Source organism: Sarcophilus harrisii, chromosome 4 (assembly GCF_902635505.1).
Source record: "Sarcophilus harrisii chromosome 4, mSarHar1.11, whole genome shotgun sequence".
NCBI classification, from domain to species: domain Eukaryota; kingdom Metazoa; phylum Chordata; class Mammalia; order Dasyuromorphia; family Dasyuridae; genus Sarcophilus; species Sarcophilus harrisii.
Genome location: NC_045429.1, coordinates 315,521,760 through 315,593,848, shown reverse-complemented (window position 1 = coordinate 315,593,848; position 72,089 = coordinate 315,521,760). Strand labels below are relative to the sequence as shown.

General features: G+C 34.3%; 1 long non-coding RNA gene across 1 annotated transcript; it reads right to left on the bottom strand.

Annotated features, from left to right (window-relative positions):
• Positions 1-28,999: 28,999 nt before the first annotated feature.
• Positions 29,000-71,704, bottom strand: LOC116423702. Its single transcript, XR_004234208.1, has 3 exons — positions 71,520-71,704; positions 60,420-60,482; positions 29,000-29,383 (listed from the first exon to the last, which is right to left on the bottom strand). It is a non-coding gene; the product is annotated as an uncharacterized LOC116423702 (long non-coding RNA).
• Positions 71,705-72,089: the final 385 nt, after the last annotated feature.

The window sequence follows — 72,089 nt, the reverse complement described above, 5'->3', positions numbered from 1 at the left end:
GGAGAGAGTTGGAAAAGTTGTGTTTAAATCCTACCTCTGACACCAACTAAATAGCCTTACTCAAGTCTTCCAACCTCCATTTACCTCTAGCAACATCAAAGGACATATCTAATCATAAATGGAATTTACATTTTTTTTAAAAAAATGTTTTATTGATTTAATTTTTCTTTCCTTTCCTAGCAAACCATTATGTATACTATTAATAAAATCAAGACAGATCAACAGACACACACACACACACACACACACACACACACAGAGTGAAAGTAAAAGCAAGAACCAGAATAAGTGAGAGAAGGAGAGCAACAGAGACAGAGAAAGAGATAGAGACAGACACAGAGACAAAGAAAAAGGAGGGAAGGAGGAGAGAGAGAAGAAGAAGGAGAATAAATCAAGTGGTAGCAAAAAAAAGTCTGAAAATATAATATAGTATACCTTTGGAACTTCTATCTCTACAAAGGGATGGATTGACAATGCGTTCTCCCATCTTCTCTTTTAAGTCATGCCTGTTCTTTGTAATCTTTCAACATTCATTTTCAATTCTTTTCTGCTTGTTATTTCCATTTATATTATTGTAATCATCATATTATTTTCATGTCTCTACTTACTTTACTTTGCATTAGTCCATGCAACTCTTTTCATGTTTCTCTCTATTTAATCACATTGAGTATTCTTACAGCATAGTAATATTTCATTATAATCACATGCCACAATTTGCTGTTTCTCAAATAAAGACTATCCACTATGTTTCCAAGTCTTTGTTACTCACAAAAAATATACTACTATAAATATTTTGATGCTTTAAGATTTTCTTCTTATCAATGACATTCTTTGAGAATAAGCCTGATAATGTGAATTTGGGATCAAAATATATTGTCATTTCAATTGTACTATTTGAAAAATTCCAAATTGATTTCCAAAATGATTATAAAGTTTACCAATAATACTCCAGTGTTCTTATCTTCCAACAATCCTTTCAAGATTGACTATTATCATTTTCCATTTTTTATCAACTCACAATTTTTAATAGTATTTTATTTTTCCCCAGTTACATGTCAAGAAAAATTTTAGCATTCCTTTTTATGACTCCAAAATTTTCCAAAATTTTTCCTATTCCTTCCCTCTCTCTTCTTCTGAGATGATACACAGTTTAATATAGTTAATACATATGGTGTCACATAAAACACATTTCCATATTAGTCATAATTTTGAAAGAAAAACCAGAACAAAAAGAAAAAAAAAACACAAGAATAAAGTAAATGAAAAAAAAATATGCTTCACTCTGCATTCAGAGTCTATCAGTTATTTATCTAGATGTAAATAGCATTGTGTGTGTGTGTGTGTGTGTGTGTGTGTGTGTGTGAGTTCTTTATACTTATCTTTGGTCATGTATTGCTGAAAACAGCTGAATCATTAATAGTTGATCATTACACAATGTTGCTGATATTACGTAAAATATTTTCTTGATTTTTCATATTTTACTTTGCTTCAGTTCATCCAAGCTTTTCTAGTCTCCCCCCCCATAATCTGCCTGTTCATGATTTCTTATTGCACAATAGTATTCCATTATATTTATATATCATAACTTGTTTCCACCTTTTTATCATCTTTCTGAAAAATCTATTACTGTGTATTGTTGGGTCTAAGAGTATGGACAGTTTAGTTGCTATATAGCAGAGTTCCAAGCTGCTCTCTAGGATGGTTGGATTAGTTCCAAAGTCCATTAACAATGCATTAGTGTCCCAGTTTCTCCATATCCTTTTTGACATTTATTACTTTCCTGTTTTGTCATTTTAGCTAATCTGACAGGTGTGAGATTATATCTCATTGTTAACTTAATTTTCATTTCCACAATCAAAACTGATTTAGAGCACTTCTTTATATGTCTGTAGAGAGCTTTGATTTTTTTTCATCTGAAAACTCTTCATATCCTTTGGTCATTTATCGATATAGGAATGGCTTGCATTTTTATAAATTTAACTCAGTTTTCTATTTATTTGAGAAATGAGACCTTTATCTGAGGCACGTGCTGTAAAGATTATTTCCCACCTTTCTGCTTTCCCTCTAATCTTGGTTGCATTTGTTTTGTTTGTACAACTTTTTTTAAAATTCAATAAATAAAAATTATCTGTCTTGAATTTTGTAGTGTTCTGTATCTCTTGTTTGGTCATGAATTCTTTCCCTTCCCATAGATCTGGCAGGTAGACTATTCCTTGCTCTTCTAATTTGACTATGATGACACCATTCATATCTAAATCATAGACCCATTTTGAATTTATCTTAATATATAATGCGAGAAATATTAGTCTATACTTAACTGTGTCATTGTTTTCCAGTTTTACTAGCAATTTTTGTTAAATAGCTAGTTCTTATCCCCAAAGTAGGGGTCTTTCAATTTATCAAAACTGTGGTCATTGACTACTGTGTCTTATGTACTAAATCTATTCTACTAACCTACCATTCTATTTGTTAGCCAATCACAAATAATTTCAATTATTATTGCTTTACAATATAGTTTGAAATTGTGAATTGCTATGCCACCTTGTGTTATATATTTTTCCATTAATTCCCTTGATATTCTTGACTTTTTGTTCTTCTACATGAATATTACTGTTTTTTTTTCCCCTAGTTCTATCAGATATTTTTCAATAGTTTTATTGGTATGACTAAATAAATCAAATAGTTTAGGCAGAATTGTAAATTTGACTATATTGACTTGGCCTAATAAAAATTGATATTTTCCAATTGTTTAGATCTGACTTAATTTGTGTTCATATAGTTTTTGGGTTTGATTTGGCAGGTGACTTCTTAATTTTTTTTAATTTTTTATAGATATTTCAAATGAAATTTCTCTATCTCTTGCTACTAGGATTCATTAGTAATATATAGAAATGCTGATGATTTATGTGAATTTGTCTTTTATTCTACTACTTTTCTAAAACTGTTAATTATTTCATTGAATGTTTTACTTGATAGTTTAGGGCTCTCTAAGTATATTGTCATATCTGAAAGAGTGATAGTTTTGTTCCCTCATTGACCATTGTAATTTTTTTTTTCCCCTTCTCATTCCTACAGCAAACATTTCTAGTACAATATTGAATAATGATAATAATGGTATAGGTATAGAAAGACAAAAGAACACTTTTTTTTTTCACTGCTGCCATTATTAGGAAGGCTTCCAACTTACCCATCACAGACAATGCTTAGTGATAGTTTTAGATAGGTACTGCTTGTCAATTTAGAGAAATTTTCTTCATTCCTAGAAGACTCTTTACTGTTTATAATATGACATGTGCTGTATTTTTTTAAACCTATTTTGTGATAATCATATGCTTTCTGCTGGTTTTGTTATCAATTGACAGTTTTCAATATGTGAAATGAAATATCAGAGTTGTTTTGGTGTGTATTTTCATTATTATCAAAAATTTGGAACATTCTTCCATACAATTATTAATAATTTAGCATTGTTCTTTTGAGAAACATGTTTTAAACTTTTGAACACAACTATTAGGGATGAATAGTCTGTATCTCATCATCTTCTGTGATCATGGTTTTAACTAACCAATTTGTTAAGATTATCCCTATGAATATATGTTTGCTCTGAGTTCAAAGTACTTTCCAGACTTTCAAATTCTAGTCTTTATGATTTAAACATGAGCATCTATAATGCTAAGTTTTCTAGATTAATTGTAGAGTTGATTTTCATAGGGAACCATGTCAAATATCATATCCCCATATGTAACCCTTCTTATAAGCAACAATTAATCTCTTTGGACTGATTCTCAGTACCTCTTTTCCTTTATTCTTCCAAGAACTACACTTATTTCCTGAATTTCTATGGAGAAGGAGGAGTACATCATGTTAGCTATCTTCTTACTGGTTTGAGAAGTTTAGAATTCTAATTCATTCAGGGTAAAAGCTGTGAAACAGTCAATGAGAAAAACTTTTGCCAAGTATCTACTATGTACCAGACACTAAAACTAGATTCTAGGTATAGAAAGACAAAAATATAAGAATATTCCTTTTCTCAATGAAATTATATTCTATAGAGGAGACAATATGTACTTCTTTCTATAGGTATAACCTGGTATTCATCTATGGAAATCTCAACTCCTACTCTTTTAAGGATCCATTTTTCATCTGACAAATTCACTTTTGGACTTCTCTAATTTTTATATCATGACTCAGGAAACTCATTATTGAGATAACCTTATCCTTCTTCAAGATTTTAGCATTCCGTTTCATCTCTACTTCATCTCTAAACCTCCATTTAAGGAGAGAGCCCAACTCAGAAATCTCCTCATTTCTCATTTAGTTTCACTATTTAGGGATTTCTCTGGCTGATCTTTTTGTCATGTTGATGTGGTTATGGAACCAAATGATGAAGTCATTCCCAGTCAGGTAACCAAATGATGACATTAGTGGCAGTGCAGAGATTTGTGGGAGCCCCTCTTTGGTTGGTGCAGGTCTAATGTGAAAGAATTCATGAACCCAAAATAGTAGACTGACAAAAGGAAATTTAATAGAACTGAGAAGTCAGCTTTTGCTAGGAGACTGACTTCTTCAGTGGCAAGGTCCTGACAGAGAGATAAAGATCCTAGCAGAGAAATCCTGGCTGAGAGATAAAGGGGTTAACGCCAAGAAGAGAATGTGGGCAGCTGTGCCAAAGGGAAACTCTGGTCCCTTGGCATGACATGATTCCTACTTTAGGCCTCTGCAAAGAAATGAGCCCCTTACTTACATCCTAAAGAGATCTTAAAGAAGGGAAAGAGGGACCCACATGTGCAAAAATGTTTGTGGCAGCCCTTTTTGTAGTGGCAAGAAACTGGAAATTGAATGGATGTCCATGAATTGGAGAATGGCTGAGTAAAGTGTGTTATATGAATGTTATGGAATATTATTGTTCTGTAAGAAATGACCAATGAGATGGTTTCAGAGAGGCCTGGAGAGACTTACATGAATTGATGCTGAGTGAAATGAACAGAACCAGGAGATTATTATACATGGCAAGAAGTATTATTACTTCTTATTTTATTATTATTATTGTTATAAATTATTATTTATTATGTTATATATTAGATATAATATAATATAATAAATAATATATTATTGTATTATTTATTATATAATATATTATTATATAATTATAAATTAATTCAACAATGAAATGATTCAAACCAGTTCCAATTGTTCAATAAGGAAGAGAACCAGCTACACCCAAAGAGAGAACTATAGGAAATGAGTGTGAACCATAATATAGCATTTCCACTCTTTCTGTTATTGTTTGCTTACATTCCTGTTTTCCTTCTCCAATTTTTTTTCTTTCTTTCTAGATCTGATTTTTCTTATATAGCAATATAACTGTAAAAATATGTATACATATATTGGATTTAATATATACTTTAACATATTTAACATGTATTGGACTACCTGCCATCTAGAGGAGGAGATGAGAAGAAGGAGGGGAAAAGTTGTAACAGAATGTTTTGTAAGGGTCAATGCTGAAAAATTACCCAACAATATGTTTTGTAAATAAAAAGCTATTAAAAAAAAAAAAAGAAATGAGCCCCCAAATTTCCCTTTACATAGGAAATCTGAGACTGAAGTTACAGTTGAATGCAATGTTGTCACTGCCCCTAGACCTAGATTTCCAATTGAATAAGACTACTTAAGTTCAAGCTAAATAGGAGTGGTCCTGGACTAATCTTCAACTCAATAGAGATATCAGGTCCAGATCTCCAGCTGAATGAGATAAGTTTGAGCAAAGTAGGGAGTGGTTGTGGACTAATCTTAATGAAACCACTTAACTGCCTGGAAGGGTGATCTCTGTCAGTTGAAAGCTTCTCAAGAGTTCAAGGAGAGTTTCTCTCCCTCCAAAATCAGAACACTTTCAGGGTTCCCTCCATCATTTTCCCTTTTTCAAGCAGTCACCCCTCAATTCATTTGGGGTAAAGAGGCAAAGGTCTCTTCTGTAACTGTTTCAAACTGGCAAGAGTCATAGAAATGTCCCTAAGTTCCCTTGGGGCTTCATGCTAGGAGGGGAGGACAGTAGCAGGGTATCTAAGGAGTGCTGTGTGTCCCAGTCAGTCATCCCATGATCTCAATGCTGGAGGAATGATTGAAAATTCACAGCTTGAGGCCTAGAGGAAACAAATCTCAGGAGCAGATTAAAAGTGGGGTGTCATCCTGGGTTGAGATGGTAAAGTTTGGAAATGGGGCTTTTTGCAAAAAATGCATTAGGTTCCATCTGTGGACTGCTTTAAGAATGCTGATAACAAAACCAAAAGCAGTTTGGAACCCCCTATAATGGGGCATAAAGAATATCTGCCAATCAAGAAAAGTAGGAGAGAAAATGCTAGGAGCAAAAGAGTTCTCATCCTTAATAAAAGTGTTAAGTAGCCTAGAGTCTAGGGTGACATTAAGAATAACCCAACTTTTTTTTTTCCATTTTCAGTAAAGCTAATTTCTCCTGGTTGGTTAGAGTCACAGAACAGGGTGGCAGTATTAAGGGTGTGATGCACCCAGAGAGTCAGGTCAGGTAGGAAACCCTGATAACTAAACCTTAGTTTCCCTGATTCTATAGTGCCTCATCCTTCTCTAGACTTCTCTGGAGATGAAGAGATGACAAAAGTGCTTCCTGATTAAGGAGGCCTTTTGTCAGAGAATACAGGTATTCTCATACCAGGCATCTCTGAGAGAATACTACTGGAGCCTGGAACTCCGAGGACTAAAATCTTCCCAGGTATTTGAGTGTCCAGCTATAGAATGAAACAAGAAAAGGCTTCTCCCAGTTGAGTCATATTGGTAGGATTAAAGTGTGACACATCCAGACAGTCAGGTCAGGTAGAGACCCTGATATCTATTAAGCCTCCCAACAAACCACTGCTGTCCTTTGGTTTTTAAATGTTCTGAACCCAGGGGGTTAATGGCTAAACTAAAGTTTGAGACTTCTTCAATTAAAAGGGCTGTGGCAGCCACTGCATTAAGGTAGGACGGTCAATTTAGGGAAGTACACAGCTGCTCTTGTGAGGCAAGGTCTGGAGGATGGGCATGGCCCAGGGCTTCAGATTAAGATAAGAATGCACCCCAATCTCTTAATTGACTAACTAAAAGTTCATTCTTAAAAAAAAAATTTCTCTGGAGGTCTGAGAAGAGAGATTGGGTCCTCAATCTCACCATTAAATCAAGCTGGTGAGGCAGACTGGGGGCTCTTGAGACAGCTCTTAGGTTCCCATACTGTGGGGAGAGGGGTAAGAGTGATCAGTTTCAGAAACAGAGTGAAGGAGAAGTCCCCTCCCTCTTACCAGCCACAGGTATTGGGCTGACAGGTATTGGGCAATCAGTGGAGAGGCAATCCCTCCAGTGCTTTTCCTGCTTGCATTTAGGACAAGGAATGGGGAGTCTCCTCTGATAGTTTCCATGACACCTAGAGCACGAATCTCTGGGATTCCTAGCCTCAGTCTGGGAGGGATTTGACATTGAAAGAGGCACCTCTACTCTGAGCGTTTTTCCCTGGAGGCCGAAATTGCCCAGAGGAGAAGGAAATAGAGCTAGTCCCAGGATTTAGTTCAGGTGAGAGAGATAGAGTTAAAGAGATAAAGTCCTGTTCTGAAAGGGATTTAGGAGCCTTCTGATAGGGAGGCTTGCTTGTTCCTATGGGGCTGGAAGGAGGGCATTTGATTTCCTTCCAGTAAATTTTAAGCAGCATCCTATAATGCTATTTTAATTTAAGCTTTTTAGGTTTGAGATTGTTCAAGCCAAATTTGTTTTTACCTAAAGAAAGATTTTTAGAAACAGAGGTGTTTTGTCCCATTTTTGCCAAAAAGCCTTAGTTTCCCTGATTCTATAGCTCCTTATCCATCTCTAGACACCTCTAGAGATGGAGAGATGACAAAATGCTCCTTGAGTAAAGGGGCCTTTTGTCAGAGAATTCAGGTATTCTTATATCAGGTATCCTTGAGAGGATACTGCTCAGAGGACTCAAATCTTCCCGGATATTTGGGTGTCCAGCTATAGAATAAAACAACAAGAAGAGACTTTACCTTGTCCAGATTTTCGGGGATCCCAGTCATCAGGGAACCAAATGATGGGGTTCGTCTTGGGGAAGAGAGTTGTGGGAATCCTTTCTGGTCAGTGCAGAGATTTAACATGAAAGAATTCACGAAACCAAATAATTTAAGTGGCAAAAAAAAGGAGTTTATTGTTGGCATTGCAGGGGTCAGCTTTTCCTAAGGAAGACTGACTCCCTAGTGACAAAGTCCTGGCAGAGAGATAAATAAGGGGTATAGAGAAATCCTGTCACTGCATCCTTCTTTCACCTCAGTTTCCTTTTTTCTATGTTAACTTCACCTCCTGAATTTGTTTGTTGTCTTCCTCCAACTCCTCAAGAACAAGGATCATCTTTCTTTTTGTGTATTTATAATCTTAGTACTTTGCATGTGGCTTGGTGCATAGGGTAAGCATAACAAATGATTACTGGCTGTTAATTAAATCAGAAAGTATTACAAACCCAAAATTCAAGAGAGAAATTGAATGGCCCCTAACCTTATCCCCTTTATCATTGACACAACATCCTTGTGTTGCATGGATGCTAGAGCCTCATACTTAAATTTGTCAGTAGCATCTTCAGAAACAAATAGGAAGCATTTATTTGGTCCTTGCAAGGAGAGGTTTAAACACACAGCTGAGCAGTCACAGAGCCTTTCAGCTCCCATCACTCAGCAATGTGTCTGATCTGGAGCTGGAAACAGTGAATTGGTTAAATAGCAAAAGATTGAATTTGTTGGATAGACTGAAAAAGAAGTAGCCATCTACCAATAGTTAACAATGCTATTTATTTCCTGTGGGACATGTAACTTCCTAAAATTTAGACCTAGGGTCTGACCTATTCTGCCTTATGGCCCTCTAAGAATAGGCATCAGCCAACTTCCTGAAGCTTAGGCCTACGATGTGACCCACACTCCATCTCAGATTTTTTGAGAAATCTTAACCTGATTCCATTCATCCTAGACTTTTGCTACCACCGATAAAACAAAGGAAGATAATAAATGGATTGTAAGAGACAGAAACCAGCCCAAATCAAGAAGAGCAGATTATGTGAAATAAAAGACAAAACTACCAGAATGAGTTCATCATCAGACTTCAGATCTATGAAGAATATCTGGGCAGATAGATACTGAATGTTGAACTTGCCAAAGAAGTCAGTGTATTAGAATGATTCCATTCTGTCCCCAACCCTACACCCATTTTCCTTTAAGATTTCTCTTCCCTAGAGGAAAATGAATTCATTTCCATATTCATATTTTTTATTTAAAATCTATTTTATATTTTTACCTAATAATCTCTAAAAACTAGTATTAAAATAAAAGTTAAGTTTGACATTTCATTTCATTTGCACAAAGAAAAGAGAGGGACAGAGACAGAGATTGCTGGAAATTTACAACAAACAAAAAAGTAATCTATTGTATATTCTATACTGTTAAAAGAAGAAAAGGTTTGAATGAATCTATAGAGTCCAGGGTTCATTTAGACACAAATAAGTAGGCAATGATTTAGTGACAGAGTTATCTTATCAGTAAGTTAAAACTGAACACTTTTTAAAGTTCTTGATCTAGGGAAATTTGCCTCTTGATTGACTTTTCCTCCTGATTTAAATAATCCTATACTTCCCTAGGTGGGGCTGGAGAAGAAAGAAAAGTTCCAGATCGATTCTTTTGTGAAGGCAACCTAGGCCAAATTTAACCTCAATCCAAACAAGCCTTTAATTACTAAATCTATCTTGCCTCAGACAAATTGAGACCTGAGGAAAAACCTTAGCTTAAAAAGACCAAGGTCTCCATTGCATCTCCACTGCCATCCCAGTTGCCTTGACCTGTTTTGCTCCTGGACTCCTCCAGGGAATCATTGGACTCTGAAGGAAAGAGTGAGACTGAAGTCTTTGCACAGGTCTGTTTCATTAAAATACAATAACTTGCAAATACATGCAGCACCCTCTTTATGTCATCGGTCTTCTGAGAATGGAGGATGAATCAAAGGTTTTAAACAAGCAGATCTGGGGGAAAAAATGGCTTTGTCTTCTTCTGCAGGGGAGGGGAGTGCCTTAAAAAAGGATTAATTAGGGCTCCTTTTCAGCTAAATGACTTTTAACCAAAATTTGCCAAATAGATGCAAGATTAATGTAAGATGATTGTGGCAGAGAGAACACAAGGTAATTTAGTGATCAGATACTATTCTTGTAGAAGACTGCATTTGAGCAGTGTTTTGGAGGAAATAAGCAAAGCTAAGAGGGAGAAGTGACAAGCTAATAAAATTTCAGAATATATATTTTGTTGATGGAAAATGGATGGCAGTAGTAATGAGTTGCAATAGATATGCTTGTCTAGGCAATTGAGCAGAACAATGATAGGTCGGGGTCAAATTGCCAAAAAACTTTAAAAACAGAAGAGTTTGTATTTGGTTCTAGCATCAATAAGGGGTCATTGAAATTTACTGATCAGGACAAGGATATTACCACATGTCTTCTATAGTAAAAAATGTATTTGAACCAGAGTTGTGTTGTTTGCCTTTCATTCATGAAGAGTACCACAGCATCAAGAAGATGATGCCATGACTTGCAAGTGAACTGAATTTAAGTGTAGTAGGACTGTGCAAAGTGATCAATCTCATTCTCTCCTCTGGAGCCATTTGGGTCCATTGGCAAGATATCAGGACTATTAGAGATGATTCCAGATGCAATATTAATCCAGAAAAGAGATGATGAAAGATTGATCTAAGGTTGTGAATATAGATGAAAAAGAAAGGATACAGATGAGAGATATTATGGAGGGAGTCTATAACACTATCTCTAAGAATTATGGTTTCCTTGAGAGAAGCTGTTGCTTCTAGAAAGGAAGTGTTAAAGAGATAAATTTCTGCTAACTTAACCAGGCATCCTCTAGTGAAGAATGCATTGATATCATGACAACTTGTCCCACATATCTCAGGTTCAACTACGAAATGAATAAATTGAACTTGGAAGATTCAGACACAGTTGTTTGGGATTTCTCTTTAAACTTTTAGTTATTCCATTTGATATTGAAAAAATATTGCAATTCATTCAAGGTATAGTTTACTTATGCAAGAAAGGAAATGACACTATTTGATGAAAATATTCCAGATAAGGTCTTCTGAGTCACATAAAGTCATAATGATTGGTGTCACCAATGAGTTCTGAATACATAAAGATTTATCCATTAAAAAGGATCAATTGGAAGTTTATCATGGAGATGAATGCACGTTGAAATATCAGTCAGACAACACTTCCGAGGAATAGTACTTAAGACTCCTGACAGCATAGTGATCTGAGGGCCAAGGTTACTCTGCCTTTGACATTGTCTCCAATTTTCTTACTACTTGGGATGCTAAGTCACCTTTTTATATATGGATAACTGATTCATAAGGGAGAGAAGTATCTTTCATTTTAAAATAAAGATATATCAATCTCCTAAATCTTTCTTTATTTTTATGTAAATTCATAAGATTTCAAGGTGGTGATCTTCTAAATCAAGTCTGTTTCACTGTCACCCAGAGACTCCTGGAACAGCTAAAAATAAGATTGTGTCCAAAAGCACATGCCTATTATCTATTATCTATATATCTCTAACTACATAAATACAGGTAGATATATGTACACATACATATACATACATACATATATATGCATGCACAGAGATATATGCTTATGTATATATAAGCCTACATGTGTTTATGCATATATATATATATATATATTAGTATGTATCATTAGTATGCATTTTTCCATTTTCTTCTCTTTGCTATATTCCATTCTTATATTTCTATAAATTTGAACCATAAGCCAAATGTCTAAACACCATAAGAGGCCCAAGGAAGTATCAACATTCTAAAACAGTATTTCTCATTGCCAAAAATTCTGTATCACAGCCAGAGGGGGTGGGGAATGATGGTGGGGAAGGCTGGAAAAAATGAAGGATTGTGTATTTGTTGCAGGGGGGTAGGGTGGTCATGGGAGAGTCAGTCTGGCACCAAAAATATAATTTACTGTGCAGGTAATTGATTTTATATATATATAACATCATATATAGATATATAAATACAAATATAAATATAAATACAAATATATATATATATATATATATATATATATATATACGCTCTTGACAAGATCATAATTCATTGAGAGAGGCCAAGTCCACAGCTTAAGTTTGACATTACCTTCCAACTCAAAGCATAACTGGTTTAAGGTGATTCCCTATGAGGGTAGTATATTGCAGCTGGCCAAAAAATAGACACACTACAGCCCTGTGCTAACAGATTTTTTTTTTTCTTTAATTCCATGAGGGAAGAAAAACAGTTACATATCTGTGAATCCGAGTTTTGTTTGGCCTCTGAGTGCTCACAGAATTGGTGTCCTACTGGGAGAGACAGACAGTGCAAAATCTATAGCAGACAGGAATGGAGCTAGCAGGATGAGAGAGCCAAGAGGCTGCGTAACAGTAGCTGAAAGTTTCCTTTTGCTTGGGCAGCAGCCCTACATGCTTTACCCTTCCTTTTCTCTTCTACTTCTTGTATTAAGTCTTGATTAAGGTTCCTAAGGCATAACTTCCAATTGGCCCCTGGCAGATTTCTGGAACAAGTCAGATTGGGCTCTCTGTTTAGTTTGAGTGTAACAGGATCCATATTTTCTTTTTCTGATTGAGAACAAGAGGCTTGGGTATAAAGGTTGGGGAATGTATTGTTACTCAAAAGGTGATATAAAAGGAACCAAATGAACTATGCTCAAGAAAGACAATTTTATATTTACACAATAGAGTAAGGTAATGAGATGCAGATGATTATGAAATTATATGAGAAACCAGAACATGAACAAAGTTAGAGATAAAAATGTATCTAAGGGGTGCTCTAGTTCAACTTTTCATTCATCAGTTCTGTAAATTGAAGCTCAGATATACTAAATGACTCATACCGAAGACTCATACAGATAGTATGGTACAGTCATGATCTGAACATTGATTTTCTAATAATACTTCCTTTCCCCATATAAGATATGGAGAGGAGTTACTAGATGGCAAAAAGAGAACACAGGACCTATGTTCAGGAAATCCTGTTGTACCAATTGAACTAGATTAGATAATCCATTTACCCATTCTTTTTTTTTTTTTTTTGTCAGTTTCTTCTCTGTAAAATGGGGGTAATAATATCATTTACTTGTCAAAGTTGTTGTGAGGACCAAATGAGATAATATTTATAAAAGCAATAATGCTTATGCTTTCTTTACTTAGAGTTTTTTTTTTTCTTTTGTTCTCTGCTGTGCACTTTTTATTTTATTTTTTGCTTTCCTCTTCTTTCTTGCCCCACCCTATAAAAAGGTTACAATTAAGCATGGGGATGCACACACACCCATATGCATACACATATATACATACACATAAATATTTATAATCATAAGCATATATATAATATACATTCATAAGCATTTATGTAAGAGAATAATATGCTTATTTCTATTTGCCCTATTTTTCTCTGAAGATGAATGACATCCTTCTTTATAAGTCCAAGGTTTTCCATATTTTTCTCATTTTACCAGCACATCATTTCCTACATCACAGCAGTATTTCAACCTTATATTGCCTAATTATTTTAAATAGTCTAAAATAATATTGCTTAATTGTAACCTTGTTGTTTATAAGCTATTTTTATAATATTTCCCAAAGGCAACATATTTTGTGTTCAAATTTTTAATATACTGTTTTCATTTTTTGGATAAATTCATTCAATTCACATTCTAAACTAGAATTACTTGTATTTTTTCCTCCTTCCTATTTTTTCCTCACTATCCCTCTATCCTATTCTTTTCCTTTCTCACTCTTCTACTTATTCTATCTTGTCTTCCTATTACTTAAGCCACCCCCCTCCAAGAATCTTTTCTTATTCTCTCCTCTCATTTGATTCCAATTATTAATGACAATCATACTCATATGGTTTACATTTAGACAGATAAAAAGGAAACAATTTATCTTTATTGCATTTCTTGTGATTAGTCTTTGATATTTATTTATATTTTCCTTACATCTTGTATGTTAAATTTTCTATTGGGTTCAAGTGTTTTTGTAAGAAAATTCTGAAAATCTGGAAATTCATTGAATGTCCTTCTTCTTTTTGGTTTAGGATTATGTTTGATTTTGGTTGGCATAATATTTTTTTGGCTGCAATCCCATTCTTTTGATCTCCCAAGACCAAGGATCTTTTAATATAGCTGCTATTGCATCTTGTGTAATTCTAATTGTAGCTCCACCATATTTGAATTGCGTTTTTCTTATTGCTTGCAATATTTTCTCCTTAACCTGGGTCTTTTTTTTTCTTTCTTTTCTCTCTCTCTCTCTCTCTCTCTCTCTCTCTCTCTCTCTCTCTCTCTTTTTAATTTAATAGCCTTTTATTTACAGGTTATACGTATGGGTAACTTTACAGCTGTGAAGACCATGTATTTTTAAATCAGCAGGAGTCAGGAATTCAGGTTAGGGGAAAATCGTCAGTCTTTATTCTCAGTGAAGAAGGATCGCCAAGAGAATTGGCGATAGCAATGTGTGCAGCTGAGTCAAGAAGCTAACTAGACCAGCAGCCACATGACCAGCAGCTAGGAGAATCCAACCCAGGCACAATCTTCCCCAGCTTCTCTTCCTGTCTCTCCCTGCCTCCACCCACCCAAATCGTCATTTCCTATAGAACACATCAGGACTTGCATGTGGGCAGGGACCATTCTTTATCCAATCATGTATATTAATAGAGTATTAGCTCAATTACTATTTAGCCTCAAGTACTTGGGACCTCAGTGCATCAATTCAAACCTCAGCCCATTTCTTACAGCGTTGACAATTGTCAAACCTCTTGTTCCAATTTCTCCCCTCCTTCCACCCTCCTCCCCCAGATGGCAGGATGACCAGTAGATGTTAAATATATTAAAATATAAATTAGATAACCAATAAGTATACATGACCAAACCGTTATTTTGCTGTACAAAAAGAATCGGACTCTGAAATATTGTACAATTAGCCTGTGAAGGAAATCAAAAATGCAGGTGGGCAAACATATAGGGATTGGGAATTCAATGTAATGGTTTTTAGTCATCTCCCAGAGTTCTTTCACTGGGCGTAGCTGATTCAGTTCATTACTGCTCCATTGGAAATGATTTGGTTGATCTCATTGCTGAGGATGGCCAAGTCCATCAGAACTGGTCATCATATAGTATTGTTGTTGAAGTATATAATGATCTCTTGGCCCTGCTTGTTTCACTCAGCATCAGTTCGTGTAAGTCTCTCCAGGCCTTTCTGAAATCATTCTGTTGGTCATTTCTTACAGAACAATAATATTCCATAATATTCATATGCAATTTATTCAGCCATTCTGCAATTGATGGGCATCCACTCAGTTTCCAGTTTCTGGCCACTACAAAGAGGGCTGCCGCAAACATTCGTGCACATACATAGCCTGGGTTATTTTAGAATTTGTTCTGTAGGTTTTCTTCTTAGTATCTCTTTCAGTGGAATTTCCCCTCCCATTTCTACTTTCCCCTCTTGTTCTAATACTTCAGGACAGGTTAAAAAAATCATTTCTGCTATTATTGTATCACAAATATTTTTATTATGGCTTTCAGGTAGTTCAATTAGTCATGTATTTTCTCTTCTTGATCTGTTCTCCAGATCAATTGTTTTCTTATGAGATGTTTTATATTCGCTTCTGTTTTTCTTTTCATTCTTTACATTTTGTTTTATTATTTCACAGTTTCATGAGTTTGCTGACTCCCCCTTACCCAATTCTAACTTTTTTTTTTTTTTTTTTCTGAGGCAATTGGGGTTAAGTTGAGCAGGGTCACAGAGCTAAGAAGAATTAAGTATCTGAGGTCAGATTTGAACTCAGGTACTCCTGACTTCAGGGCTGGCCCTCCAATTCTAATTTTTAAGTTGTCATTTTCTTCCTTAAGATTTTGGATTGCATTTTCTAATTGGTTGACTTTCTTTTCATAATCTTCTTCTTCTTTTTTTTTTTTATTGTTCTCTTTTAATCCCCCTTTCCTCTCCCCCTCCCTCCAACATCTCTTATTTCATCTTGTGGTTGTTGTTAGATGAATTCTTTTTGGACAGGAGACCATTTGACTTACTCTTTGGGATAGGATATAGGATAGACTTTTTTTGTTTTAATATTTTTCTCTGGATAAATGTCTATGGTTAGGTCTTTTCTTCTCTACTCATTTTTTTTTTTTTTTAATATAGCAGCTTGTTATTTTAATCAGTTTTAATTCTGGGGTATGGGTATTATAATCATCTCTAGTCCTTCTTACCGCATTTTTTTTTTGGACATGCTTCACTGTTTCTTTACTCAACAGGTGTTTACTGGTTCTGTTTCACCCAGGGTTACGTCTCAGCAGCAAAGTTGTGTCTGCTGTATCTTGTGGGCAGAGATCCCTTCAGTCTCCTTGCTCAGAAGTCCAATGCTCCACATTGTCCTGGAATGAAAATTCCTGTGGCAAAGGCTGAGGCTACCTCCCAACCTACCTACCCTAAGGATATTTTGCCTTCTGTTTCAGCAAAACCATCCTGCAGGTGTTCATATCATTGGGGATGAATCTTCTGCCTCTGGACCTTTATTTCAATCTTCTCCAATTGTTCCAGGAGGACCACTATTCTACCCCAGCTCTTAATTTTTCCACCCTACATTCATCCTTGCTATATAGTCTAGTTTCTAGTGGAAATTTAGAAAGCTTGGAATTTTCTGACCTACTTGACCATCTTCCCAGAATTTTCTAAGAAAGAATTTAATGGAACTTCTGGGGGTGGAGCCAAGATGGAAGAGACCACACACATTTCTCCTTGACCTTCTCTACAACCCTCACAAGAATTACAAAATCCAGTCTCTGAATTAGCTTTGGACCAACAGAATCACAAGTATTGGGAGTGCAACAAATTATCAGTAGAAGATAATTTTGAAGATCACCAGTGTAATGGGCTGAAGTTTGAGTTGATGCACTTAGGTCCCAAGTACATGAGGCTAAATAGTAACTGGACTATACTCTATTAATATACATGATTGGATAAAGAATGGTCCCTGCCCACTCTCTGTGCAAGTCCTGATGTCTTGTACAGGAAATGACGATTTTGGTGGGTGGAGGCAGAGAGAGGAACAGGAAGAGAAGCTGGGAGAGATTGGGCCTGGGTCCATTCTCCTGGCTGCTGGTCGTGTGGCTTCAGATCTAGCTAGCTTCTTGACTCAGCTGCACACATTGCTATCGCCGATTCTCTTCCACCTCCGATCCTTCTTCACTGAGAATAAAGACTGACGATTTTCCCCTAACCTGAACTCCGGACTCCTGCTGATTTAAAAATACACGGTCTTCACATTTGGCGCCCAACGGTGGGAACCAAGGACTGAAGAAGTCTCCGGTGACCAGGAACTTGAGTGAGTATTGTTCTTAAAAACTAAACCAGTAATCTTTTTTTGGCTAAAATGGGACAAATGCTAGCTAAAAACTCTCCATCCCCGCCCCCAACCCCTTCAACCCCTTCAACTCCTTCAACCCCTTCAACCCCACCCACTAGTGGTGCTATAGAAAGCATGCTGAAGCTGATAGAAGGACAAGGGCTACTTATAACTTGGGAACAGGTAGCTAGACTTGTGGGTACATTAAGCCACATCTCCCCTTGGTTCGTAGAGCAGGAGCAGATCTCTCGAGATAACTGGTCCCTGGTTGGACAAGAGATGTCCACGTATTACAGTGAAAACGGTCCTCATCCAATTTCCATCGAGGCATTTTATTTATACAGTATAATTCAGTTAGCACTAAGAAACCCTATCCCTAGAAGAAAGAAAAACCCCGTTGCTCCTGCTCCTTCTCAGAGTAGCCATGATATGAAGGAGGAAGACAATGAAGAAATTAATGACCATATCCCCACAGGGCATGGAGACTTAAGTGAGCAAGGATATGGTGACTTTCCACCTCAGGAGGCAGCTTCAGCCCCACCTCAGGAGCAAGGATTGAACTCCTCCATCAACTCCCCCGGAGGAAAATGGGGGGGGCAGGACCCCACACCTCCCCCAGCATCCCAGTTCCAATTAGGTAGATTACAAGGGGCTTAATGAAGGCCGAAAAGGGCATGGACATCAGAGAGCTCCAACCACATATCTTTCCTTAATTTCCCAGTTTAATGCCCTCCGGTCAACAAAGTCGGGTCGCCCCTTTTCTGAAATTATTAAAAGATCTGAAAAACTTCCTCTTTATGGGGGCTACATCAGCATGTTAAGATGCTATTACAGTTTGGCTTTTGAAATCTTGCCCTAATGACTGGAAATCTAAGAAGAAAAGAAATTTACATGTGGCTTTCTAATATAGTGAGTTCTAGGAAAAGCTCAACAAAATAGTCAAAATGCTGTTCATCGATCCCTGTGACCACTAAAGGTATAGGTCCCTATGCAGACGTCACAGCACAGATTAATCATCCAAAGCAGCATATGAGCTTGCTGCTAACTATCAAATGGACCGATTCACAATAAAAATAAAAGGTGAGGCCTTCACAAAAAATAACACAAAAGGGCCACATGAACCCTTTGGACTTTGGGGACGTTTGCAACTTAACAAGAACTAATGGGGAAAATCATCAACAGATGTTTTAATAAGGCAACTTGCTAAGGAAAATCTAATGAGGTGTGCAGAAAAATTATACTAGGACTCGAAGGATGTCCTTTAGGGGTTCATAAGACGGCCACATGGAACCCAAAGCCTTTTATAGCCAGACATGATGCAGACTTCCCAAGACCCAACATGGGTAGACAGGGTCCCTTCTGGCAAGGGACTTCTAGAAGACACGTCAATGCTTTCGGTGGTAAATGTGCTCGGCTCAATGTTGGAAGGGCAGGGAAAAGCAGGTGGGAGAAAAGAAGCCCCATGTCCAAAAGCAACAGAGGCTTTCATTGGGCCTCAGAATGTGACAGGTTCGGGAAACGGGATGAGGGGCCCAGCCCCGGGCCCCAGGCAAAAACAGGGGCATGATGGCAGCCAAGGTGCACCCAGAGGTGCCTAGAAGTCCAAACCCAGACATGACCAATCAGCCAGGAAGTATGATGGCAGAAAGGGATTAACCAATCAATCAAGGAAGCCCTGATGGGGAAAGGGATTCAATTAGGGAGGGTTTATGCAGCTGAGACCTAATCCCCCTGGAGGGGGAAATCTGTTTTCCCCTATGGATCCCTGCCTCCAGGACAGTAGGGCCATTTCCTCCTGAGGTACATACAGAACGTGTCCATCCACACATGATGGGGAAACTGGGGAATGTTGGATAATATCCCATCCCAATACAGGCAGACAATGTGTGACTTATCACCCAGGAAAATATAGACGGTTTACTCATACAGAATCTAATAACAGCCTAGGATTCACCCAGATTCTGGTTCCAATCACAAAATCAGCAATATATTGGACAGCTATAACAACTGACCGACCTATTCACGATCTAATAAATGGCCTTCTATTGGAAGGATTGGTAACACTGGGCGTGGACGGTCTTGGGGGTGAATTGGGATCACTGGCCAAAGGCAGACGCCTACATGTCTGGGTGGAGGATAATAGCAGCTGAAGTTGTCTGCCCCTAGAGATGGACTTTTGAAGGCAAAACAGGAGTTTTACTCCTTTTATAGTTGAAAAATCCCCATCTCTGTGGGGAAGGCGTTTTTGCAATTGGGGTTAAAATAGTACTTCGGTTTTTAAGCAGGGCTGCTGTTGAAGGCCTGCCAACACTTTCCCTGTTCTATCAATGGAAAACTGATACACCAGTGTGGATAGAACAGTGGCCCTTAAAAAATGATAAAATTACCTTTTTGATATAGTACGGAGCAGCTTGACCAAGGACACAAAACCTTCTCCAAGTCCTTGAATTCCCCAGTTTTGTCTTGAAAGAAATCTGGAAAATGGAGGATGTTAATGGTTTAAGAAAAGTGAAAGAAAATGGAAACTATGGGAACTCTTCATGGCTTCCATCTCCTACTCAGTTGTTAAGAATGGCCTCTTTGGGTCATAGATATTAGATTGTTTCTATTCTATCCCTCTGAATAAGGAGGATAGAAAATTTGCCTTTCAGTGCCCGCGTTAACACGGCCTTATAAAGATATGAATGGAAGTTTTCCACAGGGAATGAAAAAAACAGCCCTTATGTGTCAAATATATTTTTGCTGTTTTTCCAGTAAGAAAAGCATTCCCAAAAAGTTATGCTATTACATTACATGGATGCATAAATTTGGGATGTGACCTGAGGGAACAAATGTTAGAACATGTCTACCATAGAAAACTAAGAATTAAAATTATACATAACCAGAAAAATTAAAGCATTTTTTCAATATTTAGGATATAAGTATACCCTAAAAGGTGCTTACGTTAAAAACTGTCCTTAAGGAAAAGCTAAAACATTGAATGATTTTTCAGTTGATAGGAGATATCCAATGGATGCGACCAGTGTTAGGTTTGACCACCTATCAGTTACAACCGTTATATGACATTTTAAGGGAGACAGTTTTAAATTCACCACGCCAGCTTACAAAAGAAGCTCAAAAGGTTTGAGAGAAGTTGAACTGGCTTTATCCAATTTTGAAAGAGTCCTCAAAACCCGGAGATATCAGTTTTGCCCAAGAGGCACCCACAGAGTCCTTCATCAAGGAGAAGTGTGATAAGGTGGATGAACCTCCCGGCACAACGAACAAACCACACCCTACCCAGTGCTTGTGGCTGGGAATTTTTTAAAAGGCACTAAGCGAGCAGCAATTATCTGGGAAAACCTGACAAGATATACACCTTTTTACCAATATACAAATTAATTGTGTTGTGAGACCATTCCCAAGGTGGAAATTTTTAGCCATGGCTCCAAATTTTTACATGGTTCACCATTAAAGATAACTAGACTATTACATAATTGGGATGGATTCTTGAAGAAAAATTTCAAAGTTCCTCTTAAAGGAAACTATCTTCAGGATGCATCCAAACATAATATTTGTGCTGTGTACCCTCTGATCTAACATAAAAAGGTAGTCAGAACCCCTTTTCAGTCCACTCAGCAGAATGGGTTTCAGATCTTTAGCTCTTTTTCAGGAGACAATAAATATCTGATTGGCCTTTCGTGATGTGGTACAAAATTTAACCCAAACAAAATTTGCAGCCTGATATATATTAATCAGCTCTTTAAGAAACCCCGAGCAAGTGAGAAAGCATCCAGGTAAGATCTATATATTACATGTCCATTCTCATAGTGGACTTCCAGGTCCCATATTTTATGGCAATTCAAAGGCAGATAGCCTTCTAACTATGTTGGTCAATACTCCTTTGTTCCAAGAAGCCCAGACATCTCTTTCTAAATATCATCAGGCTGCTCGAGCTTTACTTTTACTATTTGGAATAACAAGAGAGGAAGCTAGGAGCATAGTAAAAGCCTGTACGGCTTGCCTTCCTTTCCACGCTCCTACACTGCCTCCAGGGAAGAACCATCGTGATTTGAAACCCAATGAAATCTGGCAAATGGATGTGACCCATTATAAATCTTTTGGTCTTCTGTCTTTCATCCATGTTGTGGTAGACACCTTTTTGGGATTCACTTTTGCAATGCCAGCAGCAAAAGAGACAGCCTGAGTGGTCACTGAATTCCTCACACAAGCATTTGCCATTATGGGTGTGCCACAAGCAATAAAAACAGACAATGGTCCTGCTTATACTTCAAAACATTTTGCATTTTTGTGCACAGTATAAGATTTTACACACCACGGGCATACCTTTTAATCCTCAAGGACAGGCAATAGTAGAGAGGAGAAACAAGAGATATTAAAACACTCCTCCAAAAACAAAAGAAAGGGGGAGCCACAGGTAACCCTAGAGAACTTCTAAATCTAGCCCTTTATACTATTAACTTCTTGATTTTTAACAAAGACTGGCTCCGGCAGACAGGTTTTATAACCTTCCAGAAGGTCAGTGTCCAGTGGGAGCAGCTCCTTTATCTTTAGATAATCGCCAGGTGATGTGGAGAGACCCAGAAATGGGTGAATGGAAAGGACCAGATAGGCTAACTGCTTTGGGGAGAGGGTTTGCTTGTATCTCTACAGGTGGAGAAGGAACCAGATGGGTGCCAACGAGCCATATTCGCCTTGTCCATCGCAGAGAGATGGAGCAGACCCTTGAAACAAAGGAGAAGACCCAAGAAATATCGGGTAGTTCTGTTGCTGATTGTGCTCACCATTGAAAGAGCGTGGCAGTTATGGCGTTTGACTCATGGACATCAAAAAAAATTGTTGGACTTCAAAACCCTCAGGAATCATTGTATTCTCTGAGACATAAGATTGTGTAGGACTTCAAAACCCTCAGGAATCATTGGATTTTCTGAGACATAGGACTTGAAAACCCTCAGGAATCATTGGATTCTCTGAGCCATAGGACTTGAAATCCTCAGGAATCATTGGATTCTCTGAGATAGGACTTGAAAACTCTCAGGAATCATTGGATTCTCTGAGAAATGATAAAGACTGTTACAGGACTTCAAAATCTGCTGGAATCATTGTATTCTCTAACACATAAAAAGACTTTTGCAGGACTTCAAAAACTCAGGGGGATCATTGGATTCCCTGATATGTGAAACAATGGACAATAGATTGGTTTTGGACTATCTCTTGGCTGCTGAAGGTGTATGTGTGACTGTTGTTTACATACGCTCCTTCTAGGACTTCTGGTGATCTTTTCCAACACCATGTTGATTTATATTGTTTACTATTCTGCTACTTGCATGTACAATTCATGTTTGTTACACCACATCGAGCCTGCACTGACTGTGGGGAGAGTCATCCCTAATAGCCTCTGCGTTATTGCTATGTGCTTGTGTAATACCTCCCATGCTGATGGGTTTGTGCATAATAAGACCCTTCAGCCCAGAAACCGGCTAGCAACCCCCACTTCCCTTTGGTGCTTTTCATTTCCCTTCCTGAGATGTCAGGTAGGGCGTGATCATCTCCTTTTTAGTGCTTTCACCGTCTTTCCTGAGAAGTCAGGGAGGCTGTGATCACCTCCTTTTCGGTGCTTTCACCTCCTTCCCTGAGAAGTTAGGGAGGCTGTGATCACCTCCCTTTGGGGGCTCTGACCTCCCTGAGGAGTCAGGGATGGCATGACCACCTGTGTTCTAAAATAAAAGAAAGTGGGAGATGTAATGGGCTGAAGTTTGAGTTGATGCACTTAGGTCCCAAGTACATGAGGCTAAATAGTAATTGGATTATACTCTATTAATATACATGATTGGATAAAGAATGGTCCCTGCCCACTCTCTGTGCAATTCCTGATGTCTTGTACAGGAAATGACGATTTTGGTGGGTGGAGGCAGAGAGAGGAACAGGAAGAGAAGCTGGGAGAGATTGGGCCTGGGTCCATTTTCCTGGCTGCTGGTTGTGTGGCTGCAGATCTAGATAGCTTCTTGACTCAGCTGCACACATTGCTATCACCAATTCTCTTCCACCTCCGATCCTTCTTCACTGAGAATAAAGACTGACGATTTTCCCCTAACCTGAACTCTGGACTCCTGCTGATTTAAAAATACACGGTCTTCACACACCAGAAAAGGCGATTTCAATTGGAAATTTCAATTTCAATTGGAAATTTCAATTTCAATTGGAAACAGGAGGGAGGCAGACAATGCAACCAGCTGATTACAAACTCCAGTGCAGACAGCACAGAGTCCTGGGGTATTGCTGACTTGGCCATCAGTGCTGATTCCATGTGGCAGAGAATCTATAGGGAGGAATCCACAGGAATCTACAGCAATTTTGGCCACTCTGCGTTGGTTGCAAGCCAGTAGATCAGCAGAGAAGTTATAAAACATCAAACACAAACACAAAAGATCAATAATGAACCCAAAAAACCCAGAATCCCAAGGGACCTAGCCATGCCCACCCAGCACCTCGAGTGAATCAGCACTGACCCAGCATAGCTGCTGCAGCTTGGAAAACCTCCCTCACCCTAAAGGCAGACCTTAAATTAAAAAAAAGTAAAAAAGTAAAGAGGACTCTAATGATTGACAGTTTTTATGAAAGAGAAGGACATATTTCAAGTCCTGAGGAGACTAAAGGCAGATTGTCTCTAGATGAAGCTCCAAAAGGTGATATTACGTAGTCCCCATCACACAAGGCTCTCCTAGAAAAAAATTAAAAATAATCTTAGAAGAAAAATGGAGAAAGGAAATGAAAAATTTGCAAGAGGGTATGGAAAAGGCAACATAGAAAATATCTGAAGAGAATTCACTATAAAATTCCAAGTACCTTTGCCTTTTGGAATATCAGATTCCAGGCCCTTTGATCCTTTAAAGTGGAAGTTGCTAGGTCCTAAGTAATTTTTACTGTGGCTCCTGGGTATTTGAATTGTTTCTTTCTGGCTGCTTGCAAAATTTTTTCCTTGGTCCTATAGTACTCAAATGTAGCCACAATATTCCTTGGGGTTTTAATTTTGGGGTTTCTTTCAGGAGACGTTTGGTGAATTCTTTCAATGGTCATTTAACCTTCTGTTTCTATGATATCTGGGCAGTTCTCTTTTGATGATTTCTTGAAGGCTTGTGCCTAGGATGTTTTTTTCATTATTTATTTCAGGAAGTCCAATAATCCTTAGATTGTCTCTCCTAGATCTATTTTCTAGATCAGTTGTTTTCCCAATTAGGTATTTTACATTTTTTTCTATTTTTTTTCAATCTCCCTAATGAATATTGATGCAAAAATCTTAAACAATATTAGCAAAGAGATTACTGATAATCATCCCCAGGATAATACACCATGACCAAGTAGGATTTATACTAGGAATTTAGGGCTGGTTCAAAATTAGGAAAACTATTAGCATAATTGACTATATCAATAACCAAATTAATAAAAACCATATGATTATCTCAATAGATGCAGAAAAGGTATTTGATGAAATCTAATACTCATTCCTATTAAAAACACTGGAGAGTGTAGGAATAAATGGACTTTTCCTTAAAATAGTCGGTAGCATCTATTTAAAATCATCAGCAAGAATCATATATTATGGGGATCATAAAATAGATAATTTTGATTATATTAAGTTAAAAAGTTTTTGTGCAAACCAAAATAATGCAGACAAGATTAGAAGGGAAGCAATTAACTGGGAAAACATTTTTATATCCAAAGGATCTGATAAAAGCCTCGTTTATAAAATTTATAGAGAATTGAATCAAATTGATAACAGTTCAAGCCATTCTCCAATTGGTAAATAGTGAAAGGATATGAACAGACAATTTTCAGATGAAGAAATTGAAACTATCTGTAGCCACATGGAAAGGTGCTCCAAATCACTATTGATCAGAGAAATACAATTTGACTCATACCTTTCAGATTGGCTAAGGTGATGATGAATGTTGGAGGGGATGTGGGAAAACTGGGACCCTGATACATTGTTGGTGGAACTATGAACAGATCCAACCATTCTGGAGAGTAATATGGAACTATGCTCAAAAAGTTATCAAACTGGGCATACCCTTTGATCCAGCAGTGTTTCTACTGGGATTATATCCCAAAAAGTTTCTAAAAGAGCGAAAGGGATCCACATATGCAAAATGTTTGTGGCAGCCCTCTTTGTAGCAGCAAGAAACTGGAAACTGAGTGAAAGCCCATCAATTAGAGAATGGTTGAATAAATTATGGCATATGAATGCTATGGAATACTATTGTTCTATAAGAAATGATCAGCAGTATGATTTCAGAGAGGCCTGGAGAAACTTACATGAACTGATGCTAAGTGAAATGAGCAGAACCAGGAGATCATTATATATGGCAACAACAAAACAATGATCAATTTTGATAAAAGTGGCTATCTTCAATACTGAGATGATTCAAACCACTTCCACTTGTGTAGTGACAAAGAGAGCCATCTACATGCAGAGAGAGAACCATGGGATCAGAGTGTGAAACACAACATAGCATTCTCACTCTCTCTGTTATTTGCTTGTATTGTGTTTTCTTTCTCATATTTTCTTTTTTCTTCCTTTTTGATCTGATTTCTGTTGAGCAACAAGATAATTGTATAAATATGTATACATATATTGGATCTAACATGTATTTCAACGTATTTAACATGTATTGGACTACCTGCCAGCTAGGGGAGAACGTGGGGGAAGAAGGGAAAAATTTGCAACAAAAAGTTATGCAAGGATCAATGTTGGAAAAATTATCCATGCATATACTTTGTAAATAAAAAGCTTTAATAAAAAAAAAAGAATTTAATGAACCTTCCAATTTTTTTATTCTATTTCTTTTATTCTCAATTCTTTTTTTCTTATTCTTGTCAGGAATTTTGTATTATTGTGCAGTTGTGCCATATTAATTTTCTCCTTGACACCTCCTGCTCTTTTATCACTTTTTTCCCCTTTTTAGTTTGATATGTTTCTATATGAATCTGGTTGTATATGAGTTTGCCCCTTGCATTTTAGATGAGATTAAGTTTCATTTCTATTTTTTTTATTCTCAATTCTTTTTTCTTATTCTTGTCAGGAATTTTGTATTATTGTGCAATTGTGCCATATTAATTTTCTCCTTCTTGACACCTCCTGCTCTTTTATCACTTTTTTCCCCTTTTTAGTTTGATATGTTTCTATATGAATCTGGTTGTGTATGAGTTTGCCCCTTGCATTTTAGATGAGATTAAGTTTCATTTGAATCACATCTTCCCCTTTTCCTTCATATTTGTGTATATATATATATATATATATATATATATATATATATATAATACACTCAAATTATAAATAAAAATTCTCATCTTCTTCCTTTTTTCTATACTTTTTAAAAAATTTTTTCTCATTTTTCTTTGTACTCTTCAAACCCTCAAAATAAAACTAATTAGCTGCATCCCCAGGCCTCTGTTTTTTTCTTATTAAATCTTCTTAGTATCCTTTGAAAATAAGTCTTATCATTATAAGAATACTAGTACAACATGATGTACTCTTCTCAGTTTCTTAAATATCATTTACCTTTAAACTTGTTAGTTTCACTGTACTCTTCAACATTTGAACATATCTCTTGTATTTTCATTAGGAATGCTTGAAAATCCTTCATCACATTAGGAAAAAAGGTCTTTCTTTTTCTAGGATTATATTCAGTTGTAAAATTTCATACACATAATAATATTCCATCTCAGTCAAATATCACAACTTGTTTAGTTATTCTTCAGCTGACAACCATCCCCTTGATTTCCAACTCTTTGAAACCATAAAAAGAGGTACAAAAATATTTTCATGATTTTTTTTTTATCTCTTTGGGACCTGTAGTGGTATACTAGATTGAGCAGTATATGTGGTTTTATAGATTTTGAGCACACTTCCAAATTGTTCTCCAAAATAGTTGAACCAATTCACAATTCCATTAATGATGTATGTGTCCTTACTTTACAGTATCCCTTCTAGCACTTTTCCTTTTCCTTTTCTATCATGTTAGTCAAACTAGTAGATGTGAAGTGGTATCTCAGATTTTTTTTAATTTGCATTTCTCTTGCAAGTTGTTATTTAGAACTTTTTAAAAAATGTGACTGTTGATAGCTTTGATTTTTTTTTTTCTGAAAACTGCCTCTTTATAACCTTTAATCATTTATCAACTAGGGAACTTTTTCTCTAATTCATATATATCTTCCAGGTATATTTAAACATGGCCACATATATTTGCATACATATAAAACTATACATTATGTTTATGTATGTATGAGATATTGTCTATTTTCTTCTATTTTTAAAAATTATTTGATTTTGTTCTAGAATTTCTTGCTCTCTCTTAATAACTGATTTAACTCTGATTAAGTCTAATTTTCAGGAATTTCTTATTTTTGGAAGGTTTATTACTTTACTTGCTAAGATATATCTCTTTTTAATTGCAGATCTTGAGGACAATCTTTGATATATCAGAGGAAAAAAATAGTGATTTTAAAATCCCTAGGCTTGGACTATTTCAGTCTGAGCACTATATCATTCCACTCAAATCTGCCTTCTATTGCTCCATGGGGATTCCAAATTTTCTCCGCCTTTCCAATAATGATTCCCATGCATGTTTTTAGGTAATTTTTCCACATATAGTATAAAGCTTATGATTACATCTCATCAAAAAGTTCGCTTGGAAAAAGAAGATAAATTTCAAGAAAAAATCCAAAGCATCAAGCAAAGAAGCAAGCACTGGACTTATAAAAATAAATTTAAATTATCATTATTTCTCAAAATATTTCTACTGATGGTACAAATGGAAGCAAAATTAGACATTCACTGCACTAAAGAAATCCAATTTTTTTTTCTCATGTGCTCCAATAACTTTGAAATTTATTCTTGGATAGACTATAGTTTTTTCTCATTAGTTTGGTATATCAGTTTTAGTGCTCACTTTATGTCCCTCCAAAGTTTTTACTACCTCTTGATCTTCCAAGCTATGTAAGACATCACTCTTTGTTAAATAATAATTATCAGATGTAGTTTTTTTACAACATTCAATCAAGAAATAAGCATCTATTAAGGGCTAAATACATGCCAAATATTCTGCTAATCATTAGGAATACACAAAGGCAAAAAGAAAATAAAACTAGTCTCTGCCTTAAAAGAACTTAAATTTTGAGATGGAGGAAAATCAATAGATAAACAGATAGTTAACTCTCTGTCTCTATCTCTGTCTTTCTCTGTCTCTTTTTCTCCCCGTACACACACAGAAACATATATGTATATATGTATATGTATGTGTGTATGCATGGAGATATGTCTCCATATACTATTGTTTGCCTATAATACCTTATGATTATTCTTCTTGAGTCAAATTTCTCTCTTCTCCAATTTATCCTTCATATAGATCCCAACATTATTTTATATTGATATACACATACATACATGCACACACATGTTTATGAATGTATGCATATGTGTGTAGAAACAGAGAGAGAGTAAATAAATTAAAGATAACTTTAGAGGGAAAAGTTTTGGCATCTAGAGAGAACCAATAGTTTAATAAGAAATAAAATACAATTATGAAAGTATTCCTAGAAGCAAGGAGTAGTGCCAAGTCCCAAGAAATCTACCATAGAGCTTTGATGGTGTTTTTGATTGGAAATAACATTGATTTTGGGAAGGTTTCTGTTGAATATATCCAAGCTTTCTCCTTTGTATACAAGAGTTCTATCTTTCCATTTCTCCCAAGTTACTTTTTTTTTTTTTGCCACCTCTGATTTCTTGGCTGTTACTGGATTCTGCACTGTGAGCTTTCACTACAGTTTTCCATAACTATTAGGCAGCTGGGAACCAGGTGGATAGATCAATTCCGACAACTGTTGGACCACCATGAGTCTGAAATATAAAGAAAACAAAATAGTCAGTTGAGAAAGCAGAGCTAGATGTGTGGCAAATACTTGTCAACCACATGCAAATATATGCATATATATGAAAAAAAAAAGGATTCTCTTTAGATTTCAAGTAATCACTAGTTTACAGTAACACTGCTGCCTTCATTGACCTTGAATATTTAAATAAATCTTAAGAAAACTATTAAAATATGTACAAAGATGGGGGAAAAAGTGAAAAACCACAGTGAAGACAATATTAAGCATTCCCTTAATATGCTGTGAAATTGAGAGAAGTTGAAGAACATAAAAAGCTACAAAATGCAAAGTCTATTGCTTCTCCCAATAAATGTATTTTACCCTTATTTCCCTAAATCAAAAAAAAAAAAAAAAAAAACAAAACCCAAAAAACAAACAAACAACAACAAAAAAAAAACCTTATAATGGTGTGGGGGGGGAATAGCTACATTTGGAAATTTTTGTTTCAATAATCTAAGTTATAGCATAAAGGCAGAATTGCCTGTTGTTTAGAGGATCAATCTTACAGTAAAGACAAAATAAGTTTAATTCCTGATTCTAATGCAATTTATGTAATTATAGGCATTAATCAAGTAGCAAATACCCAAGACTATAAATTACTAAGGAGTTGTCAATCTCTGTTGGTTAAAAAAAAAAAAAAAAAAAAGTTTCCATAGCAAGAGTTCCACACCAATGAAATTACAAATCTGGATAGCCTGAAATGTCACAAAAATACATTAATTAACTTTATTTAAAATATCAATTTTGTATTTGATACTTGCTCCATTAAATTAATGATTGTTTTTCTTCTCTAGGCACAAAATAATGACAATGCATTTATCCTGATCTTCCTTCCTTCCTTCCTTCCTTCCTTCCTTCCTTCCTTCCTTCCTTCCTTTCTTCCTTCCTTCCTTTCTTCCTTCTTTTTTTCCAAATGCAATAAATAACTGAATAAAGACTATACTTCAAAGCCTGAATTTCCCATAGGAAGTAGTTTCAGAGAAAACCATTAACTTCAGTCATTGAGATCATTGCCAGGCATGATGAACAGCTCTAGTCAATATAGTTACAACTGAAAATGGTTTCTCTTGAAGTCCCGACAGACCTCTCTTTGTCAGCAATTGTCCTGGTACGTTGTGAGAAAAATGATTTTATAACATGATGAAAAGAAAGAAATATACCTCTCCATTGAAATGTTGCCTGTTCTTTTCTTGAACATTTCTTGATTTGTACAATCCTGTTCTCTAACCAAGATCTTTAGGGAAATTCCACTCAAGTTCATTTCCCTATCATTTTTTGCCTGGACAATTGCCTGGCAATAACTTCCTAATTATTCTCATTGATTTGAGCTTCTTCCTTTTCCAACTTGTTCTTTAAAAGATCCTGAAGTAATGTTTTTAAATCATAGGTTTACCAATGTCACTCTGCTACTGAAAAAAAAATACATATAACTCTTGATTGCCTCTTCAATAAAATACCAGGTCTCTCTGGCATAAAAGCATTAAAAAAAATCAAAATCTGGCACTAGTTTGCCTTTCCATGATTATTACACATTACTTACTTTCTTTCATGCATCTGAATCATGCAAACTGTTTTACTCACTGTATTTCATAAATAATATTCTGCTTTCAAACTCCATGCCTTTTCCTGACTGTCCCTCATGACTGGAATGCACACCTTTCCCACCTGCATTTCCTAGTATTCCTAGTTCCTTTCAAAGATCAATTCAATTTTCATTTGTAAGGTTCTTTCCAAGGTTTTCAGTTACTAACAATCTCAGAATATTGCTTAATATTTAATTTATACCTATATCAAGTTTTTTTTTTTTTTTTTTTTTTTTTTTTCCTCTCTGTTGACTTAAGACTTCTGAGAAGAGGATTCTTTTCTTTTCTTTTCTTTTTTTTAACTAAATGTCCAGCACAGTATCTGGCACATTGTTATCATTCAAATGTATCTGACTCTTTGTAACTCCATTTGTGGTTTTCTCCACAGTCAGATTGAAGTGATTTCCCATTTCCTTCTTCTAATCATTTTACAGAAAAGAAAACTGAGGTGAACAGGGTTAAATAGTTTTTTGAGGGTCATACGAATGGTAAGTGTCTTGAGTTTTACTCAGGAAAATGAAACTTCCTGATTTCAAGCCCGGTAGTCTTTTGAGCCACTTAATTGACATCTGCTGGCACATAGCAGATATTTAATAAATTTCTATGGACTGACAACCAGTTATCTGAATCCAAACACATTTAACATTTTGGACTTACAAATTTTAGTAACATTCACATATATTTGGTGTTTATGGTACATTGAACAATTTCTAGGCCTTTGCTTTGATGTAATTTTCTGTTACTAAAACAGTAACAACAGTATCAATAAGAAGGCTGGTTTCTTAAAAATTGCATCTTTGTTGCTAGCTTTAATTTCTTCATTCATAGGCTCAATCATATTTAACAGGTGAAGTATTGTCAATGGCTCTCTAATTCAATCCTAATATGAATGAAATATCCCTACTATTTTCTCTGCTTGAGAACCTCTAAGAGCACCAATCCACCAACTCTCAAGGCAGTTTATTTTACTTTCAAATAGTTCCCTAATAGCAAACCTAAATTTGCTTTTTTGTAACTCCCATTTTGTGTTTCTGATTTTGCTCTCCGAGGCCAACTAAAACAAATGTAATCCTTTCACTATATCAGAGTCCTTAATATACTTGAAGACATGTATCATTCTCCTTCTTAGTCTTTTCTTCTCCAAGCTAAACATCCTAAATTCCTTCACCCTCTCCTTACATGACATAGATTAATGTCACTCCAGTATCTAGGCTGTTCTCTTCTCAATATACAAAATTCTTAAATTATAATAATCATAAATGAAATCAGTACTCCAGATAAAATTTGGTAAGTAATTTTCAGAAGCACAATCATGTCGCTACTCCTGGAAGCTACCCTATTAACGTAATGGAAGTTAGCACTAACATTTTTAATGGACATGTCATTCGTGATGCAGATTGAATTTGTATGTGGCATGCATTTATAGATACTTTTCAGAACAACTGTTGTATTAACATGGATCCCTCAACTCAGATTTGCAAAGTTGATTTTTTTTTTGTGACCACATTTAAATTTGTCTTAAATTTCAAACTATGTTTCAAGGGTTATAAAATTATGTACACTCTTTGACCCAATAATACCACTACTGGGTATATATCCAAAAGAAATTTTAAAAAAGAGAAGACTCATATGCGCCAATATATCTATAGCAGCTTTTTAGTTGCTGGCAAAGAATTGGAAATTGATGGGATGCCCACTAGTTGATAAAAGCCAGAAGAAGTTGTGGTATATGCTTATGATTAAAGTGTGCTATAAGAAAGGATAAAGAAAGAAATTTTATAAAAAACCTGTTGTAAAATGATATGAAAAAAATACAGCAAAACATCAAACACCATAAAAGCTATATTGTACAATAATCAACAATGATTTATCTATTCTCAGCAATACAGTTTTCTAAGACAATTCCAAAAGACTTATGCTGAAAATTCTATCAAATTCTAGAGAAAGAAGTGGTGTATTCTAAAGACAGATAAAATCATACTTGAAAAACAAAACTTTATTATTCTTGTGGGGTTTTTTTTCCTCCCGAGTGTTCATAACATAATTAATATAAATATGTCTTACATGATTGTACACAGTTAACATATCAAAATGGCTTGCCTTTTTAATGAATGAGAAAGAGAAAGAGGATAGGATAGAATCTGAAACTCAAAATTTTTAGTTAAGTATTTTATTTCTTCTGTTAATCTGGGTAATTTACATATTCTTTGTAAGTATTCATTCATTTTAATTAAACTGTCAGATTTCTTGGATTACAGTTGACCAAATTTAATTATTGTTTTAATTTTTTCTTTATTGGTGGTATGTTCATCCTTTTCATTTTCAATATTAGTTATTTTGCTTTCTTCTTTTTTTTTTTCTAATCAATTAACTACTGGTTTGTTGGGCTTTGGAACTCAAAAATTTTATATAATTAATGTTAAAAATTGTTTTTACAAGTAATTGAGAATTTTTATAAAATGTCTCTACAAAATTTCATCATTACATTTAGTCTAATGTTTTAGGCCAGTTGTTTCCTCAATATAAATATGGCCTGATGAGTGGATAGGTACAAATAGTAAAACTCAAAAAAGTTATGGTGTTTATTCTGATTGAAATCACATATTTCAAATCAGCTAAAACTAATTGTCTTAGTTTATAGAATTATACTATAGTTATAAGTGTGATTATAACTATAACTATAAGTTATAAGTATAATTTACAAAGTGTGAATTTAAGAATACTTTGAGAAATTCATTATTCATATTAATTGGAACTTGGCTGTAACTCCAAGGATTGCATATTCAACCAATCTACCTGGAAGATGGGAAGATTATTGATACGCCATTCTCTTATTGATTATATTTTTCAAGATAGAACCACCTTAATTTTATCATGTTTTTAAGAGCCTAGGAACATATTGAAAACGTATAAATTACGTTTAGTAAGTTTAGTAAGTGCTATTCTAAAATGATCAAAAGGACCATGAAATATTTAAAACAAAAACAAAACAAAGGGGTGTCCAAGAAAAGTTTAGAATATAGTCTTCTATATATGTAAATAATATTACTAGTTTACCAATATTACCATTAAAAATTGAACTTCCATGCCAGTGATTATTTTAAATCAAATAAAGTTATTCAAAATGTTTGATGTTATTATTTGGCCATAATGATTAATGGATCTTTTAGAAAGCCAAATTGTGGTGAGATTTCTTCTTCAATGGATAAATAACTTTCAAAAGAACCAGAAATAAATCCCTCTCTGTTCCAAAGCTACAAGGATATTCAATTTTGTAATAAAGGCCTTATAAACTAAACTGCCAACAATGTACATTAAAAACTAAGACCCTTTTTTCCTCAGAACATTCAGGAAATTCTGCACACTTTTGTCCTTTCCTCCCCAATTACACTTTCTTGATTTTCAAACCTTTATTCTATCTAGTTCAGAATTTGTTTTCTACTTGAAGTCAGTTACTCAGCAAACAATTATTGTTATACTAAGTATGAAGGGTACACATGTATTGAACACCTTGCACATACATGTTGCACCTTGGAGAGCATCTTCCATATGGAAAGACTAAGGAGTCTGCTTCTATGAGAGTTATGATAATAGCTGTAATAGTCTGGTTTTTATTAAGCTAATGATGTTGAAGTGTCTTGGTGAGACTGTAAAGCATTACTGTTGATTGTTCATCAGGAAGTAAACCCTCAAAAAATTCTTTATAAAACATGACCACCACTACAAAGATCATTCTAAGTCTTGTATTGCTCTGAAGTCACGGACTCTTGAATGAGTTGTTTTAATAGTATAGGGAGAAAGTATGAGAAAAATGCCCATTTTGCAGTCCCACAAAACCTTAAATGTTTTATTGAGTTAAATATCAATTACAAAATAAATATGGGAGCTAATATTGTGGAATAAGCAGTAAATCACTATAACTCTCCCATATATATCTCCCAGAAACCATAAAATCACAGTCCCAAACAATTCCTGGAACAACAGAACAGCAAAAAGATGGGGTGAACCAGTTTTTTAGCTCAATCTTTAGTAAGATTTCCAAGAAAGGGCTGTCTCACTTGCTTAGAAAAGGAACACAATCCAGGAGAAAAAAATCATCTCAGTAAGCCAGCAGGCCTGCCACTGCAACTTCAGCATAGCCCTGAGCAAACAGGCAGTCACTAGCAGCCAAAAAATCATGTGCTTCAGTATAGCCCCAGTGAAATGTGGAAACACTCTATCCATTATCAGTATACACTGGACACTACAGTGAAGACTCCGAATAAGCACCAAGTTAGCTGCCAAACCCCTATGGCCTTCAACATTGCCAGCTACTAATCTGTACTACACTCTTTCAGTGCAATTCCAGTCATGAGGATCCTAGGTGGGCTTTAGGGTAACATCAAGGCAGATTCAGGTAAACACCCAGGGACTACAAGGAACCTGAGACAGTGCCCCATCAATCTCCCAGAGTTGAGCTTAAACTTAAAAGAAAAGAAAAGGGCCAAAAGTAATGAGCAAAACCAAACAAATATCAATAATAAAAGAATCTAAATAAAGAAATTTGTTGTGATGACACAAAAGATCAAGACACAAACTCAAAACAGGATGATAATGTCAAAACACTCATGGGCAAAACCCCAAAGAAAAATGGGAAGTGATCTTAGACCTAGGAAGAATTCAAGGAAAAGCTCAAAAAATAAGTTTAAAAATCATATAAGTGAGGTAGAAGTAAAATTGGGAAAATAAATTAGTTTTATTCAAGAGAATTATGAAAGAAAAGTCAATGCTTTAGGAAAAAAAACAAAGAAACAACTGATTAAAAAGTAGAATTGGCCAAATTGGAAAAAGAGATACATAAATCCATGGAGGAAAACAACTCCTTAAAGAATATATTTAGCCAAATGGAAAAGAAATTGCAAAAGCTAATTGAGAAAAACAATATATTTAAATTTGGAATTGAGCAAATGGCTCTATGAGATGAGTCAAATATATTCAACAGTATGAAAAAAATGTAAGAAAATATAAAATAACACATTGGGGGGGAGGGAGGGGGGAGAATAACTGAGCTGAAAAGTCATCCAGGAGAGACAATATCAGAATCATTGGACTACCTGAGCAGGTACAGCATCTGCACAGCATCTTTCAAGGAAGTATTAAGGAAAAGTGCTCTGATGTCCTAGAAACAGATAACAAAATGGACACTGAAATAATCCAAAAATCACCTTGAAGAAAAGAAAAGAAAAAAACAACTCTAAAGAACATTATTGTGAACTATTTCATAACTTTCAAAAACTTTCAAAACATAAATTTCATAATTATCAGATCAAGGAAAAATACTATAATTCCACAGAAATAAATAATCAAATATCAGGGAGCCATAATCAGTATTGCACAGAATGTGGCACTTACAACATTTTAATGTTGGATGTCATGCATGAATGCGATAATTCTGGAAAATGCAGAAGCTAAGACTCCAATCAAAGATCACTGACCCAGCAAAATTAGGCATGATACATCAAGGGGAAAAAAAATGGTCATTCAATGACATAGGCAAGTTTCCAGCTTTCATAAGGAGATGACTAGAATTGAAACAAAAATTTGATCTCTAATATCAAGACCCAAGAGAAGCATAAAAATGTAGAAATGGAAAAGAAAACATAAAGAATTCAAAGGAGCTGAACTGTTTAATGTCCCTACGTGGGAAGATGAAAGTTGTAATTCTTAAAAACAAAAAACAAAAATGAACAAACAAACAAAAAAAACACTTGTATTACTGGGGCAGCTAGGTGATATAGTGGATAGAGGACCAGTTTTGAAGTTAGGAGAACTTGAGTTCAAATCTGGCCTCAGAACCTAACACTTCTAGCTGTATGACCTTGGGCAAGTCATTAGACCCCAATTGCCCCAGCAAAAATAAATAAATAAAATTTTAAAACTGTATTACAAAAAATTACTGCTAGAAGAAGTGAATTTGGATGACAAAAATTTAAGGCATGGAAAAAAAGAATTTTCTGGGTGCAAAAGGAAAGGAGCGATAGAATAGGTTAAATCTTTTTCCATATGAAGGACAAAAATCTTATTAGAGAGGAAGGAAAAATGAGAAATTGGGTAATGAATTTTGCTTGAACCTTGCTCTCATCAGTATTGGCTCAAAGAGGGAATAATATACACAGCCATTGAATTTTTTTTTTCTTTTTTAATAGCTTTTTATTTACAAGTTTTATGCATGGGAAATTTTACAGCATTGACAATCACCAAACCTTTTGTCCCAATTTTTCCCCTCCTTCCCCCCACCCTCTTCCCTAGATGGCAGGATGAACAGTAGATGTTAAATATATTAAAGTATAAATTAAATACAAAATAAGTACATATGACCAAACCATTATTTTGTTGTACAAAAAGAATCAGTCTCTGAAATATTATACAATTAGCCTGTGTAGGAAATCCAAAATGCCAGCAGGCAAAAATATAGGGATTGGGAATTCAATGTAATGGTTCTTAGTCATCTCCCAGAGTTCTTTCGCTGAGCATAGCTGGTTCAGTTCATTACTGCTCCATTGGAACTGATTTGGTTCATCTCATTACTGAGGATGGCCAAGTCCATCAGAACTGATCATCATATAGTATTGTTGTTGAAGTATATAATGATCTCCTGGCCCTGCTTATTTCACTCAGCATCAGTTCATATAAGTCTCTCCAGACCTTTCTGAAATCATTGTTGGTCATTGCTTACCGAACAATAATATTCCATAATATTCATATACCACAATTTATTCAGCCATTCTCCAATTGATGGGCATCTACCCAGTTTCCAGTTTCTGGCCACTACAAAGAGGCTGCCACAAACATTCTTGCATACAGTATTATGAGATTTCAAAATAGATTCTAAAGGCAACATCCAGAAAAGAAGTATTGGTTAAATAATAGAACATTTGATTGAGGAATGGATTAGATATGCAAGATCTAGAAGCACCTTACTATAATAGTATAGTTTCTTTGTAACCAAAAAGACACAAATTATTGGCGTAAGAACTCATAATAAGACAAAAATTGTTGAGAAAATTGGAAAATACTTCTGGAGAAATTAAGCTTAATTCAACTTAATTACCATATATCACAATAATTCTGAATACATAGCATGAATATAAATAGATAGATAGATAGATAGATTTATAATAATATCACCAATGAACTAGAGGGGTAGTCCAGGAATTTCTTTTCACAACTGCAAGATTTTTTTGACATAAAAAGGAATATAGATGATCACAGAAGATATAATAGGTAATCCTGATAATATAAAATTGAAAAATGTTTGTTTAGAAAAAACAAAACAAAACATCTGGAATGAAAGAAAAATGATTTTACTGGGAAAATTTCTTTACAGCAAATTTCTCTGAAAAAGTCTGTTATCAAAGATGTGTGTGTGTGTGTGTGTGTGTGTGTGCTTGTGTGTGTATATGGACTTAATATAAATATATAAGAAAAAGAATGATTCTCTTGTAGATACATGGATACATGGCCGGGGGGGAGGGGGGGGAGGAAGTAATTATCATTTATATACTTCCCAATAAAGGTAAAAGACTGTGTTAAGTGCTTTACAGATAGTATCTCATTAGCATATGAATAAGCAACATTCAATGGAAAACTATAAGCTATCAATAACAATATGAAAAATGCTACAAACCACTGAAAATAGGAAAAAAAAAACCCCCAAAACATCTTAAAATTAAAATAACTTCTATCTACCTCACACATACTAGATATGAAAAGATGATTAAAATGGAAAATTACTATTGTTGGTGGGGATTTCATAAGACTGCCCCACAAATGCAATGTTGAGCTATAAAATGCTACAAATAAATGATATGGAATTATATCACCAAATTTACTAAACTATATTCAGTTTTGTTCTAGCAATAAATACTCTTGGCATATATGATAAAAAAGATCAAAGTTGATGGAAATAGCCTTATATAAAAAATACTGTACCAACAATTTGTTTTTCTATTAGCAGACAATTGGAAACACAAGTTGTACATTTACCACATGTTGGAATCCTAGTGTCAACTCAACTTGAAACAAGGTGAAAACTCAAGTGTGATGTCAGAATCCTGGTGTTAACTCAATAGAATTGATACAGTGCTTATTGGTTCACACTTTAGAGTGAATCCTTACAAGGTAATAATTTGCTAATATTGATAGAAACAATGCTTGTGTTCACACCTTTAGAGAGCTCATAAGTATCTAAGTACTCAATGGAGTTCACATGTTTGGGAGATTTCAGAGAGCATGCTGGGAGATATCCCACAATCCCACTCTCAGAGAAGTAGCATTAATACAGTTCCAGTGAGTTACTCAAGGGAGTTTTTGGGGGAACGTCGACTGGGGTCAGAGACAGACACTTTGCAAGAAAGCCTACAAGCCCTGTCTTTGAGGCAAGAGAGATTCTTCTAACTTAGTGCTGGCTGGAGGCTGAAAAAAGCAGAGGCAGAAGCCAAGGACAAAGCTGCAAGATCTCTTGGAGCCAGGTAGAGAGATAGGCCTCAACTAACCGGGCTAATTTGGAAGGAGAAATAAACGTTTGCATTTTTACCAGCTGGCTGCGATTTTGGAGTAATTATTTATTTCAACTGAGACTAAAGCTGCCTCCAGAAAACCACCACAACCACATAGGAAATGGCAGAATGATTCACAATATATGAATATAATAGAATAAGTATATCATACAAAATGACAAAAGGAAAAGATTCAGACAGATGTGGGGAGAATTGTATGAACTGAGTTAAAATAAGAGAGAGAGAGAGCAGGAGAATATGGGTCACTAAATTTGATTGCAAAAAGATGAGGTTTAAACCTGTTCTTATCACTAATAAACTTTATGATCTTTGTGAGTTAATTAAAAATGAAAATTTGACTTGGAAGCCTTTAAGTACCCTTCTAGATCCACATCTGTATTTCTGTGATTTTTATGTAGTGAGTCCAAGCAGGGAAATTATGTGTCTAGCAATCACAGGAAAATAACTTTAAATTTAGGAATTCTGATCAATGAAATAAATATTGAGAACTCCAACAAACTGATGATGAAACCTGATTCCTGCCTTTTAGAAGAAATATGATAGATTCAACATGTAGAATGAGGCATGAAATTTCAGATGAACAATAAAATATATTTTGTTTGTTTTCACTTGTTCAAACCTATTTTGTTACATGGAGAAGATTTTATTTGGAAAGTGAGGAGGTTTGAAGGAAAATTAGGGACTAGAGATAACAAAATTTAAAAAATGGTAGAAAAAAGCAAGAGTGTCAGACAAACTCTTTAAATACTCAGAAGAAAGCAGATTATCCATCATTAGCTTTTTCACTAATATGCTTAGCCGGGGCTCTTTCCTCTCCCCACATTCTCCAAATGAGGTAAGACACATGGAACTGCTTTGGCAAACTGAAGGAAAGTCTCTGTGTATGCCCACAAATTCATTTCAGAATATTAATGCTTTAAAAGAACAGCAATGAGCAGAAAGGAAATGAGTGATCTTCTGTGGCTGTTTCTGATTCTGCTAAAATTATATTAGATAATTACATATCTTGTAATGCATTCCTCTAGAAACTCTGCAAGAAATTTCAGGTCCTCTAACTTCTCAATTATCAGGGCCCCACATCATTGACAACTATACCTAATACACTGCCCATGTCTCAGATGTCTAACTAAGGTCTCTATGCTCAAGACTTTGAGTATATGACTATAGAAGAGAATATAAAATGACTAGAAACAAACAAGAATATGAACAGAGACACATAGAAATATTGGATCCTGAAGCAATGTTATTTTACCATGATGAGATGACATTTGATTTCTTTTTTCTGCTTTCTATCCTCTTCTCTCTTCTCTTTATCTGCGTCATTTTTCTGTCAGTCTTTACTTCTTCTCTTTACCTTTTCTAACTTCAAAGACAAAAGCTCCCAAGACGAGCATAGGGGTACACTCTTTAAAAACACCAGCCAAGAGCATTAGTTCTTCGTATATTTTTGTACTTAATACAGATAGTCCTTAGGAAAAGGGCTAATGTAGTCCTCAGTAGTATTGGATACAAGCATTATCTTGTTCCACCAAATATTTCCCTGCCTTCTTTCCTATAATAAAAAAAATATCAAAAAAGGAAGAAAGGAAGAAAGGAAGGAAGAAAGAAAGGAAGGAAGGAAGAAATAAAAGGAAGAAAGAAAGAAAGAAAAAGAAAGAAAATTGGTGGAGAGGTTGGGTGAGGGGAAGGAGTTTTTCTGCAGGAAGAATTGAGAGTAATACTTGACTCCTCTTTACCCAAGTAAAATTTTAATGCATATCAAATAATAATTTAGATCTCAAATCAAATAATATGCCAATAATAAGTGGGCTGAAGAGGAAATCCAAGTTATTATGACTCACCATTTTTGAACAAATATTAACTTTGTCTGGCCAACATTTCTTCTTGTATCACTTTTCTAGATTCCCTAAGAGTTATACAATAGCTCAAAGGAGAAAGTCAGGATATAGTATTTTGGCAAATCTATTTTGGGAGAATTCATTTCTAACAACTTTGTTCAATTTATTATTCTTTTCTAGCAGAGAAAAAATATTTTCACATCATTGACACTAAATTGGATATCATAATATCAAAGAATTTCAATCAAGAACTACTGCTGAATCAGTTTGCAGTTTGCTTGTTTTATTCTGTTCACTTCAAGAGCTGGGAGAAAGATATAGAGACAATTCTTTCCCTGGCATCTTCTGTCACTGAAAATCCTTCCAGTCTAACAAATTCTTGGTTCTCTACATAGCTCCTTTGGAACTAAGGCAAATGTTGACTTCCCAATCATAATCTGTGTGAAAGTCTATCCTATTACTCTAAAAGTGCATAATATGTGACTTCAGCAATAATAAACTTAAATAAATGGGGCTTAGATGATATGTTTAAACTTAACATAAATAACTATGCATGATCAAACAACATTGCATTTCTGATGTTAACTTCCATAAAAACAATCAAAATTCATCCTCATACATGTCTTAGGACAATGCAGAGGTTTAAGAGGTCTTGCCATTTATGCAATCCAACAGTTTCATAGGAAAAATGAAAAAATAGAGTGAGAAAAGTACAGTCTCTTGCTTAAAAACACACAATTAAGTTAGGGATAACAGTTCTCTTCTAACTAGGCCTTTCACTTTTTCCTTTCATTTCTGGGGCTTTGTATTAAAGATGTGAACAAAAGAATACTGAGTTCTGCTTCCTCCTCTTATTTACAATGTAAGAATGTTATGTTTATGTTAGTTATTATAAGGTAGCATGAGGGAAAGTATTGTCATTAATTCAAAACTAATGAAACTAAGAAACAGAGCCTAAAGGAATTGGCTCTATGTCCCTTGGCTCTCCTAGAGTAAGAATCTATCTTTGAGGGGGCTCAAGTAAAGGTTCTCATCTTTACTGCTATGTTGGTGTGACCTATATTCTTTTGCTTCAACTGGACTTCCAGAAAACCATGAAAATTAATTAACTTTGTTGCTGTGTATATATTTCTGTGTTAGGCATAAGGGAAGAGAGTAGGCAAAGTAATAATTGGCATTAGGAGAATAGAAAGTGGAGAGGACAATAGTGAAATGACAAGTCCCAAGAATCTGAAATTGATTCCCTTCTAATCTTTACCTCAAATGTTTTGTCTCTGAGACTATTTTGTATTTGTTTTTAATTTGCACATTGCAGCTGTGACAATTAAAATTTTTTTACATAGTTTCTGGGTGATTTAATAATTTTAAAAATGAAACCAACATGTTATTAATAAAAAAGGATGGTCATTGGGTTATCTCTTTTAGACTAAAGATAATCACAAATGCAGGCTCACAATTTATGTATCATTCAAAGAGTAGGTGTTTCTGAGGGGTGGCAATGGACTCTCCATTAGATAACACAATAGGAAGTGAGATAAATTAAAATAAGAGTCTGAGAGTGACATCATATCATTCTTAGACAGAGAAACTATTTCTATACTCAGGCAATCCCTAGCCAATGGTTATCTAGACAAAAGGATATGTCTCCACTCAAGAATAATTGAATGGAATTTACCTGAGATTAGAGATTCCTTGTAGGGATAGGTTAGGTCAGATATAAGAAATATTTAATTCAATCTGCAGAAACTGAAGTATTGAGAATAAAGCAAAACAGAAGAAAAGAAAGGACAAACTTAATCTTCCAAAATCATTCATTATTAATAATAATTTCTGTCTCATAACCTTAAGCTTTTTGAAAATTTTGTCTATTTAGTGATTATCTTGGCAATTCTAGTTCCTGTCACAGTGCTGGAACATAGTAAGAACTTAATAAACATTGATAAAATTCTCAGTTGTGGAACCAAAACACTTCTTACACTGATGCAGGTATATAAAAATTATGTAAGGATATGTAAGCCATAGCTGTTTAAGGATATAACAGGCTAAGTACACACAACATAAGCATGTACAGAGCATGGGCCAGTATACAATGCCACAACCTAGAGAAGAATTCCCAGAAGAGGAAGAACCAATAATATGTTCTCACAACTTTTCTGGCACATCTACTTCAAATTCTATGCATATCCAGAATACAAAGTGCTGCATTTCAAAGGAATCAGGTCAATGGGTTTAATCATGCAAGACTTCCAATGAGAAGTAAGTCAAAGAGGAGAGTTTTGAAGAAAGAGAAAATAAGACTCTGTAAAGCTCTTCTAATTGGGAAACGTGCCACAATTTTGTCATGATTTGCTTTTTGATGGATAACTATACATTCCTGAACTGTAATTTTCGTTTCTTGGCAAAATGATGTTTTGATTCTTTATCTTTATTTGGCAACCATATACTTTTTTAATGGAAAACAAGATACATGTGAAGATCATTGCATAAAGGATTAGGAAACTTGGACTCTAGTCTTAACTCTTCCACTCAGTAGCTAGGTGGCCTTAAATAGGTCACTTTCCCAGTATGATTCTTAGGTTACTCATCTCCAAAATGAGAGGATTTCATTAGACGTATAAAATAATTCTATCATCTATAAAATTCTGTGACTCTATGAATTGTCTTTGATTTTATTTCCTTATTCACAGTGTTATTTTTTAGTTCCTTTAGAGCTAATACGTTATTACCCCCCTTGACTAATCTTATCAGGAATCAAAAATTTCCTCTTTTGGACAATGTCTGCCTTTGTATTTGTCTAAAACTAAATCTGGATTCACAAGGACATTAAGATGATCCATCTTACATCACGTATTCCCTTGATCCTCTCAATTGACACTGAAGTTATGGCTCTTTAGACAATTAAGATTAAAAAGAATGCATCAAATGTTGAATATTGAAAATGAATAGGATTTAGAGATTTTGGCTGAACATGTAGCAGGTGATAAGAACATTTCAGATTGAAATTCAGTCAAAGAGTGTGCATGTGTTTTGAAACTTGAGCAGACAAAATTTAGGTACCAGAAACAGCATTGTTCTGATTTTTTATTATCCCCTTCTGAACTTGTTCAATTATCAGCTTTTTAGAAATGTTGACTTCTACTCTCCAGAGAACTTTATCTCAGTAAAGTTCAAAAATTCAGTATCATCTTTGATTTTTCCTTTTAATTTACCTGGTATATTCTTTCTGTGGACAATTTTGTGATTTCTACTATTACATGTGAGTTGAACACATTTATCTAAAGATATATGCGTCAATAAAATATATTGCTTTAATTCACACAAATTTTCACATTTCCCCCACTAACTACACTATTCTACTAAGTTTCCATTAAAATATAATCCTTTACTTTGAAGAATTTTTCTCATGTTTCTTTGAATTTCACTTCTTCAGAAAGTAGCTTATCCTATTGCAAGATTCTTAAAATTAGAGAGTTCTTTCTTAAAACAGCTCTCTTCTTGAAGCTTCTGTTGATTCTGAACAATGTAGAAGAAATGTGCTCCCTCTCATCTAGAATAGCCTTCCAAATTCTAAGATATTTTTTATATTTCCACAGGATGAATATTTCAAATTTCTGTGTGATTCTTTCTATCACATAGTTTCTAGATTTGAATCTGTACAATATTGATCACTTTCTTCTGCATGAACTTAAGTTTACTTTTTTTTTTTTTTTAATCCCACTTATGGGGCAGCTAAATGGTGCAGTGGATAGGAGCATTGTCCTTGGAATCAGGAGGTTCTGGGTTCAAATTCAATCTCAGACACTTGACATTAGTTTTTTGACTCTGGACAAGTAACTTCACTCCATGAACTTATCAAAAATAAATAAATAAATAAATAAATAAGTACCACTTTCTATTAGACATTGTAGGTCCCATCAGCAATTGTCCATGTGATTCTTAACACTATGCAATCCATGCCCTAGGGAACTTCAATAGAAAAGGTACTTTTCAAGATGGGAGAGGAAAGGAAAGAGAATATAGGATAGTCCAGTTGAACTTTTGGGAATTCTGACTATAGGTTTTAGAGTAGGGGAATGTGTCCAATTATATTTGTGAAGTTGCTTTACACGGCCACACAGAATTCTTTCAAGTATAGTTGAGCATTCCTATACTTGTCAATTTGAATTTCTTTCTTTTTCTTCCTTCCTTCCTTCCTTTTCCTTCTTCCCTTCCTTCCTTTTCCTTCCTTCCTTCCTTCCTTTTCCTTCCTCCTTTCCTTCCTTTTTCTTCCTTCCTTCCTTTTTCTTCCTTGCTTCCTTCCTTTTTCTTCCTCCTTCCCTCCCTTCCTCCCTTCCTTCCTTCCTTTCTTTTTTCCTTTCTTTCTTTTTTTTTTTTCCTGAGGCAATTTGGCTTAAGTGCCTTGCCCAGGATCATATGGGTAGGAAGTGTTAAGTGTCTGAAGCCAGATTTGAGCAGATAGACACTAGTTGTATAAGCCATAGGCATGCCACTAAACCTTTCAGTGTCCCCAGGCAACTCACTGAGACCATAAATTTCAGATCAGCTACAATGATGGAATTTTCATACCAGTAAAATTACTGGTCTGGATTTCCTCATTCTAGCATCTCTTTCTAAAAACATGTTTTTCTTATAATTAGTTTCTAATTTGTGGTGGTTTTCCTGGAGGCAGCTTCAGTCTCAGTTGAAATAAATAATTACTCCTTAATCGCAGCCTGCTGGGTGAAAATGCAAACGTTTAGTTCTCCTTTAGCCCGGTTAGTTGAGTCCTATCTCTCTGCCTGGCTCCAAGAGATCTTGCAGCTTTGTCCTTGGCTTCTGCCTCTGCTTTCTTCAGCCTCCAGCCAGCACCAAGTTGGAAGATGCAATGGATCTCTCTTGCCTTGAAGATAGGGCTTGTAGGTTTTTCTTCCAGTGTTCTGTCTCAGAGCCCTGTCGATGTTTCAGAGAAATTCTTCCTCCAACAGCTTCCTCCATAAATGTCATCTCCCAAAGGTTAACTCCTCCTTCTCGAGGCAGGGATTATGGGTTATCTCCCAGAGTGCTCTCTGGTCCTAAGAACTTCAAGGGAGATGTGAATTTGGACTAAGCCCTACACTTGTGAACTCCATTGAGTACTTAGATACTTATGAGCTCTTTAGAGGTGTGAGCACAAGCATTGTTTCCATCAGTTGTACTTAGTACCTAGTTCAAGTTCTGGCCCAAAATAACTCTTTCTAAGATTAAATCAACTCCAATGGCTTAACACTTTGTAAAGATTCCAACACTAATTAATGAATTCATTATTTGAAGAATTAAAGTGATTTTATATATTTTGCAGTTCTGCTTATAAAATCAATCAACAAAAACTTATTAAGCCCTCATTATGTGCCAGGCATTGTATTGAGGACACAAAGAAAAAGTGCTAACAGTACTTATCCTCAAGAAGCTTTGTATTGTTGTTGAAAAGTCAAATAAAATAAAGCTAGGAATTTTAACAAGTTACTATGACTTCTATGGTATTTAAAATGTTTTCATCCAAACAATACCCTTCTCTTCCTCTCCTTCCCTCCCTCACTAAAAGATAAACAAAATTACCTTATATTCACTTTTCCCATGATGGGTTTTAGGAAATTTTGAATAGTTAAAATATTTTGTTCCATTTAAAATAGTGCTATTAAAGTGAGAAGGTGAATGCAGTGGTTTGATTTAGGCTTCTCTACCCGAACAAGATTACCAGATTACATGGGAGTATCAGAAAATTATAGTTATTCCCTGTGTAATTCAAATTCTGTCAATGAAGATCTATTCAAAAACTACAACATTTAGCCTTTGAATCATCTATTCCCCCTTTCCACGATACAGACCTTCTAAAACTCTTCACTCCGAGCCGTTAATTTTTTTAAAAATCTCAAATGTGCAGCCCAGCACACCCATCTATTAAAAAATACAAGAAGCCACAGACATGATATTGTGCAAGCAAGCTAATGTGTGATGTCTGACATGGCCTAGTCTCTTGGTGTAACTGAGACAATATTCCCAGGAAAGTGATTTAAAGCAGTCTCTGTTAATAAAAACATTACTTTAAATGTTAGTTTTTGTTACATCAGCTGTTATTAGCTAGAGATAAAATATTTTCCCAGACAGATTTAAAAATATATTTAGAGAAAATGCTAAAAATATCACGAATATCTGTTGCTACTGTTATGTAAAAATTTCCAAGAAGCCAATGTTTAAAGAAAAACTAGGAAATGGTCACAACTAATTGTATTAAGTAGAAATCTATTGGAGTACTAAATATTTTGGGAATAGCATATTAAGATGTAGGGATTAAAAGGGAAGTACATAGCACAAAAAATAAAGTACACTAAAGGAGAATTGACAACTTTTCACATGTTGGAGAGAGTGATTGATTCTTAACTTGCATGGTATAATGGGATATAATTATTTCAAATAGTGGGGAAAGAATTAGTCATCAAGTTAACTCTCCTGATAAGAGATGTAGAAACTCATTTGTTAGTGGCAAAGACAACACTGTAATGGTAGAATCATGTCATGGGACAAAATGAAAATCACTTCATCTCAAAAAAATTTATAAAATAGGGCTTTTGCTATGTCTCTCCCTTATCTCTTCATCTTAACAGCCCTTGATGCCAATTTCTGCCCCCTTTTAATTCAAGCACTAATAATGAGGTCTCCCTTTTGGATAAAACCAATCTCTCTTTATTGTCCTTGACCTCACCCATCTTTTCTAGTAGATTTGTTCTCCAATTTTCAATTGGGTCTCACTCAAACTAGTGGCTTGTGTTGGAGCTCAGAGTTCCAGGTGAGTTAACTGGTGTCTCTACCTGAGAGTAGTTTTGGGCCAGCTGCCACCATCCTTCCGCAGGGATAAGTAAAAGAAAGGTACATGACATTGGTTTTTCTGAAGTGGCACTGAGACAAGCTTCCAAATTAGACATCCTGTAGCAATACAGCATTGTGGAAGACACGGTCATCAATAATCACAGAGAAGGTAGAGGGGTAAAAAATCAGAAGTTTGATCAGACTGGGACATTTCAGCCATTGAATTGAAGAAAAGAGAATCAGAGATCATGGTTATGTGGAACACTATACCTGGCCATAGGGAAAAGAGATCAGAATCTAGCTGGAATGAGTTCTGTATTCAGTAAAGTCACTTGGTGGAGGGACTAAGGCTAGTGAAAAGTGCTGGTGTGGAAAGAATTGGAGACACCTTAGATTTCCAACTTTCAGGAGATCTGGCATCAGAAGAAAATAAATAAGAAGCTGAATGATAAGGGAATAAAAGAAAAAAGACTGGAATTATCAAGGATGTCAGAAAAAAATTCATTTCAAAAAGTTATGATAAATCAATAATGTACCTGTTCATAACTGAAGGGAAGATGGCATACAAACAAAACCAAGAAATCTTTGAGTAAATATAACAAGACAAATAAAAATCAAGCAACACTTGAAGAAGCAACAACATTGTTAGATTCCCAAGAAAGTTGGGAATCACAGCATGATGTTCCTGGATGGCACAAGAGAGAAATAAGAATCTTCAAAGCAGAATGCATGGCCAATACAGGAGAATTATTTGACAGAATTGAAAAACTTGAATCTACCTTAGCAAATCTCTCCAAAGAAGAAAAAGAGAAAAAGCTTTAATTCTTTGAGGAAAACAAACTAAAGAAGAAATAAAGATGTATAATAAGGATTATAAATAAATTTAAAAAAATTAGAATAAAAGAGAATCAATGAAGATGACAAAGTAAATAACTTCTTTTAAGAAAAAGACACTGAATATTTAAAAACTAACCAAATAAATTAAAGGAGAGAAGAAAGGGGAAAGTTGTAATCAGCCAATGGAGAAAACTAAAAACAAAGGAATAATTAAATAATGAAATTATGACTATATGAAAAAAAGGAAAAAGAAATAAGTAACTTCCAAAAACTAGGGGAAAGGATGTAAAATGGAGTAGGGAGAATGGGAAAATGCTTTCTTTCTTTTTTTAACATTCTTTTTTTGTTTTTAATTTTGAGTTCCAAATTCTCTCCCTCCCCATGCACTGAAAAGGCAAGTAATATGTAGATACCTCTTATATCTGTGAAATTAATCAAAAATCATTTCAGTATTAGTTATATTGCGGGTGGGAGGAGAGAGCAGGCAAAAATAAATGAAAATGAAAACCAGTGTTCTTCAATCTGTATTCAGTTTTCTTTCCAGGGATTTTAATTTTTTTTTTTTCTGAGGCAATTGGGGTTAAGTCACTTGCCTAAGGTCACACAGCTGGGAAGTGTTAAGTGTCTGAGATCAGATTTGAATTCAGGTCCTCCTAACTTCAGGGCTGGTACTCTAACCATTGTGTAACTAGCTACCCCGGGGTTTTTTAAAATGAATTTTTGATTATGATTCCTTTGAAATTACCTTGGATCATTGTGTTGATCAGAGTAGTTAACTCTTTCATAGCTGACCATCATTACAGTGTGGCTGTTTCTGTGCAACCCAATCTCACAAAAGAAAATAGTTCTAGCTCAAATAATATGTTCAAAGAATTCTCAAAAAAAAAAAAGTAATAGCAAAGTATTCAGAACCCTAAATGTAAAATACTCCAAAATACTAGCAATAAATGCAAGCATTTTTTTAATAAAGAATTAACCATTATTTTCCCTTCTAATTTGAGATGAAAATCCAGAAAATGAGGTATGTGTAGGGGAAGAGTCAGATTTTGTTTATACATATATATATTAAAAGAAGAGATGATCAAATCTAATTGTATTATGCTATATACTGGCTTAGTAAAGAAGTAGTTTGAGAACTTTTTTTTTTCTTTTTTTTTTCCTTTGTTCTGATTGGACACTGAAGGATCTTGTTAAGTAATTGGAACAGGTGGTCTGTAGTGCACAAAGACAGCCTGATGAACTTTACAGTTATTTGACTTAAAGGTAAATACTAGTTCATTCAAGAATGTAGCAATTCTCTAATATTCTTGTGGGGGTGATTGTAAATTGAAAGAGCTTGTAAAATGTTTCATCAGTTCCAGGAAAGAATAGAATTTATCTAGCTGGAGAATGGTGAGGATGAGCTAAAAAGCAGTTAGAATTGAAGTGGCTTCCTATCATGAATGAATCAATGGCATTAAAGCCTACAATCCAATTTTATGGTTTTTTCATATGTTTCTTGCCAGGTTTCTCTTAGTGTGTGCCCATTCTCCCTTATATTAAAGTAATTATATACAAACAACATATATGTGGGATAAATTAAAGATATTCAATAGGTTGCTTGCCATCTAGGGGAAGGAGTGGGGAGAAGGAGGGAGAAATCTGAAACACAGGGTTATTCAAGGGTCATTGTTGAAAAATTATCCATGCATATATTTTGAAAATAAAAAAAGCTTTAAAATATTCACTAGAGGGAAATAATTAAGAGGAATAAGGGAAATCTCACAAATAGTGAAATTTTTAGGTGTGACTTGAAAGCAAGGGAATCTTAGAGTAGATCTCGATAAGGAAGAGTATTGTGGATATTAGAAATATTCAGTGAAAATGGTAGGAGTACAGAAAGAGAACTTTTTTTTCTTTTTTTAGAAAAAGCCAAGAGTCCATTGTTATTGTATTGCAGATATAATTGAAGATGAGTGAGGTGTCAAAAGTCTTTAAAAAAGTAGAAGGGAGATAGTTTATGAAGGGTTTTGAGCACTAATTTGGGTATTTTATATTTAGTACAGTGAGTGACATATAGGGGGCATTTAATAAATGTATATTGATTGATTTAATGAGGTATTGGGAGCCACTGGAATTTATTGAGTAAAGAGTTACATAGTCAGACTTTTGGAAGCACTGCTTTTTATAGGTAGTAGGGAACATGAAAAGAACTGGCCAATCTTATGGCAGGATAAACAATAAGCAGGCTATTGTAATAGTCTAGGTGTGAAGTGAAAAAGGCCTATACAGAGTGGTGTTAGTATCAGAAGGGAGAAAGGAACATATAGAGAAGATATTATGAAGTTAAAATTGACACTATTTAGCAACAGATTATATATGAGAGTTGAGAAAAAATGAAGAGTTGAGATAAAAGCTACTAGAACATTCATTAGATGATACATGGACTTAATGACCCCAAAAGACAAGAGCTTACTTAGTGGTGGGGAAGGCCAACTCTGGCAGTGAAAATAAGGACCAAGGAGTATACTGATTTCCCAATTTCAACCAGTGAGTCAGATAGGATGAATGAAAGTGAAACAAGTGCTAGAAAACATGGCCAGCCAGACTATATTAGTAAGAAAGAATGAGGTCTTAGTGAAAGACAGAAGATAAGAAGTCAGCAAGGAAATAATTTACGAGGAATATGATTGTTTTCTTTTTGTTTTTATTTTTTTTTCTTTTGCCTCAGAACAGACATTCAACAGAACATTTTAGGAGTAGGTAGCTTTAAAGAGGGATGTTGCAGGGTTTGTATTGAAAGGAATAAGGGATTAGACAAAGATCAGCAAATGGACTTTGAATAATGACATTCAAAGAAGAGAATGTTTCTTTTTACAGTAGAGATTCTCTACATTGCAAGTGGGAGATTCCCCTGGCTGCAGGGAATAGAAGTTGCAATGTGCTGTCAAAGATAGATTTATTTGATTTCAGGAAGAGGGAAGTCCCTTGGGGTGGATGGAAGACTTCCAAGGAACATATTGCTTCTACCAGAGATGGAAAATACAAGACACGTGGTCAAAGGAAGTCCTGGACCACCTTTTTTACCTATTTTATTTTGTTCCTCTTTCCCCAAAAAATACTACATATGACAATTAAAGATAACCTTTTAAAATAAGGAATGCTTTTATATTAATTATATCTTTTGTTGATATGCAATTAATGCTTTCCTTATTTTTTGGTATGTCAATAAGTCAATAGAACCATGAATTCCTGATAAATCAAAATAGATATACAATATTCTCTCAATCAAATCATTTTGCACGGACATTGTAGGAACAACCAAGGACTCTCAGGAAGGCCCATGATTAAAAAAAAAATGTAAGAGTAGGAAATCATCTTCCTGAAATTACATAAAGTTGCAGGAGGTCTTACATAACAAGACATGTTGACAATATAAGGGGAAGAATATCACTACTTATTCCTGTAAATGAATGTGACTCTACATAGAACATTGAATAGTGTGTGTTTCCCAAGAGTTCTGTTGAGAATTTGACTTTGTTTTCTTTAATTTTTCCATAAACTCTTTCCTTCTTTCTTACCTTTTTTTCCTTGAACTATAATGTTTTCATGCATAGTTGGGATCAGTACATAGGATGGTATCAAGTAGTGATTTTCGCTGCTTCTTTGGGTGGAAACAACAAGTCAGAAAAGTGAAAGATTCCCTAAAGTAAACCTAGGGACTTATGTTTTTTAGAACCTCTTACAAAAGAGATTTTACAATGATATAAGCAGTTTACAACTGATTCTGAAAATAATAGCCATAGGGGACTTTTGAATAAAAGAGTAATGTGATTAGATGAAAGATTATGAAGATTCTTGAGATTACACTGTGAAGTGAAAATTAAAGAGGCAATAAATACCCTATCAAATAAACACCATACTATATTGAACAATGATAGACATTCAAAGAAAAATATAAATAAATTCTTATGTACTCCATATAACTACACACAAAAAATGGCAAGAAGATAGTGGAGAATGAAAAAAGGGTCACACTAGAGACACCGTTCTGACTGGTAAGTAAATCCAAAGCCTACAGGCTCTGATAAAGACACCCTGTTAAATAAAAAAAGTCAGAATAAACTTTAACAAATGGGCCAGAAACCAGAAGTCACTCCAAATGAGGAAGAATCTTTTAAGGGATACAACTAAGCATATGCTCTTTTAATTAGGCTGTAAAGTCAAATCCTAGACCAAAGTTGTCAAAACAGAAGATAAGCTTTTATGGATTACTAGACAGGTAAACTGTGCCAGAACAATACTTTAGAACAATTGAATGCCATTGGCTATCTGTGCATTCAGACTAGTGGGCCTTAAAGAAACTCTGAGACCAACGCTTTTACCAATATCCTACTGAGTTCTCTTTGGGCTGGGACATAACTTCTTAATGAGATACAAGGAGAAGAAAATATATTTTGGCCCAAACAAGAAGCCCAGCAGATTATCATATTATTGAGGCAGAAGGCAGAAATTAGGCTGAGGAAATTGGGAATATATTAGCAGACATCCCATTCAGATTATTAGTGGAAATTGTAGCAGCAGCAAGAGTAAGTAAGGGACAGGATTAAAAGGGGATGATAAAAAGAAATATACACCAAAATGCTAAAACATATGAAACCAGCCCCTAATACAAACTCCTACTTCAAGAATTCAGACTGAAAATAGAAACAATGAAGAAAATATTCTGAGTTTAGAAAAGACTAAGAAATTGAACCAGGAAGAGGTGGAGAGTAACTCTATACATACAAAGTATTTGGGGGCTGGAATGGGGAGCACAGGAGTAGAGCAAATCAAGACAATAGAGTTCTCATCACCAAAAGACCTTTGATTTGTCAGATGGTTCAGCATCAGAAATGACTATTGTTTTACAATTCCAATAAAATTAAAAAAAAAAAACTAAAAAACTAAAACTAAAAACTAAAAGCTATAGATGATTTTTTTTTTTACTAGAAAAAAAAAACATAAAAAGAGTAAAATTGGGGTTAAGAAAGCTATGGCCTGTGAGCCAAATCGAGGCTGCCTTCTGTCTTTGTATAGTCTGCCAACTAATAACATTTTTTACATTTTAAAAATAAGGTTTTATTGTATTTAAGAATGTAAAAAACATTCTCAATTCACTGGGGATATAAGAAGAGGCAGTGGGCCAGATTTGGTTCTCAGGCCATAATTTCTAGGTGTACTAGCTTGGGGGAAAAAAAAGTGGGAAGTCTACTAAAGTAGTGGAAGTCTACTATCCCACTAGACAAATAGAATGGAATATTAAGAACTCAATGATTCAATAAAAGAGGGGAAAAAACCCCTAACTATTGGTAGAATAGAAGAAAATGTAATGTCATATGCTATAAAAAAGAATTAAACCAGAATAATATAGTATGGGGAGAAATAATTTAAGAACCTTTGGACTCCCTGAAAAAACATGATAATACATAAAACCACCTATACTGTATTTCAAGCAATTCTAAAAGGAAATTACCCACTTCTACTAGAAAGTTAAAAAAGAAGAGAAAAGAAAAGAAAGACAGAAGGAAAAAAGAAAGAAAGAAGTAATCAATCACTTCTTGAAATACTCCATATACCAAAATAACCAGAAACGTTAGAGCCAGAAACTAGGACTTCCAAATCAAAGAAATACTATAAGTTGTTAAAAAGCAAGAAATGAAATAGCCAGGGAACCAGAACTAGAATTATATGAATATACTCTAACTATATGTAAGTAAAAGACAAAAAATAAAATAAAATAAAGACTTACATTCAAGAATAGCAGAAACTAAATGACTGAGCATAATCCTATATAAGGAAAAAAGATATTTAAGAGAATAAGATTTCTAAGTATTCTCAATAAAAATAATTGGTCTTTGTAGAATACTAAAATGCAAATTCATAAAAAAGGAAAACTGAGCATGCACATATGTGATTCTCTCTTTCTATATAAATACATATTTTGATGTATATGAATATGCATGTATGTATATATCCACATATATGTACACATATATATTCACATACAATTAATATGTTTAGTTTCTCTCTTTATACATATACATACATATACATCTATTTTCTAATTGCAAGAAGTTAACTAATAATCACAGACTTAAAATTTAACAATGGCAGAAGAGACATTTGTCCTTTCAGAAGTCAACTGCCTTTAAGGATTACAACGAGAATTGAGACACACATTGATCTTGTGTATGCTTTTTATTTGATTGTTTTTATAAGAGTAAAGAAAAAGTGAAAATATATATGTGGAGTTACAAAAGAAGATTGAACATAAACACAGAGTTTGGTGTACAAATATGTTTAACTCAACAGGGAAACAAGTGAAGACAAGAGAGGAGAAATGGTTATAGAATGTGTATGGGCCCAGGAGGATGAGAGAGAGAATAGCAACATGTAAAACATGTAAAACACATCAACTTCAGAAGGGAATAGAAAAAGAATATTTAAAAACAAAGCGTAAGAACCAAAGATTGAGTTCTGGATTTGATAAAGAAACTATGGCAAAGTAATTGATGCAGACCATTTAAATTATAGGGAGAAGAGAATACGCACTTATATGTTATATGCAGTTACTTTACAAATATTATCTCATTTGATATTCAAAACAACCCTGTGACATAGGAGGTTGGTGATATAAGTATCTTCATTTTACAGTTGAAACTGAGGCAGAGATTAAGCAAGTTTCTTAAAGTTGGATTTTAATATTATTATTTATAATATATATATATATATAATATTTAATAATATTATTATTTATTCAAAATAAAAGAGTTAACATCTAAATGGAACCTTTCCAAACCTAGATAGAGGTGGTTAAAAAAAAATAAACAAACAGCAAGAAGTTAAGGAGTCAGTAACATTTCTGGTTATTTTGGTACATGAATTATTTCGGGAAGTGATAATTTCTTTTCTTTTCTCTTCTTTTTTTAACTTTCTAGTAGAAGTGGGCAATTTCCTTTTAGAATTGCTTGAAATACATTATAGGTGGTTTTATGTATTATCATATTTTTCAGGGAGTCCAGTGGTTCTTGTTATCTCTCCCCATACTGTTTTGTTTTTTTTTTAAATTGGTTTTGATAGATGACTGATGATTACTGATTAGGGAAAGAAAGACATATAAGCATTCCTCTTATAAACAAACTAAAACCAACAATGATATTTAAGTTATTGGCTATACCACAATAACATTACACCCAATAAATATATTTGAACAAAGGATATAATTTTTAATTTTCTTATTTCATTTTCATCTTTATTACTTTGTTCTTTTTTTAAAAAAAATATTTTTTATTTTTTCCAAATATATGCAAAGATAGTCCTCAACATTCACCCGTGAAAAACCTTATATTCCAAATTTTTTTCTTTCTCTCTCCCTTCCCCTAGACAGTAAAGTAATCCAATATAAGCTAAATATGTCCAGTTCTTCTAAACATATATTCAAATTCATCATGCTGTGCAAGAATAAATCAGATCAAAAAGGGAAAAAAAGCAAGCAAATAACAACAAAGGTGAAAAATTATGCTATGATCCATATTTAGTCTTTATAGTTTTATCTCTGGATGCAAATAGCTCTTTCCATCACAACTATATTGAAATTGCAATGAATCACCTAATTGTTGAAAAGTACCAGGTTTATTACAGGTGAGCATCATACAATCTAGTTGTTGTATAAAATGTTCTCTTGTTTCTGCTCATTTCTCTTAGCATTAGTTCATGTAATCCAGGCATTTCTGAATCAGTCTGCAAGTTATTTCTTATAAAATTATAATATTCTGTTATATTCATATACCATAACTTATTTAACCATTCCCTAACTGATAGCCATCATTTAGTTCCCAGTTCCTTGCCACTACAAAAAGTACTGTTACAAATATTTGTCATAGGGGGGTCTTTTCTCCTTTTTTATGATCTCTTTGGAATAGAGAGGGATATAATTAAAAAACTGTAATCCTAAAAACTAGTAGGTTAAAAACTGTATTATGAAAACAATAATTTCAGGAAAGAAATTAAATGATATTCTAAAATTTTTGGGGTGCATTCAAAACAGTCCCTTGGGGAAAATTATTTAATACTTTCATCCAAAAAGAGGAAAATAATTATTAAAAATCATTCTATATCATGTAAAAATAAAATAAAAACAAGATGCAAGATAATAAAAATTTTAAAAATAGCAAAAAAAACCTTTAGTTGTATTTCTAAGTTTAGAAATATGTTTTTGATTAATCAAACAAACAGCTATTTTAATAAAACAAAAAAATCAAATAGTAATTTAAAAAATGGGAAAGAAAATCACTAATAAATGAAAAGGAAATAAAGAAAATGAAGGGGAATTATTTTGATCAACCATAAAAACAGTCAAATATGATAAATTAATATTCATCCCTCCCCCAATCTACACATTATATTTAACAGTATAAGAAGTATGGAAGTTGAATAATCCAATGCCATTAAATTTATTTCAAAAGTTTTAGAAGAACTCTAAAGGAAAGGGTAAAGAAAAAGCAAATGGATTTATAAAAAGAATTCTATCAAATAGTCAAGGAATAGTTAATTCCAATATGATATTAATAAGTATATACAACAAAAAGAAAGAAATAAAGGATTGTTACTAAATTTCTTCTCTTAGGTAAATATGATCTTGAACCTAAAAATATAAAGAGGTTAAAAAAAAAGAGAAACAAAACTATAGAAATGTAGATCTAATGAATTTTAATGAAAAGATAATCATAGATTAAAAAGTCATAAATGATGATCATATGGGAGTTATATCAGCAACTTGGAGTTTTATCAATATTTTAAAAATTATAAACTGAATTGTTCATGTTAAAACTGAAATGTTAGAAATCATGTATATATATGTAGATGCAGAATTTTTTTTGACAAAATAATCCTTTATTTTAAAAACATAATATGCATATAATATCAATTCCTTGATATTCTAAATAATACTTACATTAATTATATCTACAATGGAAAAGTGATATAGCTCTTCCCATTAAAATAATTGATCAAATAGGGATGTCCATTTCCATTGTACTCACTATTTAATATAATGCTGTATCTATATTAGGGATTAAATTGTCATGAAAAAATATATTAAGGGGATGAATATAAATCAAAAGAAAACAAAATTACTTTTAAAAATTATGACATTTAAAAACAGTAAAAACATCTAAAATTAATTTTCAAAAAACTTCAGTTAAGTAATGGGGTATAAAATAAAGGCATAAAATCATCAGACTTTGTTCACATTTCCAACAAAACCAAGTAGGAAGACATGGAAAATGACTTGGGCAAAGAGAAGTGATGAACAAATGAATAATGAGACATACATTTTCATACATAGTCAAGTATTTCTTTGACTATACTTATTTGTGTAAATTAGGTTTTTTTAAGGTAGAAGAGAGCTGTGAAGCAGGTTGGAGGTCAGAGCAGCAAAGTAATAGTGATGCCAAAAAGAAAACAAAAGGAAAAAAATATCAATGAAATATTTTAAAAATATACAAAGGAGATCAGAAAGAAATTCATTAAAGAAAAAAGTTAAGTAGAAGGTCTATTTCGAATATAACATATAACTTTTTTAAAATCAAGCTATACATAATAGTCATGATCATAGTGTATCAAATGCAAAAAGTGCTCCCTCACACTTCCCTGCCCCCCTGACCAAATCAGGAATTTTGTAGCTTCTGAAAACACCCCATAAGAAAATTGCCTTTACTCATGCAATTGATGTGTGTGGAATTGTGTATGAGTTTTGAGACTTAATTGTCCAAATCATTTAGCCACAAATGCTTGAGAAGATTCTTAATCCCAATCTATCCTGAATCTTTAATCAGTTCTTAATATACTATACTAAACTATACTGCCTCTAAAAGTCAGGATGTATTTTCTACATTGTTTTAGAATTTCTTAAATCAACTTCCAAGTCAACTACTTATTATTTCTCTGTAAGTTATTCTTTAACAATACAGAAGAATTTTAATCATTTTAATCATTCTTAAGGATTATAGGGTCTTTACTGGAAGAAATTTAAGAAGTTAATTTTCTAGATGGTAGAGGAAAATATTCAATTAATATCTTTTAGGAGAGGAAAAAGTCCTTCTACCCAAGTGAAATAAATCAAATACTTTACAATGCATCGAGGAATTTTATTTCACTCTGAAAGTATAGAACAAAAAGCCAAGCCTACAGAACTGTTAATTTTGCATTAGTCCATCATACTTTTCTATCTCATAGTGGTGTTCTAAGAATGTATGTTGTTATTTTGTTATTATTTATCTTGGCCCCATCAAATTCTGGAAAGGCATGTTTTACAGTATGAATGCCTAGTTAACTATTTTTATGGATCTGTTACAGATCTTATTTGTAAAACCATTTCCCATCATTGATCTTTCTGAGATTTCTGACCATTATAAAATCATATTTAAAGTTTAAAAAAACGGAATTTTAAGCACTCTTTATGTAGCTATACTATACTAAGCACTGAGGATATATGGGAAGGACAACAAAATAAATAAAACAAAAACATGGTACTTGCTATCAACAAATTCAAATTGTACTAAAGGTGTAATGTCCACACTAGCTCTCTGGAGGACCTCCAGATCAGCCCTGTTGGAGTTTTCTCTGTGGCTGAAAGCTGTGGCTGAGAGAGCCTTCTGTGTCTGGACTCTCTTAAATACCTCAGTACGATTACATCACTCTAGCACACTGAGCAGCATCATAGAGAACCATTATCTCACATTGAGTAGGTGCTTAACGATAAACACCATGCTGACCTAGATTCAAGTACAATTTTTCAGAGTTCAGGCCCTCTACAAAAGGAGACAATGTAAAAATAGGTATGTATGTGCAAGATATATACAGTGTAGATGGAAGGTCATCAAAGAGGGAGGGCATTAGCAATTATGTAGCATACTGGATAAGGCTTGGTCTACAGTCAGGAAGTCTGGAGGTAACATTCAGATATTAATTAGCTATATGATCTTGGGTAAAGTACTTAACCTGTTTGTCAGTTTGCTCAATCTCAAAATGAGGACAATAACATTGTTGTGAGGATCAGATGAGATATCTTTAAAGTGTTCAGCACAATGTCTAGCATGGAGTAGGTGCTATCTAAATGCTTTTTTCTTGGAAGGCAAAGAAGTGTGTGTGTGTGTGGGGGGGGGTTGGTGGGGGAATCAAAGGAGAAAAGAGAAATAATAAAGAAAAGATCACCAAAAGATTATGAAATATAAACTGATTTTCAAAAGGCATTCAGGAATCACACAATGCATAGATTATAAGAAGAAAAGGGAGAAATGACCTAACCTCAAGTTCAAAAGACTGTTCAGGCAATGAAAACTGACCTGCGTGAAGTTGGAATCAAAGGTGAATCGTTGTATCCCACAGCAGAACCAAAGGGACATGGCCTAAATGAAACAAACAAAGAGATGGTTTTTCAAAACAAGGAAATCATAAGTCACAGTTTCATTCACCTCTATGGCATGAACCCAAACCTGAACCTTTCCTGCTGCAGCCACACCTAAAATTTTCCCTTGGGAATCTGAACAAAGATTCAGGTTCCTGAAGGTCTTTTTTAGTAAAAATTTTATTCAAACACTTGATTTTTCAAGTGGGCATAGGGAGTGAATGACTTACCAGGAAGAAACTGCTGAAAGAGCAGCTAGTGCATTTAAAGAGAGAACACTGAGCAATTTAATTGTGAAGTTTTCCATGGGTGCTTCTTTGATGAGCAAGTTCTTTATCTTCTGTAAAAGTCAAGTGACTTCTCCTAATATATAGATATGCTTAAGAAGAAGTGCTATGCTATGAACTACAGTAACACAATTCAGGACAGCTAGATGACATAGTAAATAGAGAACCAGTTCTGGGGGCATGAAGAACTAACTGAATTCAAATGTGACTTTAGACATTTATTTGCTAGGTGACTCAGGTCATGTCATTTGACTCTGTTTTTCTCAATTTCCTCATCTACAAAATGAGCTAGAGAATGAAACAGCAAAGCATGCCAGTATCTTTGTCCCAAAAGGGTAGAGTCAGACAATATTGAAACTACTGAACAACCACAAACCATTCATTATATGATAGTATAAGGATAAGGTCCACCTGGAATTATGATTCAGTCAATCAGATATATGAACTAGATATAAAGAAGAATGTGACAATTCCCTTGAATCTATCAATCAAAGATTTTTTCAATAGGTATCATCATAAGACCTGGAATTGGCTGATGAAACTTGTTCACACACTACAAGTTTTCTATAAATTAGAAATCTAAATTAAAACCCAATGCTTTTTTTTTTTTTCCTTAGAGTTAAGAAGAGACAACAATTTCAAAACACAAATTTTAAAAAAGCCTCTGAGTATCATTTGGGTGTAGGAAAAATAAAATTTATGTGAGAAATGCTGAAAAGTTGGGTTTCCACAGTGTTGTAAGCTTTGAGGTAGTGTGGGATAATGGTTACCATGACCAAGAGATTTTCAAAATGTGAGAGATTGAAGAAGATTAGGATTCATGGAACAATTAAATGATCAATAGAAGCTTTGAGCAGACAAGGAATAGGTAGGAGGACTAGGAAGGCACTGGTGGATTCATCAAATTAGAAAGACTCTTGTGGTTTTGAGAAAACTACAAACTTAAGATAACTAGTTGGGGTCAGTGACAGGATTTGACCAAATCACTACTGGGCCTGCTTAATAGGCTAATTAAATATTTACGACACACCCCAGAGGAGGAGTTTTCTGCAGTTTTTTGAACATTGGATATATGATGGGGGGGGCATGTTTTATATATATTAAAGGGAAACATGTAGTGGGCACATCAGAAAGATTGTAACCTGGATAAAACGGACCTATCTGCTCTCTGAAGGGAGGAGCTGCATCACATGAGCAAGTGTAAAGTTCCCCCAATTCTTTATGCAATGCTCCTTCTTCCTGAAGAGCAGATTTTTTCCCCCCAGAAACATTAAGATGATTCCTTAAGATTTTTCTTTAATAAGTTTTCCTTGATACCTGATTTTCAGTGTCAAGTCTTATTTCTAACACTTCTGTTTCCTCCTTCCACTCGACAGGAGGATAACTGTGAATTTTGGAAGGTCAAAGATTTTGAACTTTTCATTGACCACTTGACAGGAGGATAACTTTGTGAATTTTGGAAGGTCAAAGATTTTGAACTTTTCATTGACATCCTAACAGAGTCCAGGATAACCATAATGAGTAGCTGTCTGCATCAAGAATCAAGAATATATTTGACATAATAAGGAAAGGTGCCTTCTGGGCTCTATATAAAAAGTCCATGAGAAATCTGAGAGAATATCTTAGAAAACTACAAGAAAGGGACTTCCAGAAACATCCTCTTTTTGGGGGTTCCAACATGACCTAATCACTCCATCAGGAAGTGAGGAAGGCAGAGTCTGTTCCTGACACAAAGTTTACTAGAACTAATGCTATGTAGGGGCCCATCTAGCCATCTAGACAAGAAAGGAATTTAGGCCAAAGAGGAATTATGAAATGCAAAATGGGTAATTTTGATTGTATTAAGTTAAAAAGGTTTTTTTTTTTTACAAACAAAACCAATGTAGGCAAGATAAGGGAAGTAGAAAGCTGTGGGAATTTTTTTTTTTTTTACATTCAAGGGTTCTTATAAAAACTTCATCTCAAAAATATATAAAGAATTGACTCAAATGTGTAATAATGCAAGCCATTCTCTAATTGATATGTTGGCCAAAAGTTATGAATAGAAAACTTTCAGATGAAAAAATTAAAACATTTCTAGGCATATGAAAAAATGTTCTAAATCACTATTGATTAGAGAAATGCAAATTAAAACAACTTTGAGGTACCATCTCACACCTCTCAGATTGACTAAGATGACAGGAAAAAAATAATAATACATGTTGGGAGGGGATGGAGAAAAACTAGGACACTAATGCATTGTGTGGGGAGTTGTGAACTGATCCAATCATTCTGGAAAGCAAATTGTAACTATGTCTAAAGGGCTATCAAACTGTGCATACCCTTTGATCCAGCAGTGTTTCTACTGGTCCTGTATCCCAAAGATATCATCAAAAAAGGGAAAGGACCCATATAAGCAAAAATATTTGAAGCAGTTCTTTTTGTAGTGGCAAGAAACTGAAAACTCAGTGGATACCCATAAATTGGAGAATAGCTGAATAAATTATGGTATGTGAATGCTATAGAACATTATTGTTCTATAAGAAACTATCAGCAGGATGATTTCAGAAAGGCCCAGAGAGACTTGCATGAGATGATGCTGAGTGAAGTGAGTAACAAAAGGCACTTTGTACACAGCAGCAACAAGAATATGTGACGATCAATTCTGATGATGGACATGGCTCTCTTGAACAAAGAGGTGATTCAGGACAATTCCAATACACTTGTGATGGAGAGAGCCATTTGCATTCAGGAAAAAAAAAATGTGGATCACAACATAGTATTTTCACCTTTTTTGTTGTTTTCTTTACTTTTTCACTTTTTTTTCCCTTTTTGATCTGATTTTTCTTGTGCAGTATAATTGTGGAAATATGTAAAGAAGAATCACACGTGTTCAACATATATTGGATTACTTGTTCTCTAGGGGAGGGGGCAAAGGAAGGAAGGGAGAAAAAATTTGGAACATAAAGTTTTGCAAGGACAAATGTTAAAAATTATTTTTGCATATATTTTAAAAATTATACGCTATTATTAAAATAAATAAAAATTGAAAATAAAAAAGATAATTGGTTGATTCATTAATGTCATCAAATAAACATGAGCAAAACTGAACTGGTAGAAGCTCTTTAGATGTAGTCATTGAAATGTACTTCCTAACTAATCAGGGTTAATCTTTAGAATCCTGAGCAAGAAGTAGCAACTACCAATGAAAAGTCAGACTGTAAGTAGAAATAATTGTTTAAGAGTATGGTTCTGTAGCATGCACCTCAAAAGTTCACAAGGCATTTTATAAAACATATTGTCAGAGAATTTTTATCAAGATGATAATATGAATGAGAGTGGAGGGAGCTAATCACACACATGTGTATGCATGTATGAGAAACACTGAAAAGTTGGGTTTCCACAGTGTGTGTTGCAAGCTTTGAGTTAGTGTGGAATAGTGAGTATTAGTGACCAAGAGGTTTTCAGAATGTGAGAGATTGAGGAAAGTTAGGTTTCACAGAACAATTAAGTGATCAATAGATGCCAAGAGCAAACAAGGAATTTGGGGGGCTGGAGTGAGGTTAGCAAGGCAAAGGTAGATTCAGCCAATCAGAAAGACTCTTGTAGTTTTGAGAAAACCACAAACTTAAGATAATAGCCCATGCAGCCCAAACAAGTTGGGGTCAATGACAACTTGACCAAATCACTATTGTGCCCACTTATTGAATATTAAACAACACATCTGCCATTTTTGAACATGGGGAGGGCATATTTTATACATATTAAGGGGAAACATGTAGTGGGAGTATCATAAATACTATAACACAGATAAAAAGGACCAATGGCTCTCTGAAGGGAGGGGCTGCATCACACTAACAAGTATAAAGGTTCCCCCACTTCTGTACTTAATACTCCCTCTTCCCAAAGAGAGGTGGGGCCTACTTCTGGCCAGAAACATGAAGATGATTGCTTAAGATTCTTCTTTAATAAATTTTCCTCAATATCTGACTTTTAGTGCCAACAGTGTTATTTCTAACACATGCATGCACACACATCCCCCACATACATGTAATGATTAAGAAATTTATTAAAAAGTTGTGATAAACTTTTTGATTTAGCCCAAGATACATAAAATATAGTCAGAAGACTGTGGATACTAGGAAAGGCATGCCAACAATAGCACTATATACCAGAAAATCTCAGATACATAAGTCTAAAACTTTCTAGAATTCTAACTAGGAATGCTTAAGGGGACCTGAACTCCATAATGTCAGAGAAAGCAAAAGTGGAGCAAAAGCTCCAAAAAGCAAGAATAGGTCCAAATAGCACATGTTCACTCCATTCAAAGGTGAGGGAGGGGATAGAGTCCTAATGCAGAGTATACTTTATAATCCTTCTGAGTTTTGGATTTGAACTTGGTAGAACTAATGCTATGTAGGAACCAAGTTTAGCTATGAATCTAATCTCTCTCATATCTCCAGAGACTGAGTTTATATAGAAGGGGATAGTGGTCTCAAAGTATTGGCTAAAATTGTCTTACTATATATGTAAAGTAAATATATCTTTGTAAAAGTTAATCTAGTATTAATTGATTAAACATAATTCAAGTTAATCACTGGATCTCTAAAATGAAGGGAATGTAATTAGTGGGGAGCTCAAGACAATAACACAAAATAGAGATGATTCAATCCCCTTAGGATACTAGAGAACGGGGTGCAGCAGTGGATAGGGTACCAGCCCTGAAGTCAGAAGGACCTAAATGATTTCAGAAAGGCCTGGAGAGACTTACATGAACTGATGCTGAGTGAAATGAGCAGGACCAGGAAATCATTATATACTTCAACAACAATACTATATAATGATCAATTCTGATGTGACCCTGGGCAAGTCACTTAACCCCAATTGCCTCAGCAAAAAAAAAAAAAAGAAAGAAAGAAAGAAAGAAAGAAAGAAAGAAAATAAAGGACAGCTAAGTGGCACAGTGGATAGAGCACCAGCCCTGAAATCAGGAGGACTTGAGTTCAAATCTTGTCTCAGACACTTAACATGTCCTAGCTATGTGACCCTGGGTAACTCACTTAACCCCAATTGCCTCAGGGAAAAAAAAGAAAGGATACTAGAGAAAGTGTATAAAATATAATATATATGATCCTCAGGAAGTGGAGCAAGGGAATAAATTTATATTATGAAGAGAATAATAAGATAGAAGAAAATAACAATGCAGTAGGGAAGAAATGAGAAATAAGAAGGAAGAACTTCATTCTGCTAATATTAATCTGTGTAAGAAGTATATTATGCAAACATGGAGGATATGATAGGGAAAGGGGAATTTCAGCATCATTATGCTTATGTGAATAAAGTGTGCTTTGAATACACAAGCACAAACACAAAGACACACAGAGAAGTCAGTGTAGAAACATAATAAGCTCAAAAAGAAGATGGCAGGGATGAGAAGAGTGATGGAGGATAGAACTGGGTAGGGACTAAAGAAAAACAAAACAAATTTGATTTGGAACTATTAATAATCAAGAGGAGACTAAAATTTAAAGAACCAAAAAAGAAAAAAAAAAAAGAACCAATGATGAGCTCTAAGAAATGAAGAGAATTTATAAATACCATTTGGGGACAAAACAAGAATCATTGCTTTGACTATACAAATATTGGTAAAGTTTTTATGTGGTTCAAATTTGCTGTAGCTTTTGTTGCAAGGATCAAGCTTCTAATTTCATAGCTGCAGTCACTACTCACAGTGATCCTTAAATGCAAGAATCTAAAATTTGACACTGCTTCCATTTCTTTTCCCTCTGTTTGCCACTTCTTTTATCCTCACCAAAAAGATTCTTAATCCTTTTATGATTTCCTATCAGAATGATGTAGTCTCCATATTTGCAATTGTATTTCCCCTGGCAACTTAGTTTTCAGCTTTTGATTTATCCAGCCCAGCATTTCACATAATGTACTCTACATGTAAATTAAATAAACAAGGTGACAAAATATAGCCTGGTTCTTCTCCTTTCTAATTCTTAAACCAATCAATTGTTCTGTGTTCAGTTCTAAATGCTTGAATCATATACAAGCTCTACAGGAGACAAATAAAATGATATAGTACTTCCACCTCTTTGAAGATTTGCCACATTTTGTTATGATTCTCAGTCAAAAGTTTTATCAATGAAATAGAAGTACATGTCATTCTATAACTCCCTTTGTTTTTGACATAATTCAGTGAAGATTGGCTATTTGGTCAGTATTTCCTCTGCCTCTTTGAAAACTCTTCACTTATGATGATTCTCAATTCACATTCTACTGATACCTAATAAAGAATATTAAGCATAGCCTGCTGGCATATAAAATGAGTATAATTATTCAGGACTTTGAATTTTTTTTCATTGTTCTTTAGGATTTGGGTTTGATATGTTAATCTTTTCCTTATGTTCTCTTATTTTCCCATTTTCTTAACTTTTTCTTTAATTTAATTTTAAAATCATATATGATCTTTTTTTTTTAAATATTTTCTCTTCTAGAAATTTTTGTTGAGTTTTTAATCCAACATGTATTTCTCTTTGAGATATGTTATAGATGTCACTATTTGTGTTTTGAATTTTCCTATTACCACAATACCTTTTAACATCAAGTTCTATTTATTGTTTGCTCATTTTTCTAGTCTATTTACTTTGAATTTTATGTAAGAATTTAGTTCTACTTATCTGGGGATAGGAATATCAAAGTGCTAGGCTTCATCATTTCCATTTGTTTGTCTGTCTCTATCTGCATGTCTGTCTCCTTTCATTCATTCATTCATTTATTTTTGCCTTGCTATTTACATATTATTCCCAAAATCAATTATAAATATCTCTCTTTAATATTCTAAAATCTTTACAATTTGGTCACTTTCTACCTTTCTAGAAAACTATAGCTATTTCTTCCGTTTCAATTATAGCTATAAATTATAGCTATTTTTATGAGTCTATAAGTTTTTAGTGTTTCTAAAGTGATGTTATCTGGGAAGAGATGTGGTCATTGCCTTCTTGGTATGTTTTCTGTTTCTAACCCAAGTAGAGACAAATATTCTTTCCTTCCTGGAACAATGACACACCCAGATATGGCCTTTTCTTCAGTGTGGCCAACCACAAGTGCTTCTTTCCATCCTTAAATTACAACTGGGAACTAAGGACCCTATTCTTTTGTAAACATAATATTTCTCTTAAGTCTGGAATTATAATTGAGAAATGAATAATAAGAAATGAATTTACTAAAACACTTAGTCCTATGGCCAGTTCCAGAACAGAATTTCTCCATTATCTCCTTTCAACCAGATATTCAATCACCTTAGTATTTCTGGCTAGTGAGCATTTCTAGGACAACTCCTGCTGTTGCCTCCAAAGAGAGCAGCTAATGTTAGTATGATATTTTGTTTTGGACAGCTCCATTTCAGTGCCTTCTTCTTTTGATCTTTTCAGTTACCCTAAACTAGAAAAATGACTCTCTTTACCTATTTTTAAAAATTATTTTAATTTTTTTTTGACACACATTGCTTTATGAATCATGCTGAGAGAGAAAAATCATAGCAAAAGGGAAAATGCATGGGAAAAATAAACAAAAACAAAAAAATGAATATAGTACGTGGTTGATTTACATTCAGTCTCCTTCTCAATACAGATGGCATTTTCTGTCCAACTATTGGGATTGCTTTGAATCATTGAATCACTGAGAACTAGGTCTTTCATAGTTGGTCATCACACATTCTTGCTGTTATTGTATACAATATATTTGTGGTTCTGTTTGTTTTGATCAGCATCACTTCATGCAAATCTTTCCAGGCCTTTCTATAATTAGCTTATTTTAAATAAAACAATAATATTCCATTACTTTCATATATGAAAACTTATTCAGCCATGCCCCAATTGATAAGCATCTACTCATTTTCCAATTTTTTGCTACCACAAAAAAGAGCTGCCGCAAACATTTTTTGCACATATGGGTCCTTTTTTTCACTTTTATGATTTCCTTGGGGTACAGACCCAGTAATGGCACTGCTGGCTCAAAGGGTATGCATAGTTTCATAGCCCTTTGAGCATAGTTCTAGATTGTTCTCCAGAATGATTGGATTATTTCACAACTCCACCAACAATACATTAGTGTCCTAATTTTCCCATACCCTGTCCAACATTTATGATGATCTTTTGCAGTCATCTTAGCCAATCTGAGAGGTGTGAGGTGGTATCACAGAGTTGTTTTAACTTGCATTTCTTTAATCAATAGTGATTGAGAGAATTTTTTCATATGACTATAGATGACTTTAATTTCATCATCTGAAAATTGGCTATTCATATCTTTTCACCATTCGTCAATTTGGGAGTAACTTGTATTCTTATTAATTTGACATAATTCTTTATATGTTTTATATATGAGACCTTTAACAGATATACTGGCTATAAAATTTTTTCCCAGTTTTGTACTTCCCAAATAATGTTGTTTCTGTTGGTTTTGTTGACTCAAGTTTTTGATGGAATTTGATTTGACACATTAATTTAAAATTGTTCAGAGGGCATAGTGTTTTGTTGTTAGTGATTGTTACATAACAATACCTTTGTTTTTCTTTTAAAAATAATTTATTCTTTAATATTCTGTTTAAAATTTGAGTTCCAAATTCTCTCCCTCTCATTCCCTTTCCTAATCATTGAGAAGGTAAACAATGATATCAATTATACATGTGAAGTCATGCAAAAAGATTTCTATATTAGTCATATTTCCAAAAAAAGCAAGAGAAACAAATTGAGAAAATTATATTTCAGTTTTTATTTGGAATTCATTGACTCTCTTGAGGTGGATAGCATTTTTTTTCATCATGAGTCATTTGAGACTGTCTTGGATCATTGTATTAATCAGAGTTTCCAAGTCTTTCACAGTTGATTATCATCATTACATTGCTGTTACTATGCATTATGACATCCCAGTTCTTCTCACTTCATTTTGTAAAAGTTCATATAGACCTTATCCTAACTTTTTGAAACCACACTTCTCATTTTCCAGAACATCATATACAAATCTATGCCAGAACTTGTTCAGACATTCCCTAAATGATAGGGAAAAAGAAATCTCCTTGACTTCCCATTGTTTGTCATCACAAAAAGAGCTCAATAAATGTGTTTTTTTTGGGGGGTGGGGAGGGGATAGGAGGTGTGTTTATCTCTTTGGGATACACACATAGTGTATTCCTAGGCCAAAGAGTATGCACAGTGTGATAGCCCTTTGGACATAGTTATAGCCACAAGACTGGTTCATTATTCCATCAGCAATTCATTAGGGTTCTTTAGAGGGTACTGTTGATAGAGATTAGCTAGATTTCTCTCTTTACCATCTTTTGCCACTTTCCACTCTCAGCTATCTCAGTTAATAAACTCATAAGTTTTGATGCATTCAATTATCATTTGTATACAAAAAAACTCCTAAATGTATATATTCAGTATTGATTTCTCTCTAAAACTTCAGTCTTGTGTCATCAAGTGTGTATTAAACAGACAGAGCTGGACATATCATAGACATCTTACTTTCAACATTCCCAAAATGGAATTCATCATCTTTCACTTCAAACTCTTCTCTGATATGATGCTTCCTGTTAATGTCAAATGTATCACCATTCACTTCTTCCCTAGAATGGCAATCTCTGTGTCAACTTTATTTTCTTATTTTAACCCCACAGACAAAGTTACCCAATGTGTGGTATCTACTTTCATAACATCTCTCACAGATGTTTGTCTCTGAACACAGAGTCAATACCATAAGTCTTCAGACTTTTATTCCTTCTCACCTAAAGTGCTGCATTAATCTTTTATTTGATCTCCCTGGTTCAAATTTCTGCCCATTTAATCTAAACTCATATAAATTCTAAACTTATTTTCCTAAACCAAAAGTTTGACCATATCACTCCCTACTCAAATAACTCTTATGGCTCCATATCATTACCAGAATCAATTATTAATATCTCTCTTTAACATTCTAAAATCTTCACAACTTGGTCACTGTCTACCTTTCTAGTCTTTTTTTTTTTTCACATTTTACTACCTAGTACAGTAAATTAAAGTATTAATGATTTAGAAACACTTGTTATTCTTCCAGCATAACAGTCCATCTTCTTATATGCTTTTGTGCAGACTATAGGCATCAAGATATTGTCCTAGTTCACAGAGTGCTAGGCCTGAAAACAGGAAGACCTGAGTTCAAATTGAGCCTCAGATATTTCTGAGTGTGCCTGGGCATGCCTTTTTAGCCTGAGTTTCCTCAAATGTAAAATGAAGATATAACAACATTCACCACTTAGGATTGTTTTGAGAATGAAATGAAATAATAATTATAAAAATGCTTAGCACAGTATCTATGTAACAGTAACTATTATTAAAATAATAGTAATTATTAGTTGCTATGGTTCATGACTAGTATCTTCTTTTTTTCCTTAACACTGTTTCTTGATTACCCTGTATTTTGCTCAAATTCTGCTTTTTGAAGACCTTTCCTAGTTTCCTCAACTATAGTGGCCTTCTCCTCTGAGATTGCCTTCCATTTAATGTTACTGACCTAGTTAATTAAATGCAGACTACAACAATAGCTCTGAAATCTTAGCGGTCACATATGTACACACATATACTCTCGCATGCTTGCACATACACATATATACACATGTGTTTGTTTTTCTTGTATCTCTGAATTAGGGCAGGTTTTGGTGCTCAGTAAACAATAAATTGTTTATTTTAATTAAATTAGTAGTGTCCATAAATTATGAAGAAAAATCTTACCTGAGAATAAAGGCAGTGGCACACTGGATAAACTACTAACACTGGAGTAAGGATGTCCTCACTTTAAATGTGACCTCATACACTTACTAAGTATTGTGACTCTGGGCAAGTCACTTAACCCTGTTTTCTTCTGTTTTTCTCATATGCAAAATTACTTGAAGAAGGAGGACAAAACCACTGCAATATCTTTGCTAAGGAAATAAAACATAGAGCAGAAATAGTCAGACATGAGTAGCAAAACAACTGAATGACAAAAATAGTGAGAATTAGTACTTTAAGTTAGGATGAACAATTTAAAGTGTTCATTTTGTGACCAAATATTTGCTTTACAAGCTGATTTTTTCCCTACAATAAGATAAGGACTGCAGTGATATGGTTTGGTAATGATGTATATATATATTTTTATAAATAGCTACTAATGACAAATCTGATAAATAACAATGATGCATATATTCCAAATCTGGCAAACAATTATTAATGATATATTTATCTCCCAAACATTATAAACTTTTGATAAACCTTTGTTAATGTTGTTGGTTGTAAATGATAGTTCTTTTTATCATTAACTGA